At 43.9% G+C, this 67,011-nt stretch overlaps 1 protein-coding gene across 1 annotated transcript; it reads right to left on the minus strand.

Annotated features, from left to right (window-relative positions):
• Nucleotides 1–8,833: 8,833 nt before the first annotated feature.
• Nucleotides 8,834–33,262, minus strand: SYNM (synemin). Its single transcript, XM_055715887.1, has 4 exons — nt 32,378–33,262; nt 26,144–26,268; nt 17,609–17,682; nt 8,834–16,092 (listed from the first exon to the last, which is right to left on the minus strand). The coding sequence occupies exons 1-4, from the start codon at nt 33,161–33,163 to the stop codon at nt 12,491–12,493; spliced, it is 4,587 nt and encodes a 1,528-aa protein (XP_055571862.1). The 5' UTR covers nt 33,164–33,262; the 3' UTR covers nt 8,834–12,490.
• Nucleotides 33,263–67,011: the final 33,749 nt, after the last annotated feature.

A 67,011-nucleotide genomic window follows, 5' to 3' on the forward strand; every position in this document is an offset into this window, starting at 1 on the left:
CACTTTCAGTGTATGTATCTTGCTTGTTCACTTAAAATATCCCAGTATTCAAGTCCTATATTTGTATTAACAATTCAATTACATGGACATTTTTTTGAAAAAAAATAGATATAGATGTACATTTTTGCATTATTGAAGAACTAATAATGTAATTCTAACACAGACCCACTGTCTATCACTAGGATTTTAGTTCAGAGATGTTCAGTGTCCAAATCAGTCAAACTGAATTTAATTTAGACATCTAACTCCCTCAGGCCTGGTTGGAAAATGTCAGCCTAAAATAGCATGTGCTTGAGTACAACAAACTAGAAAGGCACTTCTGATGCATATATTTGTACGTACAAACAAATGTCACAAAACAGAGTATATCAGAATAGCAACTAACCCGTTCTTCACAGAGCTCAGTTATCATTTACAGAATTAAGATAACTATGAAGAGTTGCAGAAGTAATGCTTCCTTCCACTTGCATAGCACCTGAATAAAATTAAGAAAGAACTAACTTCGCCAGGTAGTGACTAGTAATCATAGTAAAGATTAAAATAGCTACCACTGAGGTACCAGTTACAGACTGGCCCAAATGCCAAGGGCTTAGAAAGTGAGCTAATGCTCTAATTGGGTAACTGATGAGTCAAGAACAGAACTTAACGCTACTCAGTAACACGAACACAGAAGTAACAATTGATTATTTGCTTTGAACAGGACCATGTTAAATGTTTCTTAGCTTCATTTCAGTTAGAAAAATAAGATTTCAGATGTACATGCACAAATAATTTAGTTTCCTTTGTAATTGAGCAAATGAAGCACAGATGTTACACATACCTCTTTGAAAGTGTACAAGATCAGTCATCACCCATCTGCTGCCCTAAACCTTCTCTGGAAGCAAGTGAAAAGCTTATCTAAAGTGTGCTGAAAGGTAAACAAAGCATTTGACATACAAGAGAAAATATAACATATCCACAATTTTGAGGGCACAGGGACAGCACAACAGAAATAAAGAATCACAAAGCATGTTCTCTTAACGGCTCCGCTGTGTTAAAATAAAGAAATTTAGGTGGCAACACCTGATGTTATATAGCACATACAGTTTAGGTACTCATGTCCTGTCTTAACTGACAGCATTTTAATATTAGACCACTGAGAGAAGATTTGGGTTTCATAATAAGTAGGATTTATTTTCATCATCTTTCATAACAAAAATTGAAATTAATTAGCTTGTGTAAGAGTTGGTATTTTTGCCCTCTCATCTCTGACCACAAGTTCTTAAATGTTTTGGTCACTGTTTTTTACAAAAAGCAGCTGTGCTTCTGAAAGAAGGGCCAGGAATGAGAATGGCTACATACAGGGATCTTAGCCCAGAAGTTACCAAGACAGAGGGGCACCTAGAAGTGACAGAATGGGTAAAAGGGCACACAAATACACCACAGTGAAACCTAACCAGGTACAACCATTAGCCTAAGAGTTGGCAATGTTATAAAGATGCTTTTCAGATGGGCAATTTATACCCTGGCAGACCTTATTCTGGCTGACTCTTTGTAATAAACCAGGGTTCTTCATCTCAGTAACAGGAACTTGGCTCATCCAAATCATCCACAGAACTAGGGAAGTGCGAAAGCAAGCAGCGAAGATAAATCGCATATTTGTAGTTGCTGCTGACTGATTCTGCTGGAGAATCTGACGCTGGCATCTGCAGTCTAACTCATGGAAAAAGTTACGCTTTTCAGCTATGCCATCTAACATTAACCTGTATCCAATTTATTTCTTATTCTGTCAACACTTCTGAAAACTTTGCTGTCATAGGAGACAGGTACTCTTTTCTGTAGGGGACACTAGACTTCATCACGAACTCTGCTAACTTCCCTACTTTCCCCTGCTGTGAATCATGACATTGTAGCCACAAGCAGACATCAGCTCGAACATAGATGTACAAGACTGAGAAAGCAGGTTCCTGCTGGAGCAGCATAGAAGGCTGTTCATCTGCTCAGATCCGGAACTCATAGCCAGCTATACAGTTTAAACAGACATTTAACCATTACCTATTTCAGCCTAAGCTGACACTGACACGCATGTCTGTGAACTGCAGAAGCTGAAGAAGTTGCATGTGTCCCCTTCCGTTGTCCTTGATACAGCGCTAGCTAATTGTTGGCAGATAACTGGGAGCAATAATCTCCTCAAGTGACAGAACCCATCTGCCAGAGCCCTCCTACACTCTTGGGAATTTGGCTGCTGGTTCACAGGCACTGATAATGGGAGGCTCCTCTCCTCTGCTATTGCTAGCAGGAAGTGTTTTATTTATGATATCACAAAATATTTGCTCTACTTCAAGACAAAAGAAGAGGGGTTGTCACTGCTTCCTTCACAAAAATAATCTTTTTCAATTTTATTCCTCTGAATACAAGTCCTAAAAGGGAGTCTCCAGGTTACATTGCTATGGGTTTGCTCATTTCTTGCTTACTTAACATCTCTTTCTTACTTGTACCACTTCCTGTTTAAATATGTGGGATCAGGGCCCAGCTATCAGCCATTCTTTGCAAATCATACAATATTCAAATAATTGCTAGGAAACATGCTTTTTTTCTTCTCCCCACAGCTTCCCCGAGCTGAAAGGCATTTATACCAGGATAAGAGGGACCAGTAAGCCATCGATAGATTGAATGGCATGCCTGAAACTGGTTTACATGAAACAATTTTACTTTCATTTAGTAATTCAGCAGAGTGATTTTAATAATGAGCATGTCATTTTTAAGTTTTCTGAAAAGGGAAAACTAATACATTTATTGCAGAACCCTATGGTTTTGTTCTGACAGATAATTAGATCCACTTAGGAATGCTAGCACAAGTTTTACTGATATTTTTGATTTTTCCTAGTGTTAATTACACTTAAAGTGAATTCCCATGCTTCAAAGGAGGTTAATCTATTTTCAGCTACAAATAAAAAAAACCATATTTGGTGTCACATAGAATAAACAGCAGATCTCCAATTAATATTTTAACAGCAGTTTAACCTATTGCTATGTTATTTACTCTTAATTGAACCATAGTGAAAAATAAGATGTACAGCTAGTTATTAAAGAAAAAATGGGCTGTGTAACATTTCCCTTTAAGGATTTAATATAATGTTTTATATTTTGTTTATTTTCTTTCTTTAAAAGAAAGCAAGAAATCAGCCCGCTAGTCCTCCCCTCTTTGGTAAATTCAGTATTCAAAGTAACAATCACTTGTTACAAACATTTCCTGGAAAAAAATGAAAGTAGCTTGTTGGATTTTATAGAGGTGCAGTCTTTTACTTTATTTCAAAAGCATCTACAGCAGTCTAAGAAATACTATGGCTCACTTCGTTTTTATTTTTTTTTTTTTAAGAATGCAGAACACTATAGTAAGTTGGGGTTTTTTTTCACATTACATTGCTCAAAAGCTGATCTTTCCCTTCTGCAAGAAAATTCTACTATTCTACACCATAATATGCTGTTACTGGTCTAATGGGAAGAAATTTATTAAACTTGACCAATTTTTAGAAATAGATTTTTCAATAAGAACTGTGCAAACTGTTCCTTTGTAAAAACTAATCTGATGCTGAGTAGCAGCATCTAACAAAAAGACAAAACTCACAAAGCTGAATCCAAGCTGCGAAAGTTGCCTGATTCAGGATTCAAAAAGCGAGGCCAGTAGTCCCTTAGCATAGGCTGTTTTTGTGGACTATTTTAACTGTCCATTCTGCATTGTAACAGCAGCTGCAGGGGTAGTTTCCAGCATAGCTGTTTGGAAACCATTTCAATAGAAGTTTTTCCAGATATAAGGTTCAAGTGTGCCAAATGGCCTGGCTCTTCAGCAAAAAAAACAAATTGCAAGTTGAGACTATGGTGCTTTAGCGGTAAGCAGCTTTAATCAGTGCTCAGCTCAAAGAACCTCCCTGCTCTGAAAGACTGGAATAGTTTCCACAGGGCTTGATTTGGAGAGTGATATGAAAAAAATATGTCAAAGCCTTCTTCACCACCCACACCCCCCAAGGTTTTCTTTTTCCCCTCTCAGTAATACAAATTTTCTAATAATCTATATTAAGTTAGAAGGATTTCTACTGAGGCTTCAGAAAATGGATTTTATACTCACAACACATAAAAAGTACCCCCTAATGCTGTATGTTATGTACAATTACTCTTTCACACAAAGAAAGATTACCAGCTATCCAACCAATGAAATTACTTACCACACAATGAGATGGGAGCTTATGGAATAAATAAATTCTGCAAATGTACAATGTACCTTTCAGAAAAGCATTGTTATAACATTGCTAGTTCTTAGGTTATAGGAATTCTAAACTCTATCTCTTTCCCCCTTCAAAGAAACACTGATGTTTAACACAGACCAGTGTCTGTGCATTACCTTACAATTACCTGAAGTTTTGGTGAGTATAGTCTACCATTGTAGATTATCCTATTCTGTTACTGTATGTCAATTGTGAAGTACCTGCTGAATTAGAGGAGTAGCTTAAAAAACTCATTGAAAAAGGTACAGCTTTTCAATTCGCTCACCTAATCTGGAATTCAGACTATTTTATTAGAAGAGTATTCACAGAGAGGGAGATATACATATTCTCTGGTGTTCCGTAGAGTATTTTTGCAGTACTAGTTTCCAGATGCTTTTTTTCCTCTTCCTACTCTCCCGCTGTCCCCACTCCCTAAACCAGGCAGGATGCTTAAATGTACATTATACCATGAACAGTCAGTCAGATGGTGAAACCCATTTGATTTTTCAGATGTAAAGTGCCAGTTATCACATTATTAATGTCCATCTCTCAGTTACTGCCACTCACAAGTATGTGGAGGTGCTTGCAAATGATTTATTTTAAACACACTAAGTGTTGAAATTAAACCTTGACTTTTAAAGCTAGTGGGCTGAAAGCATTCCGATTTCCTCCCACTACAGGAACAAGATCTACCTTTCTATGAAGCACCACTGGCATTTGAAAGATGGATCTCTGAAAACTCAGAAGTTTGTCTAAGTGATAACACCAAAATTAAAGGTTAATGCTTTATAGTATCACATGTAAAACCAATCATAAACTAGTTATTAAAAATCATTTTATTGTACTATTTGTTTAAAATGTGTATGAAGCAGGCTCTGAATGAATAGCACCACATCACCTTTGTCGATGTATAAGACCCACAGTACGCACATGCTACATTCAACAGGAAAGTATCACATAAATGAGAATAAATAATTTTGCCCGTCTCCCAAGAACGGGAAAGAACCATGTATGTAAAAACATTTGTTTTCTTTTCTAACTGCATGAGTTCATCTGGAGAGACCTATTTTTCTTCTGCAACCTTTACTTTCAGATTTAGTAAATGCAGCTTTAAAACATTGAGCCTCAAAACTCTCTCTCACCCCCCAACTCCCTAAAGACTAATACTGTAACCCCAGATTATTCAGTCCCTCTAAACATTCTTTGACTTGTAAAAATTTCCACGATAAATGACGGAAAAGACAAACATCAGCTTGGGTTCAACAGAAAAACCAAAACCATGGTAGCAATACTGTAACTTACTCACTTTTGGGGTGTTCTTTCCTGACTTTGGTTGGTAATCTAAGGATTTTAGAGCAATTTCTTTTTAAAAATCCTAATGCAAATTTCTAGGGCTCTGCTGTAAGAGCAGTTTCCTTTGCCTGGAATAAAATATATAATCCTTTGGCCAAGCTCTTGCCAAAACCCCTTGCTGAAGAGAACCTGGTCTTCACTGTCAATGATAGCCAAGTAACAACCAGTATTTATATATCACCACTGTATAGTCAAAGTAATTTACAATAAAGATACTTTATTCCCAGTAATGTGATAGCAAATACAGTTATCTTAATCACACTTCTGTCTCAATACACAGCTCCAGAGGCAATGTTTTTATGAAAGCTGAGAAGTTTGATGAAATTAACCGTATCCTTATTTAGTTGGACTGTGATAGGGCTAACTGTATTACTCAGAGTAACAGTATTTTTCAATAAATCTGTATATACTAGTGGAAAATAGTTGTATTTGAGTTCTATCAGTTTGCTCCAGCGAGAGTCTAAGAAATGTATGTCGTTGAATTCTATGTTGTATTGCCTTCACTTACAAGTCTCATTTGGCACCCACAATGAAAAAAAAAGGACTGATAGCAATTCAAGGAACTGCTGACATTCAGAGTGAGTTTTTAATTAGATCTCTTCTTGGCTGAGCATCTTTTCGCATCTTGTTAGAATCTATGTTCCTTTCCACTTCTCAGACATATTTAGGCACAAGAGTCACATAAATGCCTGATGGAAAAGACAGATGAGTCAAACTGCTGGAAAGTTCCCAGGGCAGCAGTTCAGATCACTACCTCTTCAGACTTTTCCCTCCACTAAATGTCAGATGTGTCACTGATTTAACAGCCACTGCCTGAAGAGATGTGATTATGTGCCACCATCACTCCTCTTGATTAATCAAAGCAGCAAGTGAAAAATAAGAAGAGAATGTGTTCAGCTTCAGTTTTATTTCTAACTCGTAGGAAAAAAAAATCAGTAATTCTCTTAGTTAACTCCTCTGCTTAATTGATAATAGCAAATAGTGACAGAGGTGGTCCTACAGCATCTCATTGTTCTCACAGGACAATGCAACAACACTAACCGAAAGTAAAGCCAAAATAATGAGAAAAATCAACCAACTGAAAGCAGCAGATTCCAACTACAAAATTACAAAAAGAATTTGCCTTTTAAAAGAGTTGTACGAAATAGCTGGGTATCATGCAGGCATACATTCTCTGCAACACAAAATTAAAACGGCAAACAACGTTGACCGGACAATAAGCTATAACCTGCATCCCCCTGCCTGTTTTTCAGGGCCACAAAAAAAGCTGACAAAACAAAGATCAAGTAAGATAGACCAATACACTGAAACACCAACCCACCATGAGTCTCCTTCTGTTGTCCCCAAACACATTACTACCAGGGAACAAGGTCAGTATGACAAGCTTCTCATTCTTAACAAAGATGGATAGGAGAAAGGGAACAAATTGATTCATCATGAAGACGCAGTGTCCCTTTTGCATGAACTACTGAAAAAAAATTTAAAACCATTCCCTGAAGACTGATTGGTCACATAGATGAGTACAAGAATATAATTAATGTAGGTGAGCATAGTTCTTACGCTTGAGCATATTTCTTACATTGTGTTTTCAGAAGATGAGTCACTTTTTATTTCCTTTAGTAAACAAAAAAAACCCTGAAATTCAGTACAAAAGTAAAATAAAGATATAATTCAGGCAGCCATATCTGCTTGTGGATTACAAATCCACATAACTCCTCCTTATATACATCTAGATTTTAGTTTTATAGTCTATTCAAGGCAATTTCTTTACTGTAGAATGAATCACAAAAGTAAAAAGAAAGTAGAAATTTTAGCCTGTCAAAGCATTTTGGTTAAAGTATATTGCTTTTCCTATCCCATCGATAAAACCTGAAGCATATTCTACCTAGTAATAGTGTTCAGCATCTCTTAACTTTCTCATCTGAAAAAGGGTCTGTATTTGAACAAAAAGTAGGCCTGATTCCAGCTGTGAATTCCTGCCACACCAACTTCACATTGTGATTTGGAAATGAAAGCCAAAACTAATACCAGTGGTTTGTGATAACACAATAGCTGGAGATAACAGCTTTCAAAAGCCAGAGTTTTTCCTAGCTGAAGAAAAACTTCTTGTTTGATGGACATGTTGCTTGTTATTTTGCTCATATTTGGTTGCAGGGATACATCATGAAAAAAGTTTTACCTTTGGAACTCTTTGAATTTGGAGTATGAATAATTAATTTTAAGCACTCCTTTCTAGAATTTAACATTGAGACCCCCCCATATTTTCACTGCATCTTTGAATTGTTATCACAACTGACAAGTGTGTCAAAACCAGAAAACTGAAAAGAAATCTTAAACAGTGTATTGAACACCAACCCACCGTGAGTCCCATTCCTTACTATTCAGAGACAGGCTTCAAGTTTCAGAGAAATAAGATCTTCACCAGTCACAGTTTGAACAGAAATACTACTTAACTTAGTGGATATAGGCTGAAAATATGTTTTTCTGACAGAGGCTGCTAGATTTGCTGGAAATTATTCTGCTGATCTCAACCACCTTCAGAATATGCCATGATTTAGCCAGTAGCTTCAGTTACAGTTTTCCCCTGTTCTGCAAGAAATGGAAAACTATGTGTTTTTTCTCTAGCATATTATAAATGGATGATCTCTCTAGAAAAATCTCACTCTTTCATACAAAAAAGCTCATTACCACCCTGTTTCTTTAATCCAGAGAAAATCAGGTTAAAGGTTAAGATTTTCCTCATTACAGATCAAATACGTGGTTAAAGAGAGAAATTAACTTCACAGCATAGGTACCATTGGGGAAAAAAAATACCTTTTTCCATCAAAGGTCTAAACACGCATAAAATGGTCCTCTGCTAGAAAACTGTGTAAGTTAAGTCTTACCTTAGTCAAATCCCAGGATCCAAGGACAACTATGATGCTGGCAGCTCCAGGAGTTCCACCTTCTGTGTTGGTTTATACTCTGCCTCTCCCACTACCTGCTGTTGAACTCAAGAACCACTGCTTGTCCACCCATGTTGTGTGCAGTTGCAATAAAGAATATGCTGTATTTTGCCATCATTTCTATTATCAACATGAAAGAGCCTTTGCTGGAATGAAAAATTATGTTCATTCTTTGAACTGAAATTAACTCATCAGTCTGAGGCCTTAGGGCAAGGCATTTATAGACACAAAGTCATTTTTCTTGGATAATGCAGCCTTTAAAACATCAGATAGGAAGAAAGAGAAACATGTGCATTGATTCTGATTGTTTAATACTCAAGAGTGAAAAAGTGTAAAATCACAAAGCTTATACCACCACAAAAATGCAGTTTCATTGCAAATGACCAAAACACGAGCTGCCTGCAAAGTTTCACGCAGCTGACATCAGCAAACCCAGTTTCAACATTCTTACCGTCTTTTTAAACACTTGCTAGTCACAAACATCAGTCAATAGACTTCTATTCTCACACACCTTTCTTTATATTCTATGCTATATTTGCTTTCTAGACCAGTGGTTTACCCATTTGGAAAACAGTGCCCCACTTCTGATCTGTATCAGCATATAAATACATAGTTTTTACCCCCCCACCCCCCCACCCCAAATTACTAATGGTATTTTAAAAGCATTTTGTTTAATCCAAACTCAGCAGTAAAGTTCTTACTTCTATTTAATGAAAAGCATAATTTATATGAGTAAGCTTCAGAAGTGCATGCTGACTGCAGTTATATAGCCAATCCTTTCAGCCATAGGTTATAATACTTATGCAGAAAGTGATCATATAGGATCAGTCAATACATCAGACAGGTTATATTTGCTCTCACTAGTAACGCATGTACCTATGGCCTCAATTCTGCAAATGCAGCCATTAGGCCTGCAGGATGCAATTGTCCACCTAACTACATTTTGTTGCCTCAAGGTACTATTATCCAAAAGCTATCATGATGTCAAAGTGTCTCATGTTAACAAGAATAAAACAGAAAATGGGCTGCTTACACAAACATTTTTAAAACTTAAATCTTTTTTACATGAGATATCTTTGTGTTCACTGCCTGAAAGTATTCATGCAAAGGAACTGTGCATATCTTTAAATGCCATGCACATTTCCAATTCCCTACAATAAACTAACTTTCCAACAGTTAATTAAAATCCTGATCTAAAATAGAACTGAAGTACACAGAACAAATTTTCCCCTCCAGACAATCAAAACAGAAATATATCTTGGTATAACCTATTACATCTGACAGTGATGCATAAAGGAGTTTTTGAAGAGCTTAGTGAGAACAATACGATTTCCCACCCCACCTTCCTTCAATGCTAAGGCCGTCTCCATTTTATGATTCATTTGCTCCTTACTGGTTTATTCCTTCATCTGACATAATCCTCTGAGCAGGTGAAGATAAACATGAAACCGAGTGTTGGTATAGTTGTTCCTAAGGAGCATGTCACAAGGAGCATTCCACAAGGCATCAATAAATGGGTTTGACATTGTAAGTAGCTCTTCATTCATTAAAAAATACTTCTTTTGCAGATATTTCCATATCTGTTTTACAGAGAATGTTTAGTTTCAGCTCAGAATGAAACTTCAAAAAACTAACACTGGTGACATTTTTTTGAACTCCATTGCTTATTACAGACTTGACTTTTTTCTTTATGCAGTTATTTAATACGTCAAGTAAAGAATCTGACTGCTTGCTGTTAGGAATATATCTGGAAAATTCTGGTTTATACACAATTATTAAAATCACAGGGTCAGCTAAGGCAACAATAGTATAAGATGATATTAAAAGTATTACAGTTAATAACACCCCATTTATAAATGTAAGCACAACTTTTTTGAGCATATGTGAGAAATTCTGAAAAAATATTATCCATTACACAGTGAACAGTATGAATAAACTTAGCATACATGCCTTTAGTGCTTCTACACAACTCCCACTTCCTGTTCATTTTCTAGCTGTTGGTTACACTTCCAAGTTCAACAAATGATTTCACAGTACATGACTGAAAAATATCCAATCCCGAGTACACTGGTACTTGCACTTACACAAAATGAGGAAAACATACAGAAAATTCTGCAGTGCAGACAAACCTCATGAGTTAATCTTTGGAACATTAATAGCTTTGTACAGTTTCAAACTTAGTAACCAAGGCACACAATTAAACTGTCCCATATCTGAAACAGCATGCTATGTCAGTCAGCAAAGAGCTTCTCTTTTGCTTTGCATTTACATTCATATTATAAAGTAGCAGTTTTCAAAAATCCAGCTTCTGTTAATATTCAGGAATCTGAAAAGTGACTAGCCATGCCAGACTAAGATAGTTTAACTGGATCCTAATATGGATTTAACACACACAAAACTATGCTTACAACCACAGGAAGAAAAAAAAAAAAAAAGTATCTGAGTCAGCAACGACCGGACGCACAACACAGCCATCCGGATACAGGCATATTTCTGCTCTGCAGAAGTGGAGAGTGAGCAAGTGAATGTGCGTGTGTGTGCACGAAAAATAGCAGCTTCTCATTTGTGTATCTTATTTCTTGTATGTGTCCAGTATGGTATTTTCTTGCCCCTGTGACAAAAATATTTTGGCTGCTATTTTTGGTTCTGCTAGCACTGCACAGTTAGTACAGTTAATGGTGCTGGCTTCCGATCTGGACTTCGAAGGCACTGAATTATAATTATAAAGTTAAATTATGTCCTTCATTTAACCAATGTGCAATCCAAGTTAAATTAGCTTATTTTCAAATGATTTAAGTAGAAACTAGCTTTGGCCTGAGGAAAATATTACAACCCCAAAACAAGAAGAACAAATAAAATCTTATCTCAGGTTGGGTTTGCAGGGCTAGTAATTGAAAAAGGCATCTTCTCATTTGTAAACAAAGAAAGGATTATCTGGAAACTATTGACACACAATGATCATAAATGTCATCAATGCCATTTTTACAAGTTTTCTTCAAAACAGAACACATATTAATTTCACTGTGTTAAGAAATTAGGCATCGTGTAATAATGTTTGACACTTCACACTTACCTTTAACAATACCTAGTATCAAGGTAACCCATATACTGCAAAGTAAGTTGATGTTATTAGTGTACATAGCCACTGAAGCTATAAAGAATTCTTACTTCAGTGGAAATACTATCCAGCATATCTTTTAAATTTGTTTTCTTATGAAAGGTATTAAATGTACTACTGTCTAACCAGAAAAATCACTATTTCTCCTTAGGAATAGTGTGAGAAATTCTTGCTTCAGTGTTACCTCTGTCTTTTTTGCACTGCATTCTAGCTATACAAATTATATAATTTTTGTCAATTCTTGCTATGTTTAGTTTGATCCTACAGAATCATATTTATTTTATAGCTGTAATAACTGTATCTTAAAATGTTTTCATTAGGTATTCCATGTAAGTACACAGAAACAAAACTGAAAATTAGCTACTTACCACTCTTGTTAGTCTTATATTGTTATATTATATTGTTATATTTGTGGTTAGTAGCTTGAGGTTTAGATAGGATTGCAGAGTATTTTAGTAACCAAATACAATACAGTATTTAAAAAAATAATAGTAAAGTCCTATTCAAGAACACACATATTAATGGACCTGCTATAAACCAAACAAAAAATATAATCCTTTTAATTCCCCAATAGCAAATTCCTGTCTCTTTGAGTGGAAAAATCTGAAATTATTTGACACAGGTCTCTAAGCATGATTTCTCCCAAAAATAAAATCTCCAATAAAGAGTGTGCTGAATAGGTAGAGTCTTGGATTCAGTACTTCTCAGTCCACTGTTAATAATCTAAATACTTCGAGCTTTTCCCCATCCCTTTTTTCTCTTTAAAAAAAGAAAAAGGATGATCAAAAATATGTATAAACAAATCACTAAGTAGACTTCATTAAAAAGTCCCTTCAGAACCACTGTCCATCATTATCATCATCATCTTCCTCCTCATGGTCCAGATAGAGAAGAGCAACTTTCTTTTCATCAGAAATAACTGATCTTTGGTCTACCATTCTTTGCAACTGCACAGTTTTATCAAAAAATGATTTTTCCACTACCTTTTCACCATGATCTTGAGAAAAATTGGAGCGAACATAGCCTCCTCCTTCATTTTCTACAATCTGGTCACTTTCAACTACAGTCTGTGACTGACTAACAGAAGGGTCTTGCTTATTGGACATGAGTGTCGTTGCTTGCTGCTCTCCACTTTTTACTACAGATATTCCACCTATATTGGAAACATCCATTTGAAAAGTGAAAGATGTTTCCTTGGATCCTACTTTAATATGCTTTATAGACCTGCTGCTCTCAGACAACTCTTCTGTTTGTGAAAGACCTTCCAGCGTTTCAGAAATAGGTCTTGTAAAGATTATTTGCTCAGCATGAGTTTCTACAGGGCTTATTTTAACGTGCTCAGAGGTGGGTCCATGGTAGATGATTTCTTCAGCAGTCATAAACTCTTGGGGACCCAACTGAATGTGGCTGACTGAACTTTCTGTCTGTGCGAAGTCTCTAGTGTCACTGACCTCCACTTTACTGCAGACTGGTCCTTCAAAGATAACTTGCTCAGTATGAATCTCTTTTGGACCTAACCTGAAGTGCCTTACTGATCTGCTGACATCCACAGACCCTTCTGTCTGAGAAAGGTTACCCAAGCTATTGAGCTCCAGAGAGTCTGAAACAGGCCCTTCAAAAGAGACCTCCTCAGTTACTTGCCTTGTTCCTACTGTGACATGTCTTGTGGACCTGTTGAAGTCTGTTGAAAACTTCTGGGAAAGATTTCCAGAATCAGTCTCTTCTACAGTTGTAGTAATAGGGCCTGTATAAATTACTTCTTCTGTGGTTTGCATTTCTTTAGGACCCAGCTTAAAATGCTTCACAGATCGGCTAAACTCTGATGATCCTTCTGCCTGAACAAGATCTTCTGTAGCACTGAGCTCCAGGGTTTCAGAACCAGGCCCTTCATATGCAATCTGCTCAAATCTCTGAACTTCTGCTGGATGAACTTTAATATGCCTTATGGATTTGCTCTCATCAGTTGATTGTGATGAGCGAGAGACTTCTCCAAAATCTGCAGTTTCCAAAACCGAACCGCCATAAATAACTTTTTCAGTGGTATGATACCCTGTGCCACCACTCCTCCTTACTGTGGATGAGTTATAGATTTCTTGATCAGCCAAAGGAGTGTATTTATCACTGCAGGAAGAAACATCTACTTCTATATTGCTTCTACCATCAGCAGCTCTCCTGGAGCTCTCTTTTTTCAGGGAGTGCAATGTTGCCTTCTCCTTCTCACTTGCAATTACTTCATCAAGATCAGCTACATCGAATTCATCAGTATTAAGGGTCTGTGACAGATTGACTTCAGCAACAATTGTCACCAAGCCACCCTCCCCAGTTTGATCAACTTTTTTGATATCAAATTCTAAGCTACTAGAGTCAGCTTTAGTTTCTTTTGTTAATACAGACAGCTCCTCTTTGACACTTTCTGGGAGACTGCCCTCCAACTGCTCCAAAGCTTCCTTCAATTGATGTTTAGGGTCCTCTGTTTCCTTTGATAAAAGCCCTTTTATTGAAGTCTGAAATTCATGAGGAATTTTAATTTCTTTTTCAATAACAATGGATTCAACATGGGATGTTTCTTCAGGATGCTCTTTTAAAATATGTGCACTTGCTTCCTCCCCTACCACTTGATATGTTTCTTCTGGAGAGCTTACACCTTCATCTCTCTTAGTTTGTGTGCCTTGCAAAAATTCATCTTGCCAAGAATATTTAATAGTTGATTCTTCTTCTATATGAATTTGCCCATAGACTGAGTCATTATCTTTTTCATTAATAGGGTGATCATCAGGAACAGATACAAAATATTTTTGTTCAATAGGCGAGTCATCTTCCGCAGTTACTTCTTCCACATGAGTGAAACTCTCATGGCGTTTCTTCTTTTTAACATCTTCATATGTGAATGTTTCCTCCTCATCACCATAACGTCTCTCTCTCTCAGGGTATGTATCTTCCACTTCCTCTACTTCAAAAGGTGTTGAAAAATCAGTCCTTTCATCAGTAGCATAATCTAGTGGCTCCTCAACAATCTCTACATTAACAGATACATTCTTTCTGCCCTCATTTCCTTTCAGGCCATGATGTACTATATCTTCTATCTCCTCTTTGGAAGGAGTTCCCTCAACACCCTCTCGAACTACTTTTCTAACATCCTGGTTTGATAGACCCCCTACACCAGCTTCGTCAGAAATATCTATGTTTTCTTCAACTTGAGATTGCACTGTGATCTCAGTCTTTATTTTCCCATCATCTGGTTGTTTTTTCTTATTAAAATAGGTCACTTTTGTGTCTGTTGATATCTGTGAACTAGAAGGCTGTGTAAAACTTTTAAGAATGTCAGCAACAATGTTCTCTGCTATATTTTCAGTTGATAGAGTTCCCATTTTACGACTTCTGTCACTAATTCGCTCTTCATTTTTCAGGCTGGATTCTGCTTCTGAAATATTCACTTTGTGAATTTCAGCAGGCTTAGTTATATGGTCATCTATTTCTCTCCCTATGGAAGTTTTAAAACTTTGTAACCTTATTTCTTTATTACTCTGAGATTCTTTGCTGGGAGCAGGCATTTCAAGACTGATAGGTATCTCAATGACTTCTTTGCCTCTTGATTCCAAGGTCACATTTGTATCCTTCTTAGTTGATTCGCTTTTCCAAGTCCTTGAATTAGAAATATCACTCCTTGTTAATTTCTCGTTAATGGCTTCCTCGTGGATATATTTTTTCTGCTCAGTTTTCCTTCCAAAATCAACACTTCTTTCTTCTATAAAAGGTTTCTCATCTGTTTTCTTTATCTCCTCCTTTGTTTGTTTCTCTAGCTTATCCTTTTCTTTCAGCAGAGATTTTTTCTCTTCAGTTGGTTTGCTGCTGCCTCTTTTTTCTTTTAGCGTGGTCCGAGTTTCAGTTATGATTTCTTCATATTTAGATGGTTTAAAATTGGTATTTAGCTCATAAGCTGGAAATCTAGTGAAGCTTGGTTTTGTTCTTATATTTTCAGAAATCCCTGGCTTTGTGTTGGGCTTGTGGTCCTTGTCTGATTTTTCAGGATGTGCTGATTCTTTTGAAAAAGATACTGTGGATGAAGTTGTAACTTCAGTTTTCTTTCTTTCTGGAATCTTTTTCTGCTGCATTTCAGTGTTTTTCCAGCTACTGTAGGCTGGACTAAATGTTCTTAGTTCTTTGTGGTCTGTTATAATCCTTTCATCCTTCATAACAGTTGTTGAAGGGCGATATATTGAACCAAGTACATCTTTTCCAAAAGCTCTTCCACTAGCTGTTGTGTCTGATCCAGTCTGTGTTGATCGAGCTGAATAATGTGCAAAACCCCTAGTATTTCTCATGGGCATTCTATGTTTTGTATCAGTGATCCTGATAGCTGGTGAAGCTTTATTTCTATTTCTTTCTTGATAAGTAGAGTATGTATCAGTGTAGTTATATGAAGTGTTTATAATATCTGCAAAAAGAGCATAGGTAAAACATTAAAATAATGGCTTCTATTAAAATAATATAAAATAGAGGGCACAAACTAAGAAATTTTGTACTACATTTTTGAAAGAAACAATGGTTTCATTTTCAGTGGAGCTTTGTAAAGGCATTCCTGTAGGTTTTGCATGATAATTAATGTCTACGTATCAATTATATCAAAGCTGAAAGCGAAGCTTTTTACGAAGTTGGAAGTTCTTGCTAATTTTACCTGTTCGGAGCTACTGGGTATTATGGCACTTAAGAATTACACCTTTCGTATTTATATTAATGTTCACTTACATTTACAACTTCTTATTAAATATTGTATGTTAATAGCCTAGGCTTCTTTTTTTGCTTCATTAGTCCAAGTGGCCTGAAATTTCTCAGTTCCTATTAAGAATTTATGGCATACCTGCCACCACATACTGGAAATCAAAGACACAAATACAACTCTTTACAGCCACACAACACAACAAGGTACAACAAGGACGAGAGACAAAGAACCTTTTAGGCTATATCTATACAATTTAATAAAATGTACCAGGAGTCATTGTCTGGCTCTAAGACCAACCAGTACTGCACAACTCAAATCTCCTACTCCTAAAAAGCTAGACACATCTGCTTTGACTTTTCGTAGTGTTTCCTGGTCTGTGGTAACCACTGGTTATGCCTGAGCATCGTCTGCAGAAGTACTGACTAGTCCAGATTAACACTGTGCCAGGGACAGCGCTAAGAATTTAAAAGCATAGGCAATTCTATGTGAGTGTTTCAGCCGAGGCCCTAGTCTGTTTAATTTACTACTACACACACAGCCTTCAAATCTCTTCTGGGACTACTGTCTACGATAGTCTAGAATTTTAAGACCACAACTTATTAAACTCAGGAATATTACCAAAACTAATTCTGTTATTAATAACAATGGCCATAGCAGTCAGATTGAAGGTCCATCTTATCTAGTAACCTGTTTACAGTGACCAACAATAGGTACATAGGGAAGAGCATAAGAACAGGGCAAGTAAATAGTGATACTTCCCTGGTATACTCTCACAGCCTCCAGAGATTTGCAGCTCCTAAGATAGAAATGGTATCTTTATGTTTAGTAAGCCTTTGATTTTTCTTTCATTACTCTGCTAAAATTTCTCTGTAAACCCACATAAACTTTTCAACACTCACAATGCCTCATGATGATGAATTCCATGCTTTTAACTACATGTTTTGTTAAATGCCTCTTCCTTTATACTTAAAAACTTTCTTTCTTAAGACCTATGTGCATCCAAAAGTTCCTGCACTATTAGAGCCATGAAACATCCATCACTCCCTACTTACCTTCTCAAATCTTGATTTTATAAATTAGCTCATAGAGTAGCACTACATTGATTTAAAATAATAATACTCAAACCCAATTCAATATTCACTTTTCAATACACTAATAAGAAGCATTCTTCAGGAATATTATAAAAATAGTTTCCATTTATATTTAATTTCATTCAATATTAATTTTTTACCTTGAGGCAATTTCCGTGTATATAGATCTCTCTGTGTAATAATCCACTGGTTGCTCTCCCCTTCTAACAAAGCTCTGCAAAACAAACAAAAAGACATTCCATTAAAATATTGAGAAGAATAATCATCATGCTTAATATTTACAAGTCTTATAAACTGAAACTGTTATCCTGCAGCTGGGTCAGATCCTGAGTGTTTTTAACACCCCACATTTTTATTACTGGGAATGAGAAATCCTTAGCATCTTCCAGACTCTTAGTTTGCAGAGTCCAGTCCCTGCAAACAATGCAATAATCTTACAGCAGGTGACAGCCACAGTAATGGTATAATTTTAGATCCAGTCTTCCACATTAGCCAATATATTGTTCATGTCAGGAAGCAGTATCTACTGATTTCCACTATGGAATCGTACAAGCTAACAAGTTTTTTCCAGAATTATGATCTTATAAAAGAGTTATACAAACTCTGTTATATACAAACTTATACAGCCACATAAAAGTTAACAGAGATTCAGTAACACTTTTTCAAAGAAACACATGGAGATATTTTATAAAGAAAAGGCAAAAATAAAAAAAAGTATTTGCAAGCACTTAGTCAGCATCTTTCCAGCGGGTAATACAGTACTAAAGGTGTTGTTGCAGTATGACATGTGAGGGAACTCTTACAGCCAGGATTTGTAAGTTCTATCCTTTTGAAATGGAAATTGAAGGAAAGGATTACTTCTACTGTCAAACACTGGCTAGTGCTGGAAGAAACAACTTACAGTATTAAAGTAACTATTAGTTCCGATTCAATGGGAAATCAACACAACATATTTTACAACAAAGGACTAAGAAATTTGTTTGTGACAGAAACTGCTTGGTTTCTTTGAATGACATCTGTGCTTCTCCCCTCTGTTCCTCAGCCTTCCAGTCATTCTTTCTTTGTAGTGGCTCTCTAATAGCTTCTGTAGTTCCAGAAAGCCAGCATTTCCACAGGACTATTGTGGTCAAGGCTTCCTCTTGTCAACCAACCAAGGCATCATGTTAGCTCAGCAACAGTTGATCAGAATGGACTGGACACCAATTTGCTTACCGTTACATTATGGAAATTATATCACTAAAAGCAAATAGAAGAAGCAGGCAACAACTGTGGATAATCTGCTTCATAATTTTGTCTACTACCTATTTTTGGTGTGCTGATGCACAGAATGGAGACTTTGATTTGCCTCTTTATGCTGGTGACACAGTAGCTGTACTTGGAGACATCATACCCAGCTGATAGCTTGAGAACACTGGCTATCCTTCCTTCACGACAAACTTTGTTCCCTGTACAGCAAGCACGTACAAGGACCGCACTCACTCATGACCCATCTGACAGCAGCCACAGGCTTGTTCTGTTCCTGCATAAGATTACTACCCTACATTTTCTCCTTTCTACAATGGTGAAAGATACTCCAGAGATATGTTTTCCACAGAGATTAGCACCGCTGAGGGGCAAAATATTTTCAAGAGTAATTGCACTGCATTAAAAATATTCAAATAGGCACACAGCATACTTTTGTCCTCATGGGTGACAGGAAGGACTAGATGCATTCTCTAGAATTACTCGATTGCTCTAAAAAACCAAAACTGTTGGCTTCTCCCATATATCAAATACAGAAACTAGGTATTAGGGTGATCTTACTCAGTCCTAGAAGTTTTAGAGATGGTTATCCAGTAAGACTAAGTCTCAGAATTCCTGATAAATTCTCTGGAAATTTTTGTATGCTTTCCTTCCCTTCTGCTGTCTATATGTTTGTTCTGCCTGACATAAAACATGTTCAGCTTGCTTTTTTTAAAAAAAAAACAAACAACAAAACCAAAACTATTTGCCCCTTTTCTACTTTTGCAGGGCCACAAGCTATGTTATCCCACAAAAAAAGTGCTCAACTGCAGCATTCTGGTGCAACAGCCTAGAATTCTGTAGCAGGTTCTTTCAATATGCACTGGAATGCTGTAATCAGTACAGTAACTTTAGTGTTTTTATACTCACTTCTACTAGTGAGAAACCTGTTTCATCACTTCCAGTTTTGGAAATGCCAGATGTTTTGCACTGATAACATACAGCTGCAACATGAAAGTTGTCAAGAGTGAGGCTGGAAGATTATGATAGCCAAGGCTTCTGACTCCCTAAGAGGGGGAGCTGAAAGCAATTTAGGACTGTGTTATAAACACATTTGCTGGGCATTTCTGTCAAAATTAATAACAAATGCCACCTAAAAAGGGTGGCATTTTAAGTGTCACCTGTAGATTTCACACTTCACATGACTGATCACTTCGGACTTTTTATGCTTCTTTTGGTTTCTGACTGCCTCTAGATTCAGTAGAGCAATGCGACATCAAAATATCATTAATAAGGTTTTCTTGGCAATTATGGATTTGCCTAGATTCAGAAAAGCCAGGTTAGAATTACCCAACATATTTACAGGTTACTTTCCCCTTAAAACTGGCTCAGATGGACATCTTTATTTCTATTTTGTTAGTCAAAAAACCAAAGTGAACACAATTTATCTTTCTCTGTGTTAGGAGCAGCTTTACAGGAATTAGATGACTTGAAAATATACAGAGAATATTCCCAAGACCAAATATCTGATCTGATGCAGCTAGTGAGGGCCAAACAAATTGCTCCAATAGACACCCACTAGAGAAGCTGGTGGTGACATTGCAGAAACGTATCAGGGAGCTGGCAATGAAAGCGTTAACCATGATGAAGGAAACTAGGAATGTGGGTAGTTTGACTAAGGATTTCTGGCTGCTGTTAAAACAACAGTTGTTCGGTTGCTGCAGCAACCTATGAAGTCACTAAAAATAAGTTCCAAGAGGTAACTATATATGGCAAAGGGCAACAGCACACAGAAAAGCTGGATCTGAAATATTACTACTGAAAATGTGTTGTATTTGAAAACGAAAGGCAAAGCTTCATGAAACCTCTATAAAACCGGGCAGTGAGTCAGTGTTTTACTGTACACAGTTCATAATATGTATGTCCTCAAGCTTATCAGATAAGCAAGAAAATGTCAAACTGACTTTGGCTTAATAAACCAGCATGAGAAACTGTAGTGTACCGAGCACTGGCTTGGAAGCCAGCCAACTCTGGTTATGTTCCTCAGCTATGTTCCATAACCTCAATTTATAAAAGTAATTTTGCATCTCTGTTCCTTTGCATCCTTTCCTAATACTAGTAATTTAAAATATAACCTCTCTGTGGTGAGGATTGCTTTTAAACTTAAACTGCCTGAAGAATAGGGTGTTAATTGTAACTGTATGAACTCTGAAGTATTCACAGTAATAACAAAAAAAATTCCTCAGGCAGCACTCTTCTAAAAAACAACCATGCCAGCTACTTCCTGGAAATCAGATCCCAAGTGACATATATATACATTTTGTTAATATTTCATTTAAGTGTTGCCAGAAAATACTCCAGCTGCACCTTTACCTCACCTCATCTTTAATGTCATTTATCTAAAGTTAGCAGCAACATGCTAGTCAGCCTGCAGCCCAGCAGTGTGCTGGGCAACAACAGAAATAACTCTGTGAAAGCAGGTGGATGAGATAAACTGGTTGGACTGGGGAGAAGTTACAAAGAAAAAAGGATGCAGCGCAAATGTTATCATGGTCATTCACAACAGCAATGACTTAGTTTCAACTACAAACCCCCAAAATCTTTGATGGCGGCAGTTAGCCAGCAAGCCATAAAAACTCATCCTCTCTATCCTGTGTATTTGTAAGAAGTTGGAAAAAAAACCCCAAACTTTCCAGGAAGTGGAATGTAAGGACCATTTTTAGGGGTAAAGGCCACTTCACATCTTTTTTTCCATCACAGTATGGGAGAACAAGGATTGCATTAAGAACAGCAGGTAACTGACTGCATGTTAAACTCCCGGGGTGTAGAAAATTCAGAATGTTCTCAAAATAAAACAAATACAGGAATCAGATATACTGGATGGTACAAGTTGTAAACAGGGAATAACGAAACTAACTGAAAAAGCTGTGATGAGTAGCTGAGGAGGCCTTAATGCTGGTGATGATTTCTTGAGAGGAAAGCATGGAAAGGGTCAGAACAAGTGTTGATGGAGGAAACCAGCTGAAGGAGGATTGGAAAGTATGCCTGACAAGTGTATTAAGAGATCCTGACAATAACCCTGACAAAAAAAAAGGAAAGGGGTGGGGAGGGGAGGGAAGAGCTAAAAGAAAAAAAAAAAAAAAAAAAGCTTTGGTAGCCTCCATTGCTTCACAATGCACGGTAATAACCTAGACAGAACGTTTGCATGACACTAGGATTTCAAAGTAAAACTTTTTACGCTTAAACAACAACAAATTTTAGAGAGGGGAGAAAAACTACTTAACCTATAGTAGAGGCTCTGGGCAACCTCTACTATTTGCAGAGAAGCAGCTTCTGACAGCTGAGGAGAAAGGCTTGATAGTAATTCTGATCTTAGGCAGATTTTCTGTCTCTTTTTAAAATCAAGAGTGTTACACAGTGAATAATTCACCACTTCTCTCTAGAAATAAAATCTAAGCATAGTTTAAGTAGTTACAGTTTTGCAACTAAAAACTAAAACTGCAACACACTTGATAAATATTTACTTCAACACTGGTGAAGAAGTATTGGGAACGAAGATTCCCATGAGGTATAACTTCATAAAGCCACATATATTTCCCTTCCTGAGTGAGCTTCAGCTCCCAGGGCAGGAAGGGTGAGCAGAATCAGAGAGGAAGTACACTTGATCCTTGGGAAAGGGCGTTCTCTGCCACAATAACCCTTCTTGCCAGTCCAGGAGCAATGTTGACTAACGGAAAGAACTGACTTAAAAACAGGATCTGTGGGAATTGTAAAATCAAGAGAAAATGGTGGGAGAAAATGGTGGCTCCAAGAAGTAAAACAGATACCACACCCTTAACCTATAATGCCAGGAGGAGAGGAGGTACCAAGGCCCTCATGGAAACTTCAGGATGTTGAACTAAGTGTGACTAGGTGCCTTTCATTTCCAATATACATAAGCAAGGATATAGGCCAGCATCCTTTCTGAAAACAAACTGAAGCTGGCTTCACATGCCCTGGCTGTAGCAGATAAAAATATCTGGGAGAGGAACAAGACTTGAAAAAGTACATTGAGGAGCAGTCCAGAATTCCCCTACTAGACAGCTTACTAACTGGATCCGTACTGATTCCCTCCCACAGCAGTGCTGATAAAGGCATACAGTAGGGAAGGCATTATTTTCTTAAGTGAAGGGAGAGTAAGAAGAAGAGTAGGTAAAACCGCATAAATGTAAAAACACAAAACAATCACTTTTCAGCTTCTGATATTTTAAATGAATTTTGTTTACAGGGATTAGATAGCATGTTTTCTGATCTGTAGCAAGGCCCATTTCTCCATTTTTATCTGTAGACCTTTTTCAGTAGGTAGGTGCTCATTTGTCCACAGAAGTCTGCCTTGCCAATGCCATCAGTGATACAAGTTGCATTCACTGCAATCGGATAAGAAACCCTACAGGTTAAGGGGCTTCTTAACTGGACAACAAACACATGCTGCAGGTGATAATGAATTGTTCTCCTTTCATTAGTGAGGGCAGGGAATCCAGTGATACAACCTCTGGTGAATTTCCAGAATTTAATGGGCTTACAAGGTTTTACAGAGCAGAAGCACTGATGGTTCACTTGTTGACTGAGAGCGTGTCCCAACAACAAAATATCTGGGCATTATCATTCCTACTGCTGGATGAATACTAATCATTGAAACAATTCTGTTACTGTGAAAGCGCTAATCCCATTTTGCAGATGAATAAACTGAGGGAGAATGTTTAAGTGACAGCAGTAAAAGTCAACATCAGAGCTAGGATTAAACTTAGAAGAATCATAGGTTTTAGCAAAATTAACAGAATTAACACGCAGATGTAAGGATCACAACTCTACCATTTCCAGTTTCTCTTCTACTAGTAATGCTCCAGAACTACTGGCTTTCCAAGGATCACAGGGATCCCACTCTGCCAACAAACATCCAGGTACTGTTGCTCTCTAGCTGACTACAAATTACTTGTTCCACATACTGCCTAAGATTTCATCTCATCCTCGGTCTGTACCTCATAGCACACAATACTCAGGGCATCTTGAACAGACCGTTTAATGGACTACAGACATTCTTGGCTCACTAATTTGTTTCAAGCTTCTTATACTTTCAGTTAAGTTAGGCAACTACAATTAAATTTCATATTTATCAGTGGACTGCTTTAGTCTACACATTTCACCCATAATTCAGCTGCTGCCATCTTTATCCAGACCTAGATCCTTACTGGTTCATAGCAATGTTACACATTCGGTACACAACATTAACGCTTTAGGACACAGAAGCATATATCATATATAACTGTTAATACCACTGTCAGTTTACACAGACTGAATATGAATAACGCACATAATATAGACAAGCTAATGACTGAGGCATACTCCTTAAAAAGAATACAAAAGTAGGCTGACATTAAATTTTTGCAAATTATTACTTTGCTCAATAAGAATTGCACTTCTCTGTATTTGAAGATAAGTGTCTCCATGAAATGTAATGAAAATATTTTGCTAGTTATAGAAAAAAACCCATGATCTTTATAATAAGGTAGCATCTTCCTCCAGTTCATAGGCTCTAGTTAGTTTGGTTTTTTTTCCTTCCTAATCACTTTTATGTCACATGTGAACTGATACATCATGATTCTCCAGACAGGAGAGTTACTCTGGCTTTTCAACTCCACAGCTACTAAGTGGCTGGAGAGATAAACAGTACTGAAGATTCATTAGCAGAGAAGTTTGCTGGTATCTCACACTTGATCCAAACATGTTTCCGTAACAAACCAAGGATGGAGAAAGCTAGGATTTAATCAGACTTTTCTGTTATCTTCCCACTATCCTATAACTGAAACAAGAATGGGGAACTCACTACTTCAGACAATAATCAACATATTCAAACAATGACATGTGCCGTATAAGTTGACAGATGGCAACTATACTACCTCATGTTTTATTAATTGCAATTGAGGGATACTGGCTCCTCAGCTTGTAATCAAATATTGCATCAACAATTCAGATCAATTTGATATCAACTTGATCAGAACTAAGAAGGGTTTTTACATATCACTATATTTGTACAAAGTTAATAGGATTCCTATCAATTTTATTGGCTTGTTCAACATGTTCTTCTGAGGACAGAGGAGTAGAATGAATTACTACCAGAGACAGTTTTGCCTAGGTGATCTAATTTCAGTCACTTCTGCCCACTGCTAATTCTTATCAGCGTTACTAATGAGTAAGAGTATTTTGCTATTCTTACAGTTTTCCCAGAGATCTCAGGCAACTCCACATCTTTCAGCAGCCTTCTGAAGGGGTGTTATCCTCCTTTCACAGACAGCACAGTCAAGCACAGAATGGCATGGTGACCCATGTCACAGAACAAGCCAACAGCAAGGTAATAACTGTCACGAGGGGCCCATTTGCATCATGTAACCAACCACAATAGAATCGTAGAATCATTTAGGTTGGAAAAGACCGTTGAGATCATCAAGTCCAACCATTAATCCAGGACTGCCAAGTCCACCACTAAACCACACCCCTCCCTGGGCAGCCTGTTCCAATGCTTGACCACCCTTTCAGTGAAGAAATTTTCCCCAATATCCAATCTAAAACTCCCCTGGTTTATTTCTTCTGGCCATTTCTCCTGTCCTGTCACTTGTTACCTGGGAGAAGAGACTGACCCCCACCTGCCTACAGCCCCTGTCAGGTAGTTGTAGGGAGCGATAAGGTCTCCCCTGAGTCTCCTCCTCTCCAGACTAAACACCCCCAGTTCCCTCAGCTGCTTCCAGACCCTTCACCGGCCTCATTGCCCTTCTCTGGGCACGCCTCAGCATTTCAATGTCCCTCTTGCAGTGAGGGACCCAAAACTGAACACAGGATTCGAGGTGCAGCCTCACCAGTGCCAAGTACAGGGGGACAGTCACTGCCCTGGTCTTGCGGGCCACACTGCTTTGGATACAAGCCAGGATGCCCTTGGCCGTCTTGGCCACCTGGGCACCCTGCTGGCTCGTGTTCAGCCAGTCATCAATCAGTACCCTCAGGTCCTTCTCCAGCAGGCAGCTTTCTAGCCGCTCCTCCCCAAGCCTGTAGCACTGCATGGGGTTACTGTGACCCAAGTGCAGGACCAGGCACTGAGCCTCGTTGAACCTCACACAACCAGCCTCAGCCCATCGATCCAGCCTGCCCAGACCCCTCTGCAGAGCCTTCCTCCCTGCCCTTGAGCAGGTCAACACTCCCACCCAGCTTGGTGTTCTCTGCAACTTACTGAGCGTACACTCGATCCTCTCATCCAGATAGTTGCTAAAGATATTGAATACATACAAGGAGTCTTGATCTGAGACTCTACAAGTAACTGTCTGTATTTTATATGCTGGAAAGAGGATGAATCGGGCTCCCCTATCTATAAAAAGGGATTTAAATTCTCCTCCGATTAGACAACTGAGTGTGATTGCATTTCTTACCTGTAGGTTTCAATTTCAAGGATGAGGCCTGCTTTCACCTGCAGCAATTCTTGATAGTCCTTCAGGTAATCTGTGATCGACTTGGTCAGGAACTGCTTTTCTTCTTCAAGAGTGTCGATTATCCTCTAAACAAAAATACTGATTTTTAGTTTAGAACTAACATTAGATTCTATACACTTAAATGCTTAATAATCTAAAACTTTTAATTAAAAAAATCATCTGAGAGAACAATAAATCAGTGTGTCCCATTACTTCAAAAACGAGAATAAATCAGCTCTATGACCTCCCCCATATACTATCTAAAAGGGACTGTTACTGAAGCAGAGTTTTAGGCTAAGATTTCATTTTATGCCTTACTAAGCTAGTTAACTTTTGCGTAGGGCACCTGAATGGGTTTTACTGAGATATTTATCAAGTATACATAACAAGTAAAATAAGCTCCTTTATAAACATGATTCATTTTGTCATTTTAAGAGCGTAGATGCACATGCTTAAATCATACTTGAGATCAGGAATTTCAGCGATTGCTTTGCTATGAGAACCTGGCCTATTTCTCTCCATCAGTATTTTCAGTTCTATAGACATGGGGGTCCAAATCAGTTTTTGGATTCTAGCGTCTGGAGATATTCATAGTGTCTAGAAGGCAAAGGATAAACCTCCAGCAGTTCCTTCAAGCCAAGTTTTCTACAATATTTGGACACCTGCTTCGTAGCCCATGCAGCATTGTCCTAACTGTTACTCAGAAGATTGCTCATTTTCATCTTGATTACTAAATATAACTTTGTTCCTCCATAGCTCTGTGTGTGTATGGGAAGAGTGCCGTTTATATGGCACCCACAGGTAACTTGAGAGCGGCAGCACTGATAAGATTGTAGGAAGGCCTGCCCACCTTTCTTTAACAAGTTTTGGAAATGGAGAAAGGGACTGATGAGCAGAAAAATAGCCAAGTCCAAAATGAACTAAATTTGTACATACTCCGAAATGCTTAATGGAAGATTAGATGCTGAATAACTGTATGCAACAGAAAAAGCAATGAAGACTTCCCAACAGAACATCAAGATCTGATTTAGACCAAGACAGCAGTCTCACACTCTTGAAATGAACATTGCAGAAAGCAAATGCTTTAATCCCTGGTGTTACCTCTCACATGAGGGGCAAACTTCCATCTTCTGGGAAATAAACCCTCCCCTGACAACTGAGAGGAACTTGTTCAGTACAGGCTCAGAACTACAAGTATCAGGATTAGTTATTAAGCGTGGTTCGCTTTCTCGCTGTGGATAGAATCTACTAATGCAGATCAATCCTCCTCAGCCAGCAGATGGATGCTAACTGAAATGCTATAGATCACATTTTGCTCTGGGAACTGAGAATACAAAAATTAAATCTCAACAAACGCCTGATTCTATTTTGTCCACATCACTCTGCACTTTGAAAGGACACCGAACTGTCATTTACAGAGCAAAATCTTATACACACATACAACACTGGACAGGAATTCATGACAGCATATTTTAGATTGCATTGTAACAAACGCTTTGCAATACAAACTGGAAAATCAAGACACTAATAGTGGACTTCTAAAAAAGTCAAAATACATCATTTATATGCAGTAAGTGTTCAAGTTGACAGTATGGGCAAGAGCATAAAAATCAAGATACAGCAGGGGACTCCCCAGATTGGATAATGCCAGTATGATATCCTAGGCAGAAGTAAGATTTAAGAACTAAGAACACAAAATGCTGGCATTTCAAACACTCATAGTTGGGGCTTTTTTTTTTTAGGTAAAAGTAAGAAGAAAACTTTATTAAGGAAGCTGCCTGTATCTTCATATACATGTGGGTATATCTGTCTATATAACACACGTTAATCTATTTCTTCATTTGCAACTGTTGTTAAATGTTTACATTGATGTTTTCTTTGACATTAAAAACCTTGCCTACAGTCTTCGGTGTACCTAAGACTCCTTTTTTATGACAGAAGACAAATCACATCTGTATATCTGAAAAAGCCATCCAACAGCCTCATCCAGACTGCAGCAGAGGTAACATCCTGTATGGTCATGCACAGTGACAAGCAGAACCACTGACCTTTAGTGGCTTTGAGGCAACAATCCTCTTCAAGAACTACCACAAAGCAAAATCCCAAGATGAGAAGGGAAGAAAAGCACCAGGCTCTGTTTTTATAAGAAAAGGCTATCAAGCAAGAATGGGCAGGGTGTTGACAGAACCAGAGGAGTCAGCAAAAGGAGCAAAAGACAAGACTGAATCTCTACGGGACCAACCCCTGAAGGTGGTAAGAGCTCCAATACAAAACATGAAGTGATTCAGGTACTTTTTGCCTCCTCAATTAAACATAAAAGACTAAACTACACATGTGCATGCTTATGTTAAAAAGAGCTTCACAGTGCACAGGCCTTGCACTATGTCCCAGAAGAATCTGTACACTTGGGACTACAGCCTGCAGAGCTCTGAAAGACTGGTGATATTCACACCTACCTAAAGACACACAAGCTTCAATACCTCACCCCCAAGTTCTGTAGTCTGGATTTGAAAAACTACCTAGATTCTACCCACTGGATTGGGAGAGCACTCAGGATCCAAAAGTTTTGAGGTAATGATTGCCATAAGGGGCTACATAACTCAGTCAGCTGTGTCACAGTTACAGAGGAATTCATTCCAACAGGGGCAGATATTGTATAGACTCAATGGCAGACAGCCAGTTGTCTAGCCCTCCAGTCACTGATGCTTAAACATAATGTGGAGGACAATCGGTCTTAAGTCCATGTGGAGGACAATCGGTCTTAAGTCCTGCTTCCAGGCATGCCAAAAAGTACCTAAACCACTCCGGCAAATTTCAGGAGACTGCAAGCTGACAAACTTGCATTTTGCAAAAAGTAACCTGTACTGTTACAGCTGTGTTTGCTTCACACACAGCTTTCTTGGAAAGGTTTGTTTCTCAAGCCCATCAATCCCATGTCCCCCCAAATCCCAGTGATGTCCTGCTAGAACTAAGTAACTGCACAGAAGTAATTTTCTCATCCTCCAGATGTTCCTTTCCAGGCAGCAGAGGGAAATTTTAGAAGGACAGTAGGGGGAAAAGAATTTACTTGGGTTGTCCAAGCAGCACCTACTCAGGGAATAAAGAGAGGATTCCAGGCTCCAGTCCTTTCCATCTGGTACTATTTACCGATCCCAAAGCGCATTCTGTGGCTCAGCAGGGGAGGAACTGACACTCCCCACTTAGCTGGCTAGAAACTGGTACACCAAAAAATGCACATGACATAGTGATACTATATGTTCACTGACAAGATGTTTTCTTCTTCTCTGGAGCTGACAACACTGACACAGGAACCGATCCTAAACCCACCGCATTAGTGAAAAACATCTACCTCATTTCAAAGCAGCAGGATGAGCCATGGCCATTTTTACATCCAAAAAATACAGAGCTTTCTCAAATCACTGAGAGTTTTTGCTAAAGTATTGTCACAGCACATAGCTAAAATTATGCAAGTAAGAGACTTACTGAGTTCATCCCTTTAGCACCCAGGCGCAGCAAAAATTTTCCAAACAATGTATGATTTACAGCTTGCCTGGTTCAGCTAAACTGTAACTCCAAATACATATTTCTATTTAACATAGCTGAAAGCTTTAGTGAGGGTAAGGACAGTGCAGGAGGGAAAGATGGACATATAAGGCGACTGGATGATATATGGAAAATATGAATAAATCTCATTGTCATTGCAGCTGCAACAAACAATAATCACTTGACTTAAATCTGTACATACAGATTATTTTTATGTGACACTTCACAATAAATTAGCATGGAATAGATACCTTTTAAAAAGGAGTAGTTTAAAATCCATGCTGAACATACTTTAACCAATAAAAGAAATAGAGGGAGGAAAAAAAGATGTTTATCACATGAACAAAACCTGGAACAGCTGCTTCTACACATTCTGTAATTTGTCTTCCTGGATGTGAGCAAAAGATATTTCTCATATGCAGTAGGCTGGCTACTGGAAAAGGCCTTTCTCATTAGAAACCAAACATTTTAAATATGAAATTGTTCAGAAGTTATAAACCTTATGATATAATTTTCACCAGAATGTAAATATTATCTAGATAAGACAGTTCACATGTTTTCAGGTTGGCTATCAAAGCACTTCTTCCTTCTTGTATTACCAAGATTTGAAGCTCTTGTTGCTGTGAAATGCAAAGCATGCCAAAAGCTCATGAGAGTAAACCAGAAGTTTGTTATGTTGGTATCAATATAACATTATTTTTGAATATTGAATCAGGGCAATTCAAAGGCATGCATTGATTTTTATTATCTGACTTCTACAACGGGTTGGTCTGCCTCCACTTGCTCTTCTGAATAAAATTCTTTAATAATACAACCGGTTGCGGAGACAACACAGTGGTATGAAAACACATTGCTGAGTTGAAAGAGTTAGATATATGAACACACATATTCTAACCAGCTTTGGAAGAAAAACTTGTAGCATGGATAGTGAACTATACAAAATGCTCTTATTAAAATAACACCATATTTAAAGGTTTTTAATTTGGGCAATGATGATGGAAAAATCATTGACATTATAAATCCCTAACAAATACAGACAGCAAGGAGGATGTAGTTTGGAAATCAAAGTAACTTTAAATATTGGTAGGTTTACGTACATTCATATAAACTCATACACCTTAAAAAGCAGAGGAAAAAAAAAGAGGTTCTTTTTCTTCTTTACATTTTCACCTGGCTTTGACTGACAGATTTAATTAGTGAGAGCTTTACATACAACATCTTCTTGTAAAGCTTTGGAAACATTTACATACATGACTTGAAGAATGAATTGTCCTGTCCAAAAGTGGAAAAGAAAAATTTAAAAGTTAAAAGCCTGATTACTTCTTACATACCTAATCTGCCTCAGTTCACATCATCTGCAAACTATGCAACTTGCAAACAATCTAGCAACATACGAAAACCAGACACATATACAGCAACAGGTCCCAGTCCTTTCCCAGTTGCCAGCATCTCCATAATCTACCGTGGCTGTTGGACACAATGTTATCATTAGCACACGGGGTTCAAGCAAACACCGAGCTGCAGCAGAGTGTTAATAAAAGGTCTAACAATGAACAAAAGAGATGTTGCCCTCAGGAAACTGATCGATGGTCTGGATGATCTAATATGAGCTCTCCACTCTAAATCTGATTAACAGTATTTTGCTGTTCCAGCAGTTTCATAAGGTGATTATACATTGTTGTATCAAACGTTATTCTGTCAGCAAACAAGTTCTCAGCTACAGAAGCTCTAACTCTCTGTTTATCACCACCAAACATCCACCTTGAACAGATTCCATCAATGAAGTTTTATTTCAAAAGATTCCCACTTGTTCACTGCCTGCAGCACAGTAATGAGTCTTCCTGCCTTTAAACAACTACAAGTTTTCTTTGCGCTGGGGCCCACAAGCTTTTCTCTAGGTTCAAGGCACACGAGAGCATATGCAAAGCAGGAAGAAAATTTAGATCATTTCTCTGATCTCAACAGGTCAACCTTGGGCCTCAAGCTAAAGGGGAAGCTTCGCATCCCACCACACAGGGACTCGGTTCATCCGCTCCCAGGAACTGCTCCATGTCCCATGTGCTCATGCCAAGCCAGGCAGGGGCCCTGGCAAGCCCACACGCCAGCTCCATGCTTTTGGGTACTTGCCAGGGGCAGGTTGGGAATGGAGCACCTGTCACCAGGAGGATGTCCTCAGGGTCACTGTCTCCATTTCCATCCCCACCCTTCGCAGCCAGTTCTCCCCAGACAGAGCAGTGGGTCTCAGAGGGACTCCCCGCTCCATCCAGAGGGCTCAGCAGCAGCAAGTGCTTGCTGGGCCACCTCCTCTCGCAGCCTGGTGGGGGTCCTACTGCGGGGCACCAAAGGGGGGGAGCCCTGGCCCTGGCCGCCACAGGGAGCCCGCAGGGGGGTTAGGCACATGCCGCAGCAGGGGGGCGGGAGGGAGGGGAGCTCGTTCATGGGAGCGGAGCGCCAGGGTCAGGGGAGGTGGGCGCGCATCCCACCCTGGGCCAGGACTGAAGGGGAAAAGCCAGCGGGGGGGGGGAGGTCTCATACGAGCACCAAAGGAAGCGGCACGGCTAGAGAGTGCTGGCGGCGGGGGCTCGGAGAGGCCCGGCACCGCGGGGACAGGGGCCGGGGACCTGCCCGACGCGGCGGGGCACTGCCACGCACCTGGTACTCCTCCACCTCGGCGCCGTGGCGGTCCTGCAAGGCGAGCAGCTCCTGCTCCAGCCGCTCCCGGAGCCCGCACAGCTCCCGGCCCTGGCGGTGGAGGTCCTCCAGGTGCTGGCGGCACTGCCGGCTCTCGGCCCGCAGAAGCTCCAGGTCCTCCCGGCTCCGCTGCGCCTCCTGCTCCTGCAGCACCTGGATCTGCTCCTGGTAGCGCAGCAGGGTCTCCCGGCAGCTCTGGCTGAGCAGCATCTCATAGGTCTCCTCCAGCTCCTCCAGGCTCAGCCCGGCCAAGGGCGGCGGCAAGGCGGCCAGGCTGATGCGCAGCTCCCGCATCTCCGCGGCCTCCCGCCGCTGCCGTTCCGCCAGGTGCCCGTGCTCGGCCCGCAGCTGCAGCAGCAGCTCCTCCAGGGCGACGCACTCGCCCCGCAGCCGCTCCAGCAGCTCCCGCTGCCCGGCCAGCTCGGGCTGCAGGCGGCGCCGCATCGCCAGCACCTCGGCGCCCAGCAGCTGCAGCTGCTCCAGCTCCCGCCGCAGCCCGTCCCGCTCCAGCTCCGCTTCCAGCTTCGCCCGACTCAGCTCCTCCAGCTGCATCCGCAGCCAGGCCAGCTCCTGCTCGGGCACCCGGAGCCCGATCAGCTCCTGCTCCCGCAGCTCCGCCAGCTCCCGCGCCAGAAAGCGGTTCTCCTCCTCCAGCTCCCGCACGCGGGACACGAAGACCCGCAGCCGGGAGTTCAGCTCCTGCAGTTCCCTCTTCTCGTCCCATCCCGCTTCCCAGCGCCGCCACATCGTGTCCGGGGTGGGGGTCGGGGCCGCGGTGGCCCCTCCGCTGACGGCTCCGCGCAGCTGCCGCCTCGCGCGGGCTCTGCGCGCCCGTCCCGCCGCCCGCTCGGCCCCGTCCCGCCCCGCCCCCGCGCCCAGCCCCCGCGCCCAGCCCCGCCCCGCGTCCCCGCTGCTGCCCTGTGGCGCCCCCTGCCGGGATCCGCGCGTCTGCGTCAAGCCTCTCCAAGAGGGCAGGCAGGGCCCGAATTCTGGAGCAGGGGCCGTCTTAGGAAGCAGGGCCCGGCTGAGGGAGCAGAGCCGGGCTGAGGGGGCAGAGCCGGGCTGAGGGGGCAGAGCCGGGCTGAGGGAGCTGGGTCCGGCTGAGGGAGCTGGGTCCGGCTGAGGGAGCAGATCCCCACTCAGGGAGCAGAGCCGGGCTGAGGGGGCAGAGCCGGGCTGAGGGAGCGGGGTCCGGCTGAGGGAGCAGATCCCCACTGAGGGAGCAGAGCCGGGCTGAGGGGGCAGAGCCGGGCTGAGGGAGCAGAGCCGGGCTGAGGGAGCAGAACCCGGCTGAGGGGGCAGAGCCGGGCTGAGGGAGCTGGGTCCGGCTGAGGGAGCAGATCCCCACTCAGGGAGCAGAGCCGGGCTGAGGGGGCAGAGCCGGGCTGAGGGAGCGGGGTCCGGCTGAGGGAGCAGATCCCCACTGAGGGAGCAGAGCCGGGCTGAGGGGGCAGAGCCGGGCTGAGGGAGCAGAGCCGGGCTGAGGGAGCAGAACCCGGCTGAGGGGGCAGAGCCGGGCTGAGGGAGCTGGGTCCGGCTGAGGGAGCAGATCCCCACTCAGGGAGCAGAGCCGGGCTGAGGGAGCGGGGCACGGCTTAGGGAGCAAAGCCCCACTCAGGGAGCAGAGCCCCACTCTCATGAAACTCCTTCCTCGGCTCTCTTGCTCTGCCCCGATGTGGGGCCGTACCGCCTAGGGCTCAACCTGCTTTTCCATCACAGTGCTGTACAGACTCTCTTTCCCGGGAGGTATTTATTTGGTTTGTGATCCATCTGCTGCTGTAACTGTACCGTGGCAGGGCTTAAGTCAATATAAAGTGTCAAATGCCTTTTCAAAACGCCACTTTTAAGTTGAGGAAGCCACTGAAATGCCTCCAATTTTCAGCTGGTGTCACAACTCACAAAATCTTTGCACAACAGACAAGCATCCCACCTCCCGGGCTCAACACACGTTCGGCAGAAGCGCCGGCAGCCGGGGCATCCCCGTGCCCAGTTCTCCTCTGCCTTATTTTGCACCATATATGGGTTGGATCCAGAGAGGTCCTGTCACTGACTGCACTGGAACTGGCTCTGCAGGAGCTGCTCAGCAAGGAGGCAGTGAAGCATCACACCCTGTATTATCTACCAAATTAGACAAAAAGACGAGGAGTGACTCATTTCAACCTTTTTCATCTCCCCAGGCATCCTTTCTCTCCTTCCCTTTCTCAGACATGCACACACACTTATATTTCACCCAGTGCTGCAGCACTGAGAGTTTTGCAGAGGTTTGCTGCTTGGCATAAGGCACCACAGCTCCCACCTCTGCATTTACTTCTCAGGGCTGCTCCCAACCAAAGCTCGCCCAGGGAAAGGACGGGAATTTGGCAAGGACGGGAATTTGGCACGAGCCCTGCAAAGCTGGGCTCAGGGCGCAGTTGTACCATACCAATCTGCTCTGAGCATTGCACCCCCTTCTCTGCTCTGTCCCACCCTTCTCAAACGTTCCACCTCAGCGCCACATCTCCATGCTGTCAGAAAGGCCAAATTTTGGCTGCTGCTTTGCTCTCTGCTGAGTGAGTTTCTTTCTAATCTCAATAAAGCCTCCAGGATTTGAGCCCAACCAACATAGATAAATCATTGGCTTTGGCCTAAAAGTCAGCCAATTTAGCCTTGGCAGATTTGCTCCGTCAGAGGTCACTGAGAAGCTGAGATTTACTAAAGACACTTGCTTTTTCTTGGCTTTGTGGTCAAAATCAAGTCCCTTGGTGACACTTTAACACCTGCTGTTCTTTTATGAGGGAAACCGCTATGCTTCTGGGAAGAGGTAAGTTCCTGTGGTTTACGAGGCTTTTTCTACCTCTGATGTCACTGTTATCCTACAAACCCCAAGGAAAGAGCACGCGGACAGCCAGCATGCTGCACAGAGCCACACTGCTGCATTGGCAGAAGCAGGGCAGCTGGTTTAAGCAAGGTTTTGGGGCTTCGCTGCAGATGTCCTGGCAAATGTCAAGCTATCACTGTCTTACTGACAATTTGACTAATTTTTTGCTGCAACTGTGTTCATAAACTTTTATGATTTCATTGTTGGAAACACAGTAGAGACTGAAGTTCTGTTTTTCTTGAGAAAACAACTTAAACTTCTTTCTAGACGTTGGATAGCTTTCCAGGCTGGGGCATCTACTTCTCCATCAGAGCTGTATATGCTGATGTCTGCTAAATGGCCTGCAGGTAATTCCTGGGCCTGATACTGCAACTAGGCAAGGAATCTGTGGTCTAGGACAGGCAATGACTGAAAATGGGCAAAGTTTGGGCAAGCCATTTATGAAACATCTTGAAGTTCTGTTAACCGGGTTTCAGCACTCAGTAGCCTGTTGAGAATCCACTGACCAATGCATTTATGTGGAGACCTGAAATGCAAACAGATCATCGGAGTCCTTTTCCCTGAATACTTTAATGAATTAATTTGCACCTGCAGAAAAAGGGAAAGAAAGAAACCCCATGGACTGTACCGATGATGGGCAGATGAAAAACACCCAGAGGCTTTTGCTGCCACAGATATTTCTCTTTCTTTGTGGGAAGAAGTGTGGTAGAGCCACAACTTTTTGCTGTCACTGACATTGAAGACGGCAGCAGGAGAGCCTGACAGAAGAGAACACGAAGCAGCAGACCCTTGGCACAACCGGAACAAGCAATGGTGTGGAGCATCCCTCTTCCTGAAGCAAATCCCTGGTACCAGGGGCCACATCCTGCCCTTAGGAAGTCAATTGTAATGCACAGGCAGTAGTAGCGAAGATCTGGGGAGGGAGAGGGCGGGGGAATTTACAATCTTTGTTGCCACTTCAGTGATAGTGGAGGCAAATTGGGTCTCCGTGGTCTCTTCCGATCCAGTGAAGGTCTTGTGCTTTTGAGAGGCTCATTGGCAGCATCCTACAAACTACAAAGTGTCACCCTGGTAACTCTCAATCCTACTTCAGCACAGATTGTTCTGCATGCTCTCTCATCTGCGGAGTTTAAAGGATGAAGCTGTCACTGGGGAAATGTTCCGATTCTGACATACTTGAGAAAGATTGACACCAAGACAACATAGTTTATTAAAATGGTGCAAGATATTGTGATTCCCATTTACATGGGAGTTTCAAAACACGTGTTTGTTTACAGACAGTTCCTGCAATTAGATCAGTGTAGGAATATTCCCCCCATGGTGGCTGAGGAAGGAATGTGAAGTGCAGTATACCCTCACCTTTTGGCTTTCATGGCTACCCTGCATTTATGATAGACATAGTAAAGCAAACACCAGCCACTGACTATTTTAATGTCAGATACTTCCTCAGTACTGGGGAAGGCTGAACTTCAGCTCTCTGCATCCCCTTTGCTGGGCTTTATGGAGCTTGGAAACCTTCAAAAACTGGGTAAAACGCCACCAGGGGAGGGAATGTTTCTCCACAGACTGGAGCTGAGGGTCACCTCTCTCTGCTTCCAGACCAGGGGGGGTACTTTGCCACTCCCACAGTCCCTGCTGTGTCTCCACTGCCCTCACTGACTTCAGCAGGAGTTTCACAGTTTAAGGATTTCTGCATGAGGTACCTAGGAAGATCAATTCCCTATATGCCATCCTGTCATATTTGCACCTCTTTGGGTAGATCTTTGCAGATATATAACCTAAAAGCACGAGCCTATCTGCAGAGGCGTTTGTGCTGTACCATCCCTGGGGGTAAGCACCTTCCTTCTGTGACCTTTGGGTGTTAGAAGCTTGAGCAGTAACCTGGTTTTCTCTCCAAAAGGCCTTTGAAAACAGGACCCTTATTTCACTTGGTACAAAAGTGTCTTTTTAAGACACTCCCTCAAATATTTATTTCAAAGAATGCAAAGGTCCTGATTAAGGTATTTTTGTTGCCCCTATCAAGGTGAGGTTTATTTTCTGTGAGCAGTTTAACCGCCTGTCTGCAATTTTTTTGAAAAGCACTTGCAGAAGTGGTGTCCACCTCTAGATGGTGCGTTTTACTCAGAAGAACTTTATGCCTGGGCCTTTACATAACTTTTGCTTGTCTGTCTGAGGTTGCAAATACTCTCCAACCAAACCACACAGATTTTAGTATTTCCTTGTTTTCTTAACATGACAATCTAGCTGCAGTGTAATGCAAAAACGTTAAAAATATGTTACTTAGATGCTTCAGAAAGGTGTATCACATGGCACGTTTGGTTGGACATGTAAGGTATCTACTATTTAACGTATCTACTGGCATTGCACGTCTTCCGGGTTCATTCCTGTGCTAACCAAATTAAAACAGAATATTTTTTTCGAGTACAATGCCTCTGCTCTTGTATTTGAATGTAAAGAAAAATGGAAGGAGCAAAGACGGGTAAGGCCACAAGGCTAAAATGGTGGTGGTGTTGCAATAGCTAACTCCGTCCACAGTACTGATATTACTTTTCTCCGGGCAGCATAGATTGGAGTTATGAAGCTCTGGAGGGAAAGAATTTTAGCGAGTGTCTAACATTAAAATTCTGAATCTCTGTGAGAGTTGTAGGATGCTGCTCTCTGATTCCTGACTGTTTTAAGATGGTTTCTGTGGGGCACGGTGCCCCAAAAGCTATAGAACTCTTTCCAAATATTAATTAAGATTTTAAAACTTTCTGCGAAGCAAATTAAGTGATCCCAACATGGTCTTCACACCCCAGGCCCCTTTCAGCACATCACAGCTGCTCTAAATACGTAGCACTACAGTTCAGGACGGACTATAAAGAAGATGACTCTCAGATCTATGTCATGGAGGACAATCACAACTCCCTGAAGTCTGAATTTGCGTCTTAGCAGGCACAACTCTTACCATGATGGTAAGATGACAGGAGGTAAAGATTTACTTTGCTGTGGGGTGTGCAATAACCAGGCAGTTACACATGACGTGTGTAGGGCTAGGCTGGGCTGCACTGTAGACCTTGTAGAATTGCTCTTCTTGTAAGAATCAAAATCTATCATTGGACATGTTATTTTATTACCTGTTTTTTAATAGTGTGGAGGAAAAGTCTACAGAAGTATGTCTGAGAAGAGCAAGCGTCACAGATTATGTTATTCTGTTTTAACTCTCTAATACCCTTCCATACCAGATGAGTGTGAGCGATATACCCTGGTTAACCAAGTAGCCAAGATACAGTTTGTGACTTGCTTGAAATGGAGCGGTTTCTTTCTGACTGTCAGCATTCCCCTGCTTCAAGAAACAACATGAGATAATTTAAACCCCCAGTTTTGGTCACTTTAGAAAAGCAGCAAGGAGGACATAGAGAATTGGTATCACTAGTTTGGGACTAGGGATAAGGGCCATTTGGTTTTGCTGCTTTTTGTTCTGGGGGGGGTTGTTTGATTTTTTTTAAAGAAATCGAAAGAACATATAGTTGTCTTCACTGTTCTTGGGCATAGGAATGGTACAGTGAAATTAACTAGGAGCAGAAAAGACACCAACCTGCTTGTAACATCCAAGTGAAACATACAAAAAGTAATCAAATAGAATAAATTGTAACGAAGACATTAAATCAAAAAATCTGCTGGGCTTTCATAAGCTAAAATATTCTTCATAACACAGGTAAGGAAATTGCTTGTGCTGACTTCAGTGGGTCCAGGATTTTCTCCACAAATTCTAACCTGAAATTACTGCTTTTACAAGTTTAAAAAAAGGCCTGGTATGGAGTCAACTTTTCTAGTGCATTATGAGTAATATCTACTGCTTTTATTTTACATCTCAGCTTAGTGATAGAACTTTCTTGTAAATAAGGGTTATTTCCACTAAAAGGCTATTACGAAGTTATCTTTGATGCTGAGGCTACAGTCTCAGTTCCCAAGCATAAAAGAACACTTTAGGATATAAATAGCTTTGTTACATCTGCTTAAATACCCTGTTTTCTCCAGGAGCAGCCTAGGGAGGAGCGACGGTGCAACCTGGGCTGCTTCACTGCAGCATGCGACATCTCACACTCCTGACAAAAGGCCACCACACAGGAATTAGGCTTTCATGTGGTTATCCCAGTGTGTTGCTAGAGGGTTTCATTTGGCTTTTTACTAGATTTTTCCTCCTGATTGCTGAGAGGCCCATAAATGCCATCAGAAGTACCTCTCCCGCCGAGACCCTGGTTTTTTGCTTGATGTGAGGGGGGCTGAGCAACCACGTGGTTATTGCTGGGTCCTGATTTAATGCAATGTTCTCCTCCATCAGTTTCAGATGCTGGAGGTGGGTTTGGAGATTCATTCTTATATCATTTGTGTTTGGGTTTTTTTTCTTTTTTCTGAGTTATATCCCCCAGTTTTAGCATGGATGATAGACATTTGTTGCCACAACATGGGAGGCATTGGGAAAAAACAACACTCTGAGCCTCCTCAGAGGACACCTCTGTCCCCCTCCTACTTCTTGGCCTCCTAGTCTTCAACCTCCCACTCACTGCTGGCCTCCCACTCCCTTCCAGACTCCCCCATACCCTCTTTGGGATCCCAACCCTTCCTGGCCTCCAACTCCTTTGCAGCTCCCACTGCCTCCAGGCCTCTGGCTATTTTTTGGCCTCTCACCCCACTATTCAGCCTTCCACCCACCACCAGCCTCCAACCCATTTTCTGCTTCCCAACCCCTCCTAATCTCCCACCCCCTTTTTTGGCTAGCCGCCCCTCTTACTGCCTCCCACCCCTTTTTGAACCTCCCATCCTTTTTGGCTGCAAACCTCTTTTCAGTCTGCCACCTTTTCTTTCTGCCTGTAACCCTGTTTTTGGCCCAGCACCCCAATTGCAGCCCTTTTTCAGCCACTCACTCCTTTTCAGCCTTCTACACTTTTTTGGCCTCTAACATCCTCCTGCCACGTTTTGGCTGCCCCTGTTTGGGGGCTGACGAAGGGCACACCACAGCTAGGCTATTTTAGATTCTGAAAAACACACCTGAGAGGTTGTTGATCACATTTTTTAACAGCAGGTTGTTTGCAAGGAAACTGCTGAGAGCATTTGCACTCAGAATTTAATCAGGCCCAAAATATTCAGAGAAGCCTCAGCAGCAGCTCTCTTATCCTCATCTGTCAGCCAGGCGCCTGTGCAGGCAAACGTGGGGAGAAGTGGTAGATCTGCTCACACAGATGCATCACCTCTGTCACTAGCCTTATCATCTTGCTTTCCTGTGTCTTTACAATCTTCTGGCCATGGCTTAGCATCAGCTGTGATTTATATTTAAGATTAAAAGCCCTCGTGCTCCTAGCAGAGGTCCATCCACATTGGTGGTCCCACTTCACCTGGTAAGGGCAGCTTGCAGGGGCCAGGCTGGGCTCTAGTCTCCGCTTGGCCTTGCTAGCTTGGCTTAAACCTTCAAAATTAATATTTTCAGCCCATGTGCTGATACAACCTCTTCTCCCCAAAATTCTCGGCACCCCATTCAGCCCTTTGTATTGTTCTGCCTGGGAATGCATATAGAAGGCAAGCCTTAAATTTCTTCATGCACAAAGAAAGGCATTTTCCAAGCCCTGCAATTATTGCCAGCTTTCTAAAAGGCAGTAGTGGGACAGACCATCTCAGCTCTACTCCAGTTTTATCTCAGGCTTGTATAAAGTTCAAGCAATTAGATCTGCAGGACAAATCTTAATGCTTCTCCTCCCATGCCCTTACCTATTTTGACAGTCAGCTAAGGGAGGCGAGTTTAATTTGTTATTCCAGCAATACTGACGGTTAACCTTGGATCCTCATTTAGGACAATATTTAATCACAAGCTTAAAAAGCCTTGAAAGGAGTCACTTTTATAAATGGTAATCTGAGCCATTTGTCCCACTCAAGGCCTTGAGATTTAACAAGAACATCTGCAAGGCAGTTATTGTGGCAATCAATTCCAAAATACAAATAACTCTATAATTTATAATAGACCCCCACCAATAAATTGTACTGTGCTATTTTTATTGATCGCAGTGCTTATTATGTCTGTTACACTCATTTCTAATAATCTGTCTGGCCTTTTCATTTACTTACTGGTGCTCGTCAGATTTAGCTCTGGTTTGGTACTGGGAAGCCTATGAAGCAGGCTGGATCTACTATTTTAATTATTATTCCAGTTCACCGGATGAAACAAATCTGAATTAGGAACTAACACTTAGCCACATCAGAGTGATGAATTCTTGTCGTTCAGGGGGATTAATACATGCAATTATTTTGTTTTTTCGTGTTTCAGTGTCCCAGTCCAATTTTTAGTTTTTGCTCTGGAACCATTTTCTCCCATATTAAATCTGGCACAGAGAGCAAAGTCACCTGGCCCTGGTCACCAGCCTCAACTCTGCAGGTGAAGGCTGCAGTGTTGCAGTCGAAGGGTGCAGAACTGGAAACCCAGACACTCAGCCCTGCTCGTAGCAGACATGAGGGCAAGTAGAGCACTTGGCTCTGGACAGATTGCTGGAAAGGCAAGAGGCGTGAAGATATTGTGATTTTGGGGTGTAGATGCCTGAGGGCATCTGCATCCTTGGTCATGCAGCAAAGGGGGTTTGTGCAGGGAATTTGGATCCTGTATGTCCCGGTGTTAGGGTTCCTGTCAGGTTTTCCTTGCTTGGCAATGTCAAAACAAGACAAAAAGGTGTGGGGTGAAGGTCAAAGAAGCGTGTAGAGGTGGTGCCAGAGGTTTTGTAGGTGACACTTGTTCTTTCTGAGCGAGAGCGGAGGTGGTGTGGGGAAGGGTGTTGCATTGTGCTGTCTCAGGTGAGCTGAGAAAACAAGGTCATTAGGGATGCTGGGTGGCTGGTGCTAGAGCAGAGCTGCGTGTTGTGCAGCACAGGAAGCTTTTAAGGCTACGCTGCACGCATAGCTTCTCAGCCTCGCCTGGATTTTCTTGTTCTTACAAATTAAGAAGCTTCATATAAACCACCATTTCTCAGAGGGGCTGGATCAGGTGCTTGCGCAGGAGGATTCTGTGATTTGGGTTTTAGACATCTTTGACCAGAAAGAGAGAGTTACACAAATATGTTCCTCAGAAGAAAGGTCTTTTCCCAGCCAGGCTTACTCACGCCCTCCCTGATTTCCATCTCCCACCAGGCAAGCACCATGCTCCTGCTCCCTTGGCATTTCGGAGGGGTGGGCTGATCCGGACTGCTGTTAGCGAAGAGGACTGCGTTTCAGTCCCCATGGAAACAATTTGGAGAGTTTTTGAGCTTGTGTAGCATTGCTGTGCTGTGTTTCGCCTTCCTTTTCACTTCCGTCAGGAGGGCTGCAAAGCTTTAATGCATTAATGTTTGAAAAGCACTTTGAGGTCCTTCAAGAAGGTGCTACAGAGGAGCAAAGTGTTATTACCTCAGATTAACTGTTTCTGTTTTGCCCAGGAGTCACAGCTGTGAGTGTTCGCTGCACTCAGTGGAAGCCAGAACAAGGGAGTGAGGTCCTCTTGTAGCGATGGCCTCCCGGAGAGTTCTTCTGCCAGCACACCCGCGCTGCAGAAAGTCACCTTGACACCAAGAGGAAGGCTGAGCAAAACTTCTGCGACTGCAGCCAGACAGGGAATACATTCTGGAAAGCTCAACAGCTTGATTTACACAGGCAAAATGGAGGGAATTCCTAAGAAGAAATGGCACTGCACTGTTCACGTGTCTAGTGCAGACCTAGGCAGCAGCCAGCAGCGCAGACTGGGTGAGAGCTCACAGCACTTTGCACAGCGGGGGGACTGGGGATCCACTGCTGCCTTGGATGTAAGGGTCACCCCCAAAAGTGCTGTTAGAAGACTGCTATTAAAATCTCCAGCCACTTCAGGGGTGTATAGCCACTTCAGCCAGTTACAGTTAGGAGGGTCCTGACTCAGGTAGTGTGAATGCAGAGCTCTCTGGTATAGCTTGGAGCAGATTGCACCCTGACACTGTGGTGGAGTAATACCACATACTTGTCTGTAATTCAGGAATGTAACATGCTGTGGCCTAAGGGATTTTGCATTTCAGGTGTCTCAGCACCTTTCAGGTATCTGCTGCTCTCCAGCCCCACCTAAACTCCTGCTAAACCCATTTGTACTTGGGAATACCTGCAGAGCTCTGGGTACTTCTGCATCTATGAGCTGGCCTCCAGTTCCCCATCCCTCGCTCCTCTATCTGCTCCCCTGTGTGGGAGACCCCACAGAATGGGTCCCCTGCAAAATCCTCTCCAGCTTTTAGACCCATCGGCCTCCCCAAGTCTGGAAGAGGACTCTGCAGCCGCTGACTAGGTTTCCTGAGGAGCCTGCCAACGGGTATTTCATCGGGGCTGGCTTTTTCCTTCCCTCCTGCAATTCCGGGCTTTTTTTCAGGGTGGTGGTGTTCTTTATAAATTATGGTTTTCTTTTCAACTAATCATGTTATTTTCAGGAAGTTACAAATAATAAACACACGCTAAATCAGCACTGCCTGCCTTGTTATGGGCATGGTGAGCTGGGACTGCATTGCCCCATCTCTGCTCTTAGTTCCAGCAACAATTACAAAAGCCAGTTTAAAACTGTTTGGTTTAACATTTAAAACAAATCTTTTTCCATACAGGCTTTCTCCAGTTTGGCATGATCAGCTGAAGACCAACCATACCAAAAAATGAAAGGATTGTTTCCCATCTTGGTCAGGTCCTCACCTGCAAGGCTGCCCAAACACCGGGCAAGGGAGAGGCAACAGGGCACAATCAGGGTGAGTGTAGCCAGGAGGGGCCCTTTCTGTCACAGCTGTCACAAAGGTCAGCTTGAGCCACCCATGAGTACACCCTCACTTCATCTTCCTCTTCCCTTAGAGAAGCCCGGTCCCCTTACAGCCTCTCTGCCCTTGGCCCTCCTCTGCAGCTTGCCTTGGGCTGCACCCTCTGCCTATCCTCTCTCAGGTTCCCCTTCCCCCTTGTGTACATCCTCTCGCTGCCCTTGCTGTGATTCATCAATGCTTCGGAGACACCAGTCTGAATGCAAAAAACCTAACCAAACATCAGGTTATGCTGCTCTGTACATTTTCTATAGTGACTCACAAGCCTGACCAGATAACTCCCCTTCCCTCTCACTTAGTCACTCTCTCCCTCCCAGATAGGCTTGTCTGACTCCTCACTTCACTCCTGCCTTATTATTTCTCTGTTTTCGCAAGCTTCAGGATGCGAAGTTCTCCCTCGCTGACCCGTCACACACAATGAAGAGCAAAGGAAAACACTGACTGCAGCAACTTTGCCTATGGAGAGACCATAAAGCAGAGCTGCGCTCATGCCGCACACACCCCCCCCCCACCCCCCCATTCCCCGCTTGGGCTATGCACAAATTACTTTGTCATTGTGGTGAAACAAATAAGGCTTCATTATCATTACCATCCTGATGGGAGTAAACAAGTTTATTTACACTTGAGCACTGCTGAAGAATAAAGTCATAGAGAAAAGTTCAGGGTAGGTGGCCTGTTTTTGTCATTAGGGACAGCTTTTACAAAATTGCTGCCCCCTCGGCCAGACAGGCTGCTATTCAGGCAGGCCCGGGTTAATGGAAGTACGGTCTGTGCTTGTTAAAAGGAGGACTACAACACTTGTAATCATGGGTGGTCACATTTTTATTTAATGATACGTATCTTTCCTTTCTCCAGCATTTGCTTGTAACCCTTTGCCTCCCACTCACCAGTCCTTATGCAATGACTAAGTATGACTTGCCAAGTAAAATCAGATACCAGGTCCACAACGAGCTATACCCACTTAACAAGCAATTTCTCTTCTAAAATAATCTTTTCATTAATAGCCCTGAGATTCTGAAAAAGCAGAAGGACCTCAAAGCATGAAGGGCCCCACGTGTGTAATCACTGGAGCTAAAATAATGATAAAAGGACAACTGCAAACAAACTTGTGGGGAGAAAGGGCTGCAAAACAAAACTGCTTCCTTTCTTTCAAGGCCTTCGTGTGGCCCCGGTGATAAATCTGTTGGGACAAGGATACTTCAAAGCCAGAGGTCGAACTCTGCTCTCACTCGTGCAAGTCTCACAGTTCGCGTCAATGGATGCTCAGACCTGCCGCTCTGCTCTCACAAATGCAGTGCAAGCTAACGCCAGCCATGACGGGGAAAAATAGCCGTTTATCTATGACGTGACCTTGCTGAAGTGCTGGGTAGAATCATACTACACTAAAAAAACCTCCCAGCATCTCCCAACTGAGCTGCTATTTCTTACGACTAACCAGTCTGAAGCGCTCACACCTAGACTGTGGGGAAGTTCAAGCTCACATATATTGTTTTTTGCATCTCTGGGTGTATTGAAGAGCTGCGCAGAAGGATGTGCACACACAAAGGCAGAATTCATCATCGCTCACCCAATGTTTTCACCTGCCTCTTGCAGGCTGTTACTTCTTTCTCTGGTCACACACGGACAGTTTCTATGTCTGTCTCCCAGCACCCCTCTCCCCTCACAGTCGTTTTTGAACTTCACTATCATTTTTGACAGAGCAGCAGAGATGTTCCAGTACATATGAATCATCACCTGTCACTTAGGTTTCTTATTCACAAACATTTTCCAACGGTGCTTAGGAATGTAAAAACCCAAATTCCAAGCAGTTTTGGGAATGGGGGAGATTCCCTCCTCCATTAATCTTTGCATCTGTGGGTCACCCCATCCATGTTCAGGACAGGGAGAGCAAAATGCTTAAGGCAAAGCTTTGTGCAGTGATGTTACTTAGCTGCAATGCATCTCTTTGGTTTCCTTACCAGGTCAGGGAAGACCTTCGCACACCATAGCTCCTACCTTGCTGTCACCTCATGCTCCCCTCGCCCAGGATGGACCAAAAATCTCTGTTCCCACATCTCCATCCGAGGCCTGGGGCAGGACTCAGGTGGGAAGAGCAGCTGCTGATACAGAGAGAGGAGAAGGAGCAACACGAACATGTCACTGCCTGCCCTGGTGCTCCCAGCGCTCTCTGGCCCTATTTTAACCTCCATTTCAAGGTATATTTATTATTCTGGAGGAAACAGCCCGTTGGCTCCATGAGTAATGATAAGAGGGTGAATGATGGACTTTCAAACTTGGGGCAGCCTGAGCCTCCGCATATTCAGTTTCAGCAAGGAAAACTCAGGTATAAAGATATAATTCATTACTGTACTCACCAGTCTGTGGGAATTACCTTCAGCAAATCTCCTATAGCTCCTGGAGAAGGCTGCACAGCTGAGAGACTGCTGGAGACTGCTGAGGAGCTTGGCAATAGCTGCAGGGTGAGCTGCCCTCCGAGAGAAGTGGCCAACAACCTCCTTCCCTTGTGCTGCATAAAGCCACAGATGGAAATGGCTTTTCTATTTTTCTTCAAAGCTAAATACATTCTAAAAAGCACAGGAACATTGGTGGTAATTAGCATCACCGAGGAGTTTGGTGGGGCAGCGAGATGGTGCCTTTGGCTCCGGAGCCCCTGGCTGAGCACAGGAGGCCAAGGAGGTGTGGGAAACCTGCCCAGGGTGCCTGCGCTGCCTGCGGCTGCTCCCCATGCACCTCATCCCCGATTTGGTGTGCAAACCTGGGGTGTGAAGGCATGCGCATTTATCGGGAGAAAGTCTGCATAAATAAAGAGAGCAAGTGAAGCACCATGGCAGGAGGGTGAACAAAAGCATTTGCTGAGGCTGCAGGTGACAAATAGGGCAAAGTGTTGCCTCTGAAGCAGTGGGTACAGATATATTTATTAAATAAAAATGCTAAGATAATAGGCAATGCTGAAACAATGTGCATAAGTAATGCTTGTTGCTTGAAAATCATTAACCTCTCCAAGTGCTTTACACATATTAGCAAACAACCCGTGGAGTCCTGCTGCTCTCCCCAGCAGGAGGCAAACTGAAACGAAGGGAGTGAAGGATCCCATTTCCAAACGATGTCCCTGAATCTGGGAGCCCAGTACGAGCCCCTCTAAACTGAAGGGAATGCTTTGAAAGAAAAGAAGATGAGCATGAGGGGGGATTTAATGCGGAGTGGTAGGAACTGTGTCTCTGTACAGACAGCCGGGATTAATTCAGGTGGAGAAAATTCAAAGTGAATAAGTAAACCTCTCACCTTGTTTACTGCTCTGTGCTCAGAGGCAGAAACAAACGCAAGCAGGCAACCAGGAACAGGCAAGGCATCTCCTGAGCTCTGCAGTTGCTACAGTCATCTCTGGGTGTTTTCCTTCACCTTTTCCTCTTTCTTTTCTGTCTTTTTTCCCATCGTTTACAGAAGGTGAGGAGTCGTCACTGGTTGTGTGAGGGTTAATGACTGAAAACTTGCACCTTGCTACAGTGAGGCAAAAACTTATGAGTCTTCATGTTGTCATGAAGGTGTTGCTGAGCTTACGCTGCATGAAATATCCCAGAACTCCTGCACACTGTGGGATTTAAATTCACAGGCTATAATTACAGAGTCTCCAGCACCCTCCCACACTTTGCAATGCCTTCACAAGCGAGAGCAGCAAAAACACCTGTCCCGGGCTCCTGTGGGCTTGTAGGCCCTTGCCCGCAGTCAGGCAGGGCTCGTTCCCTGGCAGGCAGCCGGGGCCCATGCGGGCTGACCGCTCCCAGCAAAGCCTCCTGCCTGGCAAGGATTATGGGGTGGGAGGCTCAGTTCTCCTGGGTGCATTTAGGAAACAACCCCAAAGCAGAGCCAGAGTGGTCACGTTTGCAAACAGGTGCTCACAGCCAGGTTAAGCTGATGCCATTTTATAGTCAGCTTGATGACCGGCTTAAATGCAAGGCTGGGAGGACCTGGAGAAGCAAAAGCATGAAAACAGCTTTCCTGGGATAGCTTCTGCCTGAATGAGGCCAGGGAACGTCACAGCTGTGAAGCCCCAGCCATACTCCAGAGGCTCTCCGGGGCTCCCCCAGATCAGTATCAGTACAACAGGATTGGTACCATCCTGGTTCACTGGCTGGGGGCCAGGTCTGGCCTTGGCTGCTGCTGTGTAAATCAGGTGCAAGTAAAAGGGGCAGTTTCACTGGGGGGGTTGAGGGAGCGGTTAAACTGATAGGAAAGTCCCAGGTATCGAAAGGCCTGTCCCAGGGCGCTTCAAGCTGACGTTAGGCCAGTACTGCTTAAGATGAAGCCCACCTCCGTACGCACAGGAGCATCCCCTGTGCCTCCGGCAGGGATCTGGCTGGCAGAGCAGAGTCCCAGAGGCTTTGGGGACAGAACAGAGCATCTCCCTGAGCTTCCCCAGGGCCAGGCTGTCTCTGGTTTGCAGCATGCTCCCACCGCGGCTGGGGGCAGGTTCCCTCCGCAGCGCACGGCAGGGTCTCCTCCGGCGTGTTGTTGTGAAGCTGGTTGTGAGCTGATGTCATGAGCGGCTCTGCCCGGACTGGCACAGGCAGGCTGCTGCACAGAGGTGGTTCTCTCTGCCTCCGAGGCACTTTTTGGAGAAGCCCTTCCACAGCATCCTCCCCTCCCTGCCCCCACAGCCGAGCAGCAAGGTGAGGAGGAGAGCTTCCTTCCTCCTCCTGCTCTTCAAGTTATGGCAACGCTAATGTCAGAGCCAGCAGAGCCGGCTGGCGAGAAAGAACCTCCCCAGGACCTCGCTGGGCAGCATCTGGATCGCCGGGGGGAAGGGAGAGCCCATGGCCCACACCCTGGGCCACCTTGGGAACGCAGCTACAGTGCTTACCCAACAAATCCCGCCTGCCAAATGGGGTAAATGTAGAGGCTGGAGCTGTCAAGGATACCCACAGCCACCAGCCAAAGTGCAGCAACAGGGGGATGGCGGTGCCTTGGGTTGTGTGGGGACAGTAACACCTTCATTGCCGGAGTTAAGTGCCTTCATGCTAAGAAAGCCCCTCAGTTCCTTCTCTCGCTATCCTTATGCACCTAATCTTTTTTTTTTTTACCCTATTTCTCTCACCCCTTGGTGATATGGGAGGGTATTTCTCATCATAACGAGTTTGAGAGTTAATATTGGGTCCTCTGGTTTGTGGCAAAGGTGCATTTCGTGCAGTCTTGCAGCTACGCCTGTCCCTGAATGTGTGCTTGCCTTCCTCCCTGCCCCTCTCCCCTCCTGCAGCCCAGGCCACCAGGGCCCCTGTACCTGGGATGACCCTGTCTGCTCCTCAGCCTTCAGCCCAGCTCCCTGCTTCTGCCTGCAGCCATCTGCTGCTCTCCTACCCGTTGGCTGCTTTAGCAACAAGCCCTGGAGCTGCGGGAAGGACCCTGCACAGCCGCTCCAGCATCAGTCTGCACAATCATCCCCTGCATCCCAGAGGAGCAGAGGGGGCTTGGAGCCTCCTCAGTGGGAGCAAGGCCCTCCATGGCCTCTGCTTCAGGCTGTCCTGGTGGGACACATGCTGGGTCAGCAGTGTGGCCGACTGCGACCCCCAGCAGCTCCAGCTCAGTCTGTGCTGGCATGACCCTGCCTGGACTTTCCATTACTTGTTTGTCTGACTCCACTCTGCCCAGATTTGGGCTGACATTGGACCCCCCGAACATGACTGTTATTTACTGCTACCCATTATCGTTATAGCTGTTACTTTATTAGCCCTTAACAGTTGGTCCTCTGCTGTTTCACTCCGAGGTGACTAATGCTGAATCTGATAAAGTGCACCTGATATTACTGTGAATAGCTGATGTAAACTTAGCAGATAGTCGTATGACACGTCATGTGGGCAAATTAACAGACACCCCCCCCCCCAATAAATTCAGCATGTGCCCTATAATCCCACTTCAAGGGCATCTCTACAATGTCAACATCACTAAGTTAGCTACTGTGCTCCCCTGGGAACACAGCACTGGAATTTTTTGGGTCAGAGGGATTCCCCCCTCGCTGCTGCGACCATGGGGCAGCAGCTCTGACCGCTGTGAAACGCTCATGCTGAGCTGGAGATAAGACGTGTGTTTAGCTCTTAGGGGGAACTTTCCACTCACCAACGACTAGAATAGGACAAGGCATTCCTTAGCCATTTCTCTCGCTGTAAGCCACCCATTCCTTTCTCTGTGCCATCCAAATTGAAACTGAGTTTCAGGACATAGAGCAAAGTGCATTCCCTGGGGGCAGTGCAGGAAACAGACCCCGCTGTGAGCAGGCAGCTGGTGCCTTGTAGCTGCTCTTGGCCCGTGGCACTGCAGGAGCAGGTTGGCGATGGAAGATATGGCAGCTCAGAGGCAGACGGGTTCCCAGGCCACGGGTCTGGATTTTGCAGGGTAGGTGTGCTGCGTTGCTGTGCTGGGACCCCAGCAGCACATGGGACAGCTGGGGTCCCCACCTGCCAGTGGGGTGCTTGGGGGAAATGGCACCATCAGGACCCACATTTCCCACTGGTTGCTCGTCGCCCCTGCTGAGCGACTCCAGCCTGCAGAGCTCCCGTGCTGTCACTGGCACGGTGTGAGAGCCCCAGCAAGTACGAGTGCTTGGGGAGGTTTTCCCAGCAGGAGCCCTGCCTGGCCTGTGCCCTGCACTGGGGGCTGAAGGGCTGCTGCGAGAGGGTGGCCCTGCGCCCCGCTGCGCCGCTCAGGGTCTTGTCTGTGCACCCTATTTCTCAGTTATGCTTTTCTGTGAAAATAACATCCCATCCAGCCTGTGTGGAGTGATGGGCAGCATCCCTCCCATGCCAGACGTCGGATCCCTTCAACAAGAAAGAGCTCATTCTGCCCCCAGATTCCCATTGGGATCAACATACTGCAGCTCTGCAAATGGACTGTTTCAGTGATTATTTTGACCTCGCCCAAAGGAAACAGAGGGATATGAAAAAGGCAGAAAGAGAGAGCGTTTTGGTTTTCAGTTATCCCTAAATCATCTGCCTGAGGAACGAAAGCATTTAAAGCAGGATTCAAACCTGTGTGTTTTGCTTTGCACTTCTCACAGGACTGAGACAGCGTTTCTCAAACTGCTCCAAATTGCCGTCATGTCAACCAACGGCTTTCCCGGAGAGCGGCACGGCATGGTGTCGGGGCAGCCGGAACCCCACGTGAGCCAAGGGCCACCCATGGAGCCTCCGCCTGCGTCACGTTTGCTCTGGAGGGCTGAGTCCAGCCGCGGGTGTCCCAGCTGAGGTCCTTCAGGGGCAGCTCTGAGGTCCAAGGCTCTCTGCAAAGCACTGCTGGGGTTCCCTGCTCAGCCCTTGCATCCTCCCCCTGCTCTGCAAGATCACCCCTCTTTTCTCTTTGCTCTCTGGGACATCCGTCTGCAATCACACAAAACCCTCATAATCCTTCCCTGCACACTCCGTTCACTCCTCTGCATTGCTCTTCCAGCAGATATTTATTTGAAGGGTTTCATTAGAGTATCGCACCAACATCAGTTGGTACACAACTACAAATTAATTTAGCCAGTTTGCATTTTGGCTGACCTAATATTCATTATATTCCAGTCAAGTGGATGTGTTTTCTATTTGACGGTTTGTTTCCCGATAAGATACGTGGTCCAAAGTACTATACTTAGAAATAAAGGTAATATTTACAGACACTCCATGCAAATACTGCAATTACCTGATTAATTATAGCCCTTACATTTGGTTCTGCAGATTACACTCTTACCCCTCCTTTCTCCCCACCTTTCCCTGTTGCCATATTTGTATATAGTAGATGGGAATAGTCTTTAGATCCCTATAAACAAAGCAAGCCTGGCTGGTTTTAAAGCCTAAACACGATGCGATCACTCAGAGCCCCCAGCTCCCCAGCGCTGTGCTTGCCTGCAGTGGTTTGTTATGGCTGGGCTGCATGGAGCATTACCAGTGCTGCATTTTAATAACAATCTCAGTCCAGGAGATTGGAAATCGGAGTCTAAACATAGCCCTGAAGAAGGATGAAAAGGGAAGTCAAGAGGGACTTTGAAATGGTGTTAAACGTGCAGGAGTGCTGTAACTGCGGTTCCCCTTAACTGCAGAAAATAAGCGAGCTGCAGACCGTGCTCTGGGGATTGACAGACAGCTGTACCAGGGAATGTTACACTTATACAGCACTTCTCATCCTGGGATCAAAAAGCACTTTTAAAACTGTGCAACTGAAGAAAATGCAGCCGCTGAAGTCAACTGCTGCTGAGGTGAGGTGCCGCCGGCAGCTGGACCAGTCCCGTGCACGGTAACAGCTCGTTCCTTGGCCCATCCATTCCTTCTTTTTTTTTTTTTTTCTTTTTTTTTTTGATTTTAATTAGAGGGAAGGATTCAGGCATGAATATTTTTCTTCACTCTCGTCTGACGCTGTGTTTGGCCCTTCTAATGTCAGTGAAGTCATTCCTGATTTACACCGGTTTAGGAGGGGCCTGCAGGTGGGTTTTGTCACTGGCTGGGAGGTGCCCCGTGGCTCAGGGTGCAGGGTGGTGTTACCCCACTGTGTGCCATGGGGCAGCCCGGGGCAGGGGCGACCCTCACGGCAGCACAAGTTTGACCCCGGTGGAGGGAACCAAAGCAGAGCAGTAGCTGGAGTCTGCTGCGAGCAGATGGCTGCCAGTACGGCGCTTGGCACATCACCACCCCAGCCAAACCGCATGTCGCTCAGAGCCGTAACCGCTCCGACACAGCAGCGTTCCCCACCCGCTCCTCCCCGGAGCAAAATGTGATGCCGGGGCAGGGTGGAGGAGAACCGTGCCACCAGTTTGGCCACGTTTCAAAAACTGCACGTTGTGGAGCCGCGGCACCTCTGTCCACTTAATGCAAAAGATGTGTGTGTGGGAAGCAAAGGCAGAGGGCTGGAAAGTGGTCCCAGCTTGATGGCAACGGTGCATGACTGGGATTTGCTTATGAGACCTCAGTATGAAAAAGGAAGCAACAGAAAGGAGCATGTGAGCTTGAATTGGCGCCATTACCCAGCTCATCCTTTCTGTCTTGTGTAGGGTTGCTTCATCCTCCCTCTGCCATTTCACCCTCCCCTGGCCCAGCGGGGGACTGTGCAGCGTCAGCATCTGCTGTTTCTCACCTGCTTGCAGGTACAACCTTCCTGCTACCTCTTCCCATAATCCCTGCCAAATGCCAGGCTTCCAGCCCCCTGCCAGGAGGTTTCCTAGGGGCTTCCTTTTGTGCTTAAGCACCTTGCAGTCAGGGACCCTACAGCAATGCAGTTTCATTATCTGCATGCCAAATCCATCAATGAGCGGATCTCCAAGGTGAAATAAAAACATGCATTACAAATGAAATGCTCTATTGCTCTCCTTTGCCTCCTGCCACCACCGGAGATCTTTGCGGTTAGTGTGCAAGACAGCTCTTCCCTACTAATTAACATTTAAAAGTCTTTCTCTCTCACCCTGCCACCATGACACAGGGGTTGCTATAGCCCAGGTTGTTCCCTGAAATAATTCATCACTTGAGAAACATCAGAGGGCTCCTTGTAACCCCACAGACCTGGCCTAAAACGAAATCTGTCCTCCTGCATCCAATGCAATCGTCTCTGCAAACACTGGCTCAGGACTTGAAACAGATTTAATTCTTAGAAAACACTTTTCTAAACAAGCAGGATTTTGTTTTTCACATCAGTAAATAGTCTGAGCAAAGAAAACACTCTGTTGAGTGTCACCTGTGAAAAATCACTCAATATACCCATGTTTCCAGTTTCCTGTTGAAATCCCACCCTTTCTTTGTACAGATCATAAGTAGCTGCAAAGAGATACTCTCCTTCCCTTCGCATATTTGCAGTGCTTAGTACGAGAGCCCAGCTCCTCATAGCTTTTCTGTTGTCCTCCAAAACTCATAATCCACCTACATCCACACCTTCCCATACAGGAGCAGAGCAACTCCCGGGATGAAGTGACTTGCAGAGTTCCCATTTGCGCGGGCTTGTGCTGTGGCTGTCATCTCATGGCGTGCATTGCAGAAGTGGCTTCATGTCCCCCCGGGCATCGACATCAGGGGTGCACTCACCCTGCGCCCATCCTGGCACCAAGCCTGCAAAATCGGGGAAATCCTGCTCAGTCCAACTCACCTTCCCTGTCCTCAGGGTCTCAACCATGGCAACAGAGATGCTCCCGTTCATGGACCCTCGCAGCAGCAACGAACTTCGGAGGTCTTAACAGTTCTGGTGCTGTTTCTTTCTTTTTCTTCAAGTGGTATTTCCATTGCCAGGTGGAAAAGAGATTGGTTTCCAGTGTAACCCAACCATTACCCCCCAAACGCTCCTGCCACAGAGCCTGGGTGTGCTCAGGCTTTCTGCAAATGCTTCTCAGGCTTTTGTTAGCATCACCACTGGGTTTTGTACTCAGATCCGTGGTTCATATAGGCAGGGGAGAAAGCAAAAGAGTGCATCTACTCATCAATGGATCAGCTTTGGAAGGTGCAGGAAAAATATTAAACTGATGACTGTTAACCCATCTGGTCTAAAACAGCAGTTCCCAAACTCATTTTGCCCAGGGATTATTGACATGACAGCAGGAGCGCGCTGGGGCTCACTCTGACCGTGGATCTCGGTGGATTTGCCACAGGATGGGGGCTTGGCAGGCAGGACCACGTACTGCTCTGAGGGAGTGTCTGTGCCAAAAGTAGGGAACCGTCACCCCAGAAACAGGGCTGGAAAGCAAGCCTCTCTCACTTTTGTTTTTGATATTCTTCAGTCTGGTTATTGGTCTTGCAGCGCTGACATACAGCAAAATCCCCCTTGAAGACTATTGGAAATAGTGTCATAAATAGAGCGCGACGCCCTGGGAATGTCTGTCTGGCTCCGCTCAGGCACAGCAAGTCCCACAGCCGCTTTCACGAGATGTGTGGCTTGGACTGAAAGGCCTCTCTGAGAAGTGGAATGAATTACCCATCACACAAGCCTGCTTAGAGCTAGTCCCAGCATCTCAGCCCAACACTAAACTGTGCCTTGGAGACGGTCAGGTCAGGCTTTTTTGTTATTTCACATAAATCCCTGTACACCTGACAGCAGCAGGTTGCCACCCTGCAAGCTGGGCACCTACCAAACCCATGCAAAACCCCACAGGGATTATCGTGACCCCCTTTCATCCCGCTCCCTTTGCTCTCTCCCTCCATCTTTCACACACGGGCTTGAGTTTGCAAATTACGGGAGCCAGCTCCAGGGAATGCTGCCCTGTCTGCAGTTTGGAACCTGTAGATAGAGGCAGTGGTGAAGATGAAGCTGCGCGGGCCCAGGGATGCGGAGCAGCGCTGTGCTGCTTCTGCCAAGTGGATCTGCCCCGATAAGGACCAGGAAGCAAACGGGTGAGTCACTGCTGGGGCTGTTGTAAAAACTCTTCTCTGCTTTGATGTTGCTGGGTACGTGTTTGGCAACAGAGGAGGAGGAAGCACAGTGCCTTGCTTTTTTGCTAACGGATAAAGACCTGGTTCCAACACCCTCACAAGCAGCAAATTCCAGTTGCTTTGCAGCACAACGTACCAGGAGACACTGGGGGAGCACCAGCACCATCTGCTTTATCAGACTGAGGAGCAGGAGATGTGTGACCCAAGAGCTCCCTAGCAGGAGGGTGTCTTTGCTGGATTATAATTTCAAAACTGCTATATAAGTGGGTGTTTTGGTGTTGGTTTTTTTTTTCAATAAAGCCCATATTCTCAAGCATTAAAATGATGTGGTTTAGGTTCAGAGGGGTACAGAGGTACTTCAAAATGATTCTTGCTTCTCCAGGGCATTTTTGCCAATGTGTAATGCAGGTGAGCTTTCCTCACCAGTTTCACTGGTTGTCATTGGCATTCGTTAGTGGGCAGTCATGGTTTGTCTGTGGACCCTGAACATTTCACCTAATAAAAGTAACACTTATGTGTTCTTTAATGTTTTGTTAATTCAAGCAGCTCTGCAAATTCTCTGCCAGCCCAATATTTGGATGGTAATGTAGCATTTTCTATCTCTGCATGCTGTGTCCTTATTTACTGAGGTACTTCTTTCCCCTAAAATGCCTTTCTTATTTTACCTGCGGTACAAAGCCCTCAGGGGACACCCACTGATAAGAAAGAAGCTGGGATACAGTCCAAGCCGCACTGTCTCCCCTGTTTCTCTGTCTAGCTTGCCTGTCTAATAATTTCTTGAGTGCCCATCACTTTTGCATCTACACGTGCTGTACAAGAGCGAAAACCTGGAATCTCCCACCAGGAGCTGCCTCTGGCTGCTCCTTAGTGCACCGGGGAGTCGGGTTTAATCCAAACTAGCTGCATCTGTAAAGATTCTGTTCGTGATCTAAGATGCGAAGAGCCCGGTCTTGATCATTACTCGTGTCTCTGGGAATGTAAGCACAGTTTTGGGAGCGGACGATGGCAGAACGGTACATTACATAACCTCCCGTAAATGACGCCCGTCTGTAGCCCAATTACCAGTCCCAGCAGCCCCATGCTGTTGATTGCAGGATTATATAAAGGGCTTTTCATTAGTCAGAGAGCCACAAAGGGAGCTCTTTCCAAGTCCTCCTTAGGATTACTTAACCATCACTACGGACAAGACCAGCAGGGCATTATTTGGATGTGTCAGAACAATATCCACCAACCTTTCCTCAAGCATGTCCGCTCCACTCCAGCATCTTCCCCAGCAGGGTACAGGGAGGTGGATGGTCTGTCTGTCTCCTGCACAAGACAGGGTTGCCCATGCACTGTGTCCCAGGATGGAGGGAGGTCTGCTGTGCCTCTGCCAGGGCCAGACATCTCCAGGTTGGAGCAGATGGCTACCAGCACCCTGGAACACTGATGTGGGCTGAGCAAGGCCATTGGAAACCCTCTCTGCACCCCCAAAAAAGTCTCACAAGCATTAGGGAGCTGGTGGGGCGCCTGTACTGTCACAGCTTAACAACTGAAGCTGCAGTATGTAGCAGGTATCCTTCTTTTTCTCCTGAAAACTAGGGATAAACGGGCTTTTCCAGTTTCCCCTGACCTGGTGTATTTATTTATATATATATATATATATATATATATAAAGCAAAGACACAGAGCACTTGTGACGGTGGCACTGCAGTCGTGATGTTGCCACCAACCAGAGAACGTGGCCAAGGAAGCAGGTCCTAATCACGTCCTTACCGCTGCCTGGTGATGTGACCTTAAAGAAATTGCCTAATATAGCTCGTTTGCGTTTCCCTTTCCCCGTGGCAGAGATAATAACAGGTCATGGGTCTCGCGGAACTTCATTCATTCACGTTTGTTTCTGGTACCTCAGATTATCAAAGAGTAGCCAGGAGGAAGACCAGCAAAGACCAAGCTCCTATTCCCTTGTCAGTTAGAAGCAGTAACCTATTTTAGATTAAAAAAAGGGGGGGAAAAAATTAATCCTGAGCATGGCTGTCCCCTGGCTTTTGCTGCTGCTCATTTTAAAATCTCCCCCAGCCTCCGCCCCGCGATCGCCTGGATGAAATGTTGACCATTTCACAGCGCACCAAATTGGTGTCTTCCCTCCCCTGGCAGGAATGACAATGCAAACAAAAATAGATAATGCATTTAAAAAATCTACAGTGGATCGTCATGGCGATAAATAATTGTAGCATGTTGCCATAGTAACTCTAGCTGTAATAAAGAGAGGCCTATCTGCAGCTTAGCTAAATTTAGTTGTTCCAAACTATTAAAAATATTTTCAAATACTCTGGTAACTCTTTTTAACGTTTTCTAGGGTTGGAAAAAAGAGTTAATCTTCATTCATGCTTTTGTGTTGTCTCCATCTTCCAAATATACTTCATCACTAAAATAATCAATGCCATTCCATTTAGAAGTTGTTAAACCAACGAAATTGCTGAGGATTTTTTCGTTTCCCACCTCATTGAGCCTTTTCACCTGGAAGTGTAAAATCTGCCCGTGGGAGATTTGTTTTCTGCTGGGCTTGGTGGGAACCCCCCACCCCCCAGAGCCCAGGATCGGGCCCCCTGCCCACACCGCGGGGGCTGGGGAGCCAAGCGGGGCTGGCTGCGGGAGGGGGCTGGTGCATGGGGGGGTTTGGAGCAGAGAGATCGGGGGGCTGAGCCCCTGGTGAGCATGGTTAGTGTGAGGGTGCTGCGCAAAGCTTGTGGGGCATCTCCAGTTCCAAACTGGGCTGAGTCTAACTTTCCCGGTTACCTGTTCGCTTTAAAACAAAGCCACGTCTAATGAGATTCAAACACTGCTCAGGTGTCCCAGATCCCTCCCTGCCTCCCTCAGCCTGCCTGAATGGGCAGCTATGTCCTGCCTGGAAACCTTCCTCTGCCAAACTGCCTTTATTTTTCTGGAAGGAAGCCTTAACTCCCACGATTCCCGATTTTTCTTTTTCAAATTATGACATAAGATGGTCTCTTTTAGCTACATCTCACTGGAAGGAGGCATGAAAACACACTGCAGGGGATATTAATTTTATTAATTTTCTTGGTAGTGCTACCTGGAGGCTGAAAAATCCCGAGCTACCCCCCAGCTGGTGCCCTCAGCTAAGCAGGAGCGTGGTGCTTCTGATCCTCCTCGGCGGAAAGAAGCTTCGTCGTTTGTCTCTAGAGACAGGGCTTCCAGATTGCAGGCTCTCAAAAAGCACTTACTGCCTGTCTGATTTGGAAACCTTGGCTTCACGTTTCTGAGCTGATCTGGCTCTATGACAACAAAACTTCTGGAACTGGAGATTTTCATGTGAACACTCCATAACCAGCTCTCCGTTTTTCCAAATTTTTTTTTTGGAAAAAAATCAGCTGGAAAAAAATGAAAAAAGCTATCAGCTTTTAAAAACACTTGTGCCCAACAACGATGGCAGGTGACGGTGCCTCCTCCCCACCTTCCCCCAGGGACCCTTGACTGGAGTTTTTTGCGGGGTCAGGTTGCTGGAGTTAGGTGAGATTCCTTCGCTCCTGCCATGCCAAGGTGGTTTCCACCTGCTCTGTAGAGCATGAATTTAAGCCTCGTGCCTGAGCCACCTTCAGCGTGACCAGGGAGGCCATGCCACGCGCCGGGCTCCGTCCCACGGGCGGGTTGGCAGCACCATCCTGGTGGGACCTGCTGGGCTGCCCAGGACGTCGTTCCGTCCGCTCCAGGAAAAGCAGGATCAACTGCTATTGCCTTGTCGGAATTTTCTAAGGCAGACAGGCTAAAGGACACACTTTTAATAAACTCAAGTTGCAAAATAATTTACTGAATGTTTTCTCATGGCTGTTTTTTTTGCTATCAGCCCATGCCACCGTCTTAATGGCACAATGAATTATAGTTGCTGGAGGACAGGGTAACAAGTTAATAGCCCTCTTCTACAGCAAAGCTGCGTTTCTAAAAGGCGCTTTTCAGCTGCTATAATGTTCTGTGTCTGAAAAGAAACAAAAGCAAGTAATTTTATTGTTTTCTCATTGAAAAGAGACTGCAGCCTATGGCTCACGAGCAACATGGCATAAAACCTGAACATACAGCTCTGTAGGCAGAAATACCTAAACTCCAAATAGGCGCATGAATTAGAGAAAAAAGAAACTATACCTTCTTGCTCCAGCGCAAAACCAGAGGAAAGCACTTGGAGTGCTCTTTAACACATCAGGGCCTGTAATTATGGAAGTTTTACTCTCTGTGTGCCCTAAAAATCTATCGAAGTCAAGGAGAGGACAGGACACGCGGCCGCAAGCTCAACACAGGGAGAAGAGCCAGGTGGTTATGGCGCTGAGCACAGCCTCAGAGGTCTGCTCAACTTTTGTCTTGGATTTTTAGTAGGACCTTGGGGAAAATCACTGGCAAACATTCTGCCGCCGCTGTTTCCAAACTGCAAAACAAGACTAATGCATTTACCTCTCACCCTTTGATCTCGCTGGGAAGCTCTTCACAGCAAGGGATCGTGTTCTGCTGGTGCATTTGCTCAGCACCCAGCGCATTGCAGCTCAAACTTCAGCTGAGCCTTGAACACACCGCTAAGGTCCAATTAATGATAACTCTTTGGTCCTGCTTTCCTCCAGCTCGACAGCAGCATTGCTCTCCCTGTTAGGTTCCTGCTCACCTACAGCTCCGAACAGCAGCGTGTTTTGGTGTAATTGGTGGGGGGACCTTTCTAAGTGCTTGTGTGAAGGTTCCCGCCATCAAACAGCAAACTACACTGGGCAGCCCTGGGTTTGGAGCCTTCGCTTCTCGGCAGATGTTGTCCGTTCCCTTGTCCCCCGGCCCTGGGTGAGCACCCTGGCAGAGGAGGCTGCATCCTTCCCAGCATGAGCTTTCTGTCGTCTCTTCCCCGTTTCTCTTTCTGTGCTTGTGTGTGATGCTGATGGCCCAGCCGCCGATGTCCCACCTCCCCGTGGCACTGGTGGGAGGTCCCCAGGGCTGGACCCCAAGACCCCCAAGTGGCTGCACAGTAGCAAGAAGGGATGCAGTGCCTTTTCCTTGGGACGATTTCAAGTTTTAGGAACAAACCAGAACGTGGCACGAGGGTGTAAAGGCTCTGCCCTGGCCAGGGCAGGAAAATCTGTTGCTGTGAGAATCGTTGGGCATGACACAATGAAAACCACCTGCAAAGTGGGAAGATGCAGGCGCGCAGCTCCCTCTCGCTCAGCCCCTGCACCGCGGGGCTCCCGGCGGGCGCCCTCAGTTACATCTAGAACCACGAAGAGGAGAGCATAGTCCTGTCTCATTCGTGGTCTGTTGTGAGCTGATATTTTGGATACCGGGTCTAAATTAGGTTTTAAAAATAGACCAGTGGTCTTTTTTTTTTCTTTTTTTCTTTTTTTTTTTTTTTCCTTGTTATAAACAGAAATTATTATCTCATGGAAACATTTAACCTCAAATGGAACCTCATCTAATTTTTGCTGTGTTTATTATAGCCTGTGAAATATGAATGAGCATCACTGATATAACTCTATATGATTATTGAGCTGTGATGGGCCAGCTGGAAAAGGCTCAGCTGTTTGGATAAAGAACCGAGAGTTCTGATATCATGCTGATCTTTATTTGAATGATCCCAACCTCTGGGGCAGATAACATCGGCTCAGAAGGCTCTGGGAATTGTCCTTTCTCATTGAATTTTATTGTTCCTGACCTTGGTCAAGGCTGCAATCAGGAAACACAGGAGACAGTGGGAAAAATGCATATCACATTGAAAAGTTACTAATTTACTTGGAAAAAAAAAAGTTAATTAAACCCCATTAGTTTTACACTTTTTTTTTTATTTTTCAGATTATTAAAAATTTCTGTAATGCAGAACATTAGTATTTATATTTACCATTTTGATGCAAGTCTAAATAATATGTTTATTAAATGATATATAATAAATACAATATATTAAACATAGTATATATAATATATATATATAAAATATATACAACAAAACTGTGATGGGAAAATTTTGAGTGACTCTACAGAAGGGTGTGATTTTGTTTTAATTTCATTTGAGCCAGTAGTTTTGCCATTACAAATTTTAAATCCAAATAATATTTTAAAGCAAATCCTACCGATCCTGCAAACAGTTCCTGAAAACCACTGTGATTTATTTAGGTTGGGGAATTCAAGGATTATCTTTTTGGCTCTGAGTCTGTGCAGCTTCTGGGACACTGGCATCACGTTTCATAGCTGGGTTTTCCAGACATTATTCTAATAATCCCAATGATGACTGTTCATGCCGTGGAAGGACTGTACGCAGGTATCAGAAGGGAAGCTTTTAAGACTCCTCACTTATACATACGGCTCAATTTATGCAATTAAAAAAAAAAAAGCATGCTAATAAAACTATACAGACTAAGTCTGCCACATCTGCCTTTATTTTTTTAAGTGGAAGAGGCGTAGGCTTGGCCCCAGGATTGGATGCTCCGGGGATAGGGCAGACCCCTGCCGCCAGGAAAGCCATGACTGCTCTTTAACAACTGGTATTTTGGTGACTCCTCGTAACACATGTTCAGAATTACTCAGATTTTTTTATCATGGCCCTGGTTACTGGTTACCCCTGTGGTGGATACAGAGGGCCAGAATTTGTTCTCCTTAAAAACTGTTTGCTGCCACCGCGTCGACTGGCACTGGGTATCTTTATAAGCAAGTAACTGGGGCGTCTTTTCTTGTAAATGAAAACTAGAGTGTAGAATAGGAATTAGGAGTTCAACTCCAGGGAAGTATTTTACACATGCTGAAATCCAAACACAGTCCCTAAAGGGAGGTTTAAACCACGTTAACCCCGCAGCCTGCACCCAGCCCACACAGCACCAGGATGAGCATCAGCAACATCCCCACCACCGCTGCGGAGGGTGAAAACGCATCAGGGCTGGATGCTGGTTGAGAATTCGGGGGCTGAACATAGCAGGAAGCTCTGGGCTTTAGAAATAAAGGGGTACAAGTTCAAGGCAGTTAAAGATTATCAGAGAAAATCAGTTTTACAAGTTGGATTCCTGTTTAAGAAAATAGCTGCGTTTCTGAAGCACTCACCTTGTAGCTTTTCTCTCAGTGATTTTACACAGGTACAACTCCACTGAGTGCAGCAGAGTTACACCCAATTTACTCTTGTAGTACTGAGGCAGAAACCAGCTCTGTCTCAAAGCAAAGCCTCATGCCTATTTTCAGACAAATTCCTGTTACACTCAATGGAAAACGAACTTTGTGAACAGCCTGGGTATGGGACCATTTTTCACAAAGCCTCTGCAGAAGTCTCTTGGAAAACGTAGTATGTTTAATTCCACTTACTGGCTATTCCCTTAAAAATCCTAAATTGCAAAAGCCTGTTCTTTTTCTAGAGGAAACAAAGAAAATACCAACATATTCTGTTAGTCTGAAAAAAAAGAATTACCTGTATGGTTCTCTAGTCAATTGATGGGCGTGTCATGCTTTAACTACAGCAATTGATGGTCTAGGTAAGCGTTACATTAAATAAGTGCTTAAAAATAATTTATTTTTTAAAAGAAAATATTAAAATACTTGCTGAGGAACTAGTTACAATTAATGGCTCTTCATGAAATGGACGGACACATATTTCTATTGAAAATGGTAAAACTGTTCCAAAGAATAAACCAAATGTTGCAAAAAGAAGACCAGTTCCACTGCTCTCTTCCTATTACAGTTTTCATACTTCTACATATGATGCTTTTGGGGTAGAAATAATGTTACTTAATTTCACCAATGCAATAAAAAAAAGTTTGAATTCATTTGTGGGCAAGGATTTTTAATATGGAAATAACTAAATAAAATTCTGGGGGGTTTTTCCCCAACAAGAAAACAAAATAGATGAATAATCAAAAGTGCATCTAAGAGCTACATATGATGGAAACAGAGATAATTCTGTGGGATATCCTTATTATTAGTTATGTTCTTTAATAATTTTATTCCTTTTTAGGAGTTCAGCATTTAATTTTTGAGTGGTATATTCTCTGCTTAGCTAAACAGAGATTAATTTATATTCTGCAATAAAATGTTATCTGGTATCTTGGGGTTTTTTATTGTCTATTCAAAACCACCCAGAAATGAGAAAGCGTTCAGTGCCTTGTGTTAATTTATTTAACCGAACATATAATTTAAAATACATGCAGAGCCTGAGTTCTCTTTGTAGGTTCCCAAATATCCAATACTCATGATTAACTTGAAGTAACAAAAAAAGCTCTGCCATCGAGCCATTTTGACACCAGCGTCTCCCTGCGAGTGAAATGATGTTCCCTGCCTGTGGGGCATGATGGGGAGGGGAGCAGCGTGTCGAGGTGACACCCACCCCTGGTGTCTCGGAGCAATCTCCAATGTCTTTTTCCTCCTGGAATCTTGAACCTTCATCGCGATAGTCCCGTATTGCCACATGGGAGGCACGTGTTTTGTGCTCTCTCTCGTGAGGCTGTCACAGAGTTATCGGGGCGTTAGAAAAAGCCGGTTAAGGAGCAGGGCTGATAAGCCATGAATGGGGCATGTTGCTGGTCCGTGGTCTGTAAGGGTGAAGCAGCCGCGCTTACAAGGAAGGAGAGAAAATAGGTGCAAATCAGGAGGGCGGAAAGAGCCGTGAAGCCCATGCTGGAAAGGACAAACTGCTCCCGGCAGGGTTTGGCTTCACTTTTTGAAAGGCTGGGACATGGCATCCCCTTGGGGGAGGATGATGCTGGGCAAAGACAAGTCCCTCATGCTCTGGGCACTAAGGAGGGAGCAGCTGTTCCGTGGGGGGGATGTGGGGAGTTTCCATCACGGGTCCCCTGGCCCATCTCCTACGGTGCCACACAGGTTCAGCAGGACCAAGAAGTCACTGTTGCCTCTCCGGTGAGTGGGGGAGGGTGCCACAGTTTTTACCTACAGATAAAACAGGAAAGGGTTAATAGTGAGAAGTATGCGTTTCACTCTTACTGTCCTCAGAGTTAAAAAAAAACCCAACTTAAAAAGTAATAAACAGAGGTTTATGAGCAATTAAATGCTGCTCAGAGATGCCAGGCCCTTGTGGCTTGTACCAGGGAGAGGGTGAGCACATTTTGAGAAGGGAATAAAGATTGCTAGAACTAAATTTAAAGCACCCACATAATGCGCAACTGGCCTGCGCCATGGTAATAATATACATTTAATTTTCTGAGCATCCCAGGCTGCAGAGTTGAGTGATGTATTGAGGAGCAGAGCTGAGGGAGCGTGTTAGAGGGCATAGAGCTGGTGCTCAGGAAAGACTTCTTCTACCCCAACTGATTTCCATTCACACCAGAAGACAGCCAGAGCAGCTTTAACATGCATGGTGCTTCCTGGGCTCCTGGAAAGTTGCCAGCGTTTGTCTTGATGTCAAAAAGCGTGAGTGCTTCATCATAAAAATAATGTAGGAAGTGATCCAGCCAAAGTAAAATACAAAAAGAGAGAATGGTTTTCAGATTTCCCTTTTTTTTTTCTTCCTTTTTTTTTCATCAGCAGCCTGATGTAGAAAACTTTCAGAAACAACCAAATTCTGCATCATCCTGAGAGATGGTTCCAGATGACAGAAAAGATCTGCACCGAGCACAAGTGTGAGTTCTGGCTGATGGTATCTATGTGAAAGAGGTGAGAAGGAATACTGGGAGTGAGCTGCTTGCTTCTTCTGTGCTAGTCAATGGCTTGGTACCCGCCTGGCCGCCGAGTGAGAAATCGCGCATCGCTGGTCCCCAGGTCCAGTCTGGGAGGATCCTCCACCGGCAGCATAGTGCTCAGCGGCAGAGGGAACCTGCTTCCCAGCAGTGTCAGTATGATTATTCACACTACGATGCTGATTGCCCAGTATTTAAACATTTCATTGATGGTCTTTTAATTAACCAGGAGAAGGTGGCTGGAGCCCAGCGTGGAGGCTGGGCTGCCCCAAGCTTGGAGTCCTGGGCTCTTCCCTTCATTTGCCAAGCACTTAAGCATTTGCTGACTCAGAGTTAAGAAAGGTGGAGGCACCAAAAGAGCCTTATTGACTCATGATATTTTCCAGCCTGGCTTGTTTGTTTTCATTGTGCACACAAGTCCTGTTTACCTGGATCAAAGATGGCAAAATCAACAACAACACTATGCAGACAGGGACTTGCAAAATTCCTACCAAAGGCACGACTGTGCCCAGACCTGTACCTCCTGCTCTTCCCCCCATCCTCTTTCTGTCTGCCATTGCACATCATTTCTGCCTTACACAACCCGTCCCGCGCCCTGTCTGCCGGGAAGCACCCTCAGCCTCCAGTTGCTTTTCTCTAGAGTGGCAAAGTGAAATCCAACTTTCCCTGGCAGGGCCGGCAGCAGGAGGTGGGAGGAAGGAGGCACACGGGCTCCGCAAGCTCCTCTTGCCCTGCGCGTGGTGCGGCTGCTGCACCCGCTCCTGTGCATCCCTCTGGACACGGCAGCCGTCATCTGATTTTCAGTCTTGCACCAATACCTCCTTGTCAGGATTTCTGGAAAGACGTGGCCGTTTGAGTGTATTCTCTGCTAACGGGCTTCTCTGGCAGAAAAGCCAGATGTGCAGCCTGCGTTCACTCTGTCAGGGTCTGCTCGGCCTTGGAGGGTTAGGGAGAAGCAGAAAGACATTAGGACAGTCCTGAAATTCCCCGAGTATACAGGAGGCCCCCAGCGAGTTCCTGCACAGCCCCAGGGCACAAGCCCTGCAGTTCCAGCACCACGGAGATTAAGATCTGTCTGCTCCAGCCTCTGGAAAGCTTCTGAACATGCACTCCTCTGAGGAGCCACTGCAGACATCCAGAGCGTGCCTAACAACAGAAGGAAAACTGGAGAGTTATGCAAAATCCATCTGCAGTTCACGGGCGTGATGCAATGGTCCAGCCTAGAGCAGCTCTTGCACAGGTTTTTGTGGTAGTTGCAATACCAAGGACCCAACCTTAAGCCACGTCAGGGGGCCCTGAGCAGCCCTGTCAGCCCTCAGAGATGAGACAAAAGGCAATAGAAATGCCGGTTTCTTTTAGAATTTCTTTCCTCCCTAGGTCTGATTTTAATAGTTGGGATTTAAAAGGCCAACCGATTCTTTGGTTTAGGTTTCCTCTGTCCAGCTGAAGCCTGCGGCAGCTTCTCTATCTGATCACAAGGGCAATTTTGTATGGGAAAGGCACTGCATTACATTTTGCTCGTGCTAAGGAAGACTTTGTCAACAGGATGCCCACCTGCGGTCTGGTCGCAAGGACTCCAAATAACATGAAGAAGCCACTCTTTCGGAGTGATCCCCCTTAACACCCCACACCTTTCATTTCCTCCTTCCTCAGCATCCCAGCTTGGAAGATTTTATCAGCCAATAATTCCACATATCAAAGCAAAACAAAGGAACCAAGGCAAAGCCCGCTGGCACCAGCACAGGTAGCCAAGGCAGAGATAGCCCGCACCCGGAGAAATCTGCTTCGCGATCCGGTGGTGCGGTGCGGTAAATTGGTGTAAAATAAACAGCATCTATTTATAGCGGAGCAGAGCCTGCCTGCAGGCATTGCAGCTGGGTTGGGTTGGGTTTTCTTTTTCCTCCCTTTGCTCCGGATGAATGAGGGTTTTTCAATGAGGATC

This window comes from Falco cherrug, chromosome 7 (genome assembly GCF_023634085.1).
Source record: "Falco cherrug isolate bFalChe1 chromosome 7, bFalChe1.pri, whole genome shotgun sequence".
Lineage (NCBI taxonomy): Eukaryota > Metazoa > Chordata > Aves > Falconiformes > Falconidae > Falco > Falco cherrug.

Excerpts from the sequence above, each read along its gene's own strand:
- SYNM (XM_055715887.1), bottom strand. The coding sequence starts at position 33,163 with ATGTGGCGGCGCTGGGAAGCGGGATGGGACGAGAAGAGGGAACTGCAG. Across the intron at positions 17,683-26,143 it reads CTTGAAATTGAAACCTACAG|AGCTTTGTTAGAAGGGGAGA; the intron begins GTAAGAAATGCA and ends TTTGTTTTGCAG. Across the intron at positions 16,093-17,608 it reads TACACGGAAATTGCCTCAAG|ATATTATAAACACTTCATAT; the intron begins GTAAAAAATTAA and ends CTCTTTTTGCAG.